Raw genomic sequence first — 56,287 nt, forward strand, 5'->3', positions numbered from 1 at the left:
GGCAACAGAGGGAGACTCCGTCTCAAAAAATAATAATAATAAATAAATGAGAGAGAGAGTGAGAAAGAGTGAGAATAGAGAATGGTGCAGATCTGCGCTGTCTAATACCGTAACCACTAGCCACACGTCGCTACTGAGCACTTAAAATGCAGCTAGTCAGAACTGAGATGTGCTTTAAACGTAAAGTGCATACTGAATTTTTACTGAATTCTGAAAACTTACAATGAAAGAACATAAACTCTCTCCCCCATTTTCTTTTTTGAGACAGGGTCTTCCTGTGTCACCAAGGTTGGAGTGCAATGGCGCGATCTTGGCTCACTGCAGCCTTGACCTCCCAGGCTCAAGCAATCCTCCTACCTCTCAGTCGCTCAGGTAGCTGAAACTAGAGGCACATATCACCATACCAGGCTAATTTTTGTATTTTTGTAGAGATGGGGTTTTGCCATGCTGCCCAGGCTGGTCTCAAACTCCTGGATTCAAGCAGTCTGCTCATCTCAGGCTCCCAAAGTGCTGGGATCACAGGTGTGCACCATCACGCCCAGCCCTCATTAATTATTTTTATCTTTATTCCATGTTGTAATGATAATAGTTTAGATGAATGGAGTTAAATAAAATATATTCTTAAAATTAATTTCACGGCCAGGTGCAGTGGCTCACGCCTGTAATCCCAGCACTTTGGGAGGTCTAGGCAGGCGGATCACAAAGTCAGGAGTTTGAGACCACCCTGACCAGCATGGTGAAATCCCGTCTCTACTAAAAATACAAAAATTAGCTGGGCGTGGGGTGGCGCGTGCCTGTAATCCCAGCTACTCAGGAGGCTGAGGCAGGAGAAATGCTTGAACCCAGGAGGTGGAGGATACGGTGAGCCAAATCCCACCACTGCACTCCAGCCTGGGTGATAAAGCAAGACTCTGTCTCAAAAAAAAAATTAAAATTAAGTAATAATAATAATATGCACATTTAAATAGATGAGCTCATACCACCACCACCACATGTGAATAGTTTAAATAGCCTTTTATTTTTTTCAATCTCACTGCTCTTTTTGTAAAAAGAGTCACACCTTAAGAAGAAATTGGAATGTTAATTCACAAGAGATTCATGACTATGAGTAGGTGAGTGACTTGGAATAACCTTTGCAAATGCAGTCTGTATGGCTGAGGAAAAGATACAGAGGCTCTATTAGGTTGGTGCAAAAGTTATTACGGTTTTTGCCATTACTTTCGATGGCAAAAACTGCAGTACTTTTTGCACCAACCTAATAGAAGCCTAAAATTAACATTTCTGATTGATACTCTCCCTTGCACCGCTTTTCCACTAAAAATCAAGCAAAATCCAAGCCCTCCTAAAGCTTAAGAACCTCCCAGCCAACTGGGTAGCTGCCTCTCTCCTTTGTCCCACTTTCCAACTGAGTTCCAGAAAATGATAATAGAAAATCTTAAAAGTGACTGCTCTAGGGCATCTCTACTTATCTCTAGAAGCATCCAGACTTTTTCAATAGAAATCAGGAGACAAAATTAATTTGTGTTCAGTTTAATTTTTTAAATCAATACATTATCATTGGAAGTAGACAGGAGGACCCTTTGAACTTCCAAATATATTTCGAGATGGTGGAAATGTTTTATATCTTGCTTGGGGTGGTATTAACATAGGTGTATATTTGTGGAATTTTATTTATTTATTTATTTATGTATTTCTTTTGAGATGAAGTCTCGCTTTTGTCCCCCAGGCTGGAGTGCAATGGTACGATCTCGGCTCACTGCAACCTCCACCTCCTGAGTTCAAGAAGTTCTCCTGCCTCAGCCTCCCGAGTAGCTGGGATTACAGTCGCCTGCCACCACGCCCAGCTAATTTTTGTATTTTTAGTAGAGACAGGGTTTCATCATGTTGGCCAGGTTGGTCTCGAACTCCTGACCTCAGGTGATCCTCCCACCTCAGCCTCCCAAAGTGCAGGGATTATAGGCATGAGCCACTGCGCCTGGCCTATTTGCGTAATTTAAATTGTCTGCTTAAAATGAGAACATTTTGGCCAGGCGTGGTGGCTCATGACTATAATCCCAGCACTTTGGGAGGCCAAGGTGGGCAGATTACTTGAGGCCAGGAGTTTGAGACCAACCTGGCCAACATGGCAAAACCCTGTCTATACTAAAATACAGAAATTAGCCACTGCACTCTAGCCTCAGAGACAGAGGGAAACTCTGTCTCAAAGAAAAAAGGAAAAAAAGAGAGCATTTTATTGTATGTAAATTGTACCTGTTTAAAAATTTATCTGCATGACTGCAGAATGAATAAAATTAATAAAAACAAAAATTCAATAAGTGATTTCCATATATACATTCGCTCATAACATTAAAAAAAAGAAAACAATTTTCATTTATATAAATTGATTTGATGTTATCTGAATCGATTACTGAGCAATTGACCTGCTTGGAATTTCTGCCTTAGGAATTCTAAATCTAGAAGTGATGGGCAGATAAAACACAGTCTACTTTACTTTTTTCAGTCTAAAAAGATGGGGGACTGTCCCCCTTTTCAGAGCCTGTGGGCTTTCTGTGGGCAGCTCTGGAAGAAAAATCCTAAGGCATTTCTAAGAGCAAACCACACATCCAATTTTAACGCATTGTTTTTTTATTTTAATGTTATATGAAGTTTTATTCTCAAAATATATTAAAACACACACACACACACACACGAAGGGACTAAGATGTTATTTCACAGCACTTGCTTGCCGCAGTCTTTATGAAGAACACAGTTCCAAATTAATGGACAAGTTCCTCCCTGTGCTCTAGGTCATTCAAAGAAGGCAAGCTCCTTTGTCAAATCAGGAGCTCCAGCAGCCTATCAGGAGCTCAGATGCCAGGGTGGGAGTTTCTCAGTGGGATCTAGTATTGCTAGAAGAGCCTTGCTTATACAGCAAAAGACAGGCACATGGGCCTCTTCCCTTAGACTGTATCTGTCTCATATGCTTGGGAACTGCTGTGCAGAACACCGGGTGTGGCCTGAGGCAGCGTATACATGGCCCCCCAATGCTAGTCTATATTGCGCTGTTTCTAATTTTTTTTTTTTTTTTTTTTTTTTTGAGACAGTTTTGCTCTTGTCCCCAGGCTAGAGTGCAATGGCATGATCTTGGCTCACTGCAGCCTCCGCCTCCCAGGTTCAAGTGATTCTCCTGCCTCAGCCTCCCAAGTAGCTGGAATTACAGGTGCCTGCCACCATGCCTGGCTAATTTTTGTATCTTTTAATAGAGATGGGGTTTCATCATGCTGGCCAGGCTGATCTCGAACTCCTGGCCTCAGGTGATCCACTCACCTCGACCTCCCAAAGTGCTGGGGTTACAGGCGTGAGCCACCTCGCCCGGCTGTTTTTAATTCTCTAAGTTATCATTTGCCATCTCCTGGGCCCTTTGTAGTAATTCCCCTCCCTTTTTTGTTTTTCTGTGTCCATCTTTCGCATTCCAAATAGTTGACGTAAAGGGAGATTCCACCTTGAAAACCAGGGTTCCAGTCCTGGTTTGCTGCCACACTCTACTGATGACCTTGATCTTGACCTTGACCTTGTCTTCATTTATTTCTTTGATGAGGAGGGCGGACAGAAAAACATTGCTATAGTGCTTAAAAATTTTTTTTTATTACAAAAGAAAATGGAGAAAATAATTCAAACTATAGCAGAAACATGAAAAAGGGAAAAGTGAGTCTTCACTATTTGTCTCCATTGGTAACCATATTCATTTGGGTATATTCTTCCATATTTTTAAGGCAAAATCAAATTCAACAGTTATATATACCATTATGGAACCCTTTTTTTTTTCCTTTGAACTTAACTACATAGCATTCTCTGATAAGTAAGTTCCATGACAGCAAGGATTTTGACTGCTTCATTCACTGCTATATTTCTGGAGACCAGAATAGTGTTTGGCATAAAGTAGGTGCCAATAAATATTCACTGAATGCGCTGGGTGTGGTGGCTCACGGCTGGAATCCTAGCACTTTGAGAGGCCAAGGCGAGCAGGTCACTTGAGGCCAGGAGTTCAAGATCAGCCTGACCAACGTGGTGAAACCCTGTCTCTATTAAAAACACAAAAATTAGCCAAGCACGGTGGTGCACACCTGTAATTCCAGCTACTCCAGTGAGCATCTGGGCAGGAGAATCGCTTAAACCCAGGAGGCGAAGGCTGCAGTGAGCCAAGATTGCACCACTGCACTCCAGCCTGAGCAACAGAGTGAGACTCTGTCTCAAAAAAAAAAAATTAAAAAAACAAAAACAAAACAAAACAGAAGGGGACCGAACAGACACATTCCTGGCTCCATGGAACTCCTAGTTGATCTGACAGGAAAAAAAAAAGAAGTACATAGTGCTTTGCACATAGTAAGCACTTAATAAGTATTTGTTGAATTAGCAAAAAAGCATAATGACAAAGCAACCTAATTCTTTTTACTTGCACCAGTGTATTGACATAACACTATAATCAATGGTTCCCTTATTGATTGTAAAAATCTCCGCAAACACCATTGCAATGATCGGCCTTGTACACATACCCCTATTTAAAGATTTTGGTAGGATAAGAATGTCTTTTGAGAGGGACCATCGATCTGCTTCAAATGTGTCCTGAAGTTTCTTCTCACTAGAATTTCACGACCTTAAGACACTTATGGGCTGGGCACGATAACTCACGCCTGTAATCCCAGCACTTTGGGAGGCAGAGGCGAGTGGATCACCTGAGGTCAGGACTTCGAGACCAGCCTGGCCAACAGGGTAAACCCCATCTCTACTAAAAATACAAAAAATTAACTGAGCGTGGTGATAGGCACCTGTAATCCCAGCTATCCGGGAGGCTTAGGTAGGAGAATCGCTTGAACTCAGGAGGTGGAGGTTGCAGTGAGCCGAGATTATACCATTGCACTCCAGCCTGGGTGACAGAGCAAGACTCTATGTCAAAAAAATTAAAAAGACACTTAAGATTAATTTTTTAGCCTGTATGAGCTGCTCCCTATAATTAATTTTGTAAAATGATCTCCCTTACGTATCTCCCTACAGAATGCCAGTCCCTCCCAAAACTATCTAGATGCAGCCCGACACTCTAATTCACACAAGACTGTCAGAAAGACTTCCAGAAACAAGCAGGCTGGCTACAGCCTTGCTGGCCAACATCTTCTGCATGCAACACAATCACAGCTTAGTCATCACCTGGGGAGGAGCAGTTTTTAGGCGGTGATAGGCCCACATTGTTAATTCATTCCTATGTGCTGAGGATGGCTCAGCAGAAAAAGGGAACTAGACAAAAGAGTAAGACCCCAACAAAGGCCTGAGCTGAACAATGTTGAAAAACAAAGGCCACTTTGGCCTGGATGAGAGTTAATGTGGGTCTGAGAGCAGTGGGTCACAACTGTAATCCCAGCACTTTGGGAGGTCGAGGTGGGAGGATCACGCATTCAGGAATTTGGGACCAGCCTGGCCAACATAGTGAACCCCATCTCTAATAAAAATACAAAAATTAGCTGGGTGTGGTGGCGCACGCCTGTAGTCCCAGCTACTCAGGAGGCTGAGGCAGGAGAATTTCTTGAACCCAGGAGGCGCAGGTTGCAGTGAGCCGAGCTTGTGCCACTGCACTACAGCCTGGGCAACAGAGTGAGACTCTGTCTCAAAACAAAGAGTGAATATGGAAGCTTCCGGGTATTTGTGAGTTCTCTAAGAAGTGAACTTGCAGAGTCACACTCTGTCTGAGCACTCTAATGGAAGTCTTCCAGAAAGTTACCTTTCTGATTAATTTTTTTGCTCCAGAAATATTTAGGCCGGGCATGGTGGCTCACACCTAAAATCTCAGCACTTTGGGAAGTTCAGGCAGGGGGGATCGCTTGAGCCCAGGAATTTGAGACCAGCCTAGCCAACATGGTGAAACCTTGTCTCTTCCAAAACTGTGCAAATTAGCCTAGCGTGGTGGTGCATGGCTATAGTCCCAGCTACTGGGGAGGCTGAGGCCGAAGAATGAATTGTACCCAGGAGGTCAAGGCTGCAGTGAATGAAGATCATGCCACTGCACTCCAGCCTGGGCGACGGAGTGAGATTCTATCTCAAAAAACAAACACAAACAAACAAAAAACAGTAAAAAAAAATTTTAGTAAGTTCCAATTGTGTGTCACAATTGTGCCAGGCACTGGGAGCAACAATAAGCAAGACAGACCAAGTCTTTACCACCTTGAAATTTAAGTTTAAGGACCACTCTCTATCAAAGGATCCGGCGCTGGCAGTATAGATTGCTGAAGGCCTTTGCCTTCTTTCAGACAACAGAATTTGTGTCCCAGTCACTGCTTCTTCTTCTGCAAAAAATATAGCTTCAGTTTGGTCCACAAATACAGAAGTTGGTCAGAGATATTTTCTTTCAAGAGCACAACAAGTAAAACTTGGCAATACACACTAATTGAATGCACTTCCTTTTTCCCTGGGAGCTCCTGCCACATCTCAGCCCTGCAGGGCAGTCTTCATAAGGGAGGCAAAAGAAGGGTTGTGCACTGCCACTGACAGTTGGACAGGTAGTGCTCAAAGAAGCCTAAACCTCAATATTCTGAGGGAATCTTCAAGATCAAGGTAGACCTGGCCGGATGCAGTGGCTCACGCCTGTAATCCCAGTGCTTTGGGAGGCTGAGGCGGGTGGATCATGAGGTCAGAAGTTCGAGACCAGCCTGTCCAACATGGTGAAACCCTGTCTCTACTAAAAATACAAAAAATTAGTTAGGTGTGTTAGTGCATGCCTGTAATCCCAGCTACTGGGGAGGCTGAGGCAGCAGAATCACTTGAACCCAGGAGGCGGAGGTCGCAGTGAGCCAAGATTGTGCCATTGCACTCCAGCCTGGGCAACACAGCGAGACTCTGTCTCAAAAAAACAACAACAAAAAAATGGATCACAGATCTCTTTGAAAATCAGTGGCCCCTTTAGACTTTCTGTGCCAAAAAAGTTATGCATTCACCCCAGCACCTAGTTTTCCCTAGTTTATCTAAAGTTTCATGGACATAAGATGTGCCCTAATTTCCCGGAGCTCCAGAGACCCCACGTCAAGAATTCCTAGTGTATATAAAAGCCCGTTTGAGCTCTAACATCCATGATTAACAGTCTCTGGGTTGGGTAACTCTGTTGGTTTAAATACAGAGGCAATGACATGCCTGTTTAAGTTCAGGTCAGGTCCTAGTTCAATTCCCATGTGACTCATTATCTTCCGAAAATGGGAAAACTCTGCTCCATGGCAGGGGACAGAACCTCCAAAACCAGTCAGCTGACACAGCCCACAGTTTCTGAAAAAGACAATACAAAGCTCAAAAATAAGGTGGTTGGATCTATGGCATTGCAAAGCGACAACCCGAAGGTTGTGAGGGTTGCTGCCCACTGCTGACATAGCAGTAATACTCATTGGGCTCCTCCACTTCATATACGTCCTCCTCAATGGTATAGATGTTTTCTTCTGAGCGAATTCCCTCTGCTACTGCATTTGCCAATCCTGAGGGAGGGATGTTGGCCAAAGAGATGAGGCTGTGGAAATAAAGTGTTGAAGCTGAGTTAAGCCTTTCCCAGGTAACACGGAATCGAGTTAAGAGAATAGGCTTTCCCAAAGAGACAGCAACTAAATACGGTGCATGATCTTTGATCAGATGCTGAACAAGGAGAAAAGCCAAGAAACAGCAATAAAATACTATGGGGAAACAACTGAGAAAATTCCCATTAATTTTAATTTTCTTAGGTATAACAATAGCATTGTGATAGCTCAGAGAATATCTTTATTTCTAGGAGTTGCACGCTGAAGTTTAGGTGAAGTGTCAAGATGTCTGCAATTATGTACACATTTAGATTTTTTAAAAATAGGCCTGGCACCATGGCTCACGCCTGTAATCCTAGCACTTTGGGAGGCTGAGGTGGGTGGATCATGAGGTCAGGAGTTCGAGACCAGCCTGGCCAACATGGTGAAACCCCACCTCTACTAAAGATACAAAAAAATCAGCCAGCGTGGTGGCGTGCACCTGTAATCCCAGCCACTCGGGAGGCTGATGCAGAGAATCACTTGAACCCAGGAGGCAGAGGTTACAGTAAGCAGAGATCGCACTACTGCACTCCAGCCTGGGTGACACAGCAAGACCCTGTCTCAAAAAAAAAAAAAAAAAATTATTAATGCTTTAGATAGCATTCAATGTTCAGAAGTTTTTGTTTTGTTTTATTTGATGCGGGTCTTTCTCTGTCACCCAAGTAGGAGTGTAGTGGCACAATCATGGCTCATTGCAGCCTTCATCTCCTGTGCTCCAGCAATCTTTCCACCTAATTTTTCTATTTTTTGTAAAGAAGAGGTCTCATTATGTTGCCCAGGCTGGTCTCGAACTCCTGGGCTCATGTGATCCTCCCACCTCAGCCTCCCAAAGTCCTGGGCTTATAAGTGTAAGCCACAGCACCTGGCCCAGAGTCATTTTTGTAATCCAAATATATTGCATCCCATTCGTGTGCCAAACATCACTAAAAGTCTAAAATCTAGTAAGTTACGTAAGCCATACCTATTTGAAAGGGATATGTGTGTGTGTGCATAATCAGGAATGAAGGTTAAGACAGGAGTCTGTAATAGACTAGCAGTTCTTAGCCCTGACTGTTCATTAGAATCACCTGGAGAGCTTTTAGAACATTATCTATGCTTAGGCTTCATCCCCAGAGATTCTGACTCAGTTGCTCTGGGGTTGGCCCTGCATTAGTACACTTCGGTGCCCGGGTGATTCTAATAGGAAACCAAAGTTGAAAATGCCTGGGCTGGTTTACAGAAATGCTGAGAACAGATACTGGGTGTCTTGCTCACTTCTCTAATGCCAAAGTTCAGCCCAGACCCTGGATATAATAGGAGCTCAATCCGTTGATGTTTCAGTTCATTGGAAAAACCATTAATATCGAGATGAATAAGCATATTGTATTATTAGGGAGATAAATTGTATACCTTAACTTTAGAACTAAAGAAGCTAAAGGTATCAGGAAGTAAACACAGCAGTATGTTACATTTTCTCTTCATAACTAGACCTAGAGGAAAAAGGAAGTATAAACTCAGATCTCAAAGCCCCAGGACAGGACTTCTCAGAGTAAAGATCAGACATGTTAAGAGTATGGACTGCCAAGATTCTCACCTTTCCCCAACCCCATTCCATTATTCTTACCTTAAATTCTGTGTCTTCTCTTTGCTATGAGAATACCCTAGATAAAGGGGGAAAGAAAAGTCAATAAAAATGCCTTCATAAAATAAATGAGACAAGAAATCAAACAGGCTCACTGGAGGCATGCATTGTTCAGGGAAATCTGGTCTCACCTTAGATTGAGTTGAATGAAACTCTCAATATGTGCCTTAGATAATTATATGGACTGGCTAGAAAATAATAATAAAGATGCATTTTTCTTATTTAACAATTATGAGGCCTCTACTATGTGTCTGGCAGTTTGCTTGGCACGAGGAACACAGGAACGTAAAAGTGAATTGTGAGCCCTAATTTCATGAAGCTTACGTTCTCCTGTGGGAGACCAAAGAAATAAAAGAAAACAGTACCCCAGACCCAAAACCAGCCTGACCAACATGGAGAAACCCCGTCTCTACTAAAAATACAAAATTAGCCGGGTGTGGTGGCCCATGCTTGTAATCCCAGCTATTCGGGAGGCTGAGGCAGGAGAATCGCATGAACCCGGGAGGCGGAGGTTGCGGTGAAGCAAGAATGAGCCATTGCACTCCAGCCTGGGCAACAAGAGCGAAACTCCATCTCAGAAAAAAAAAAAAAAAGGAAACAGTAAATAGGAAAAAAAAAAAATTTCAAATTATGATGTATTATAAAGGAAACCAACATCATATTGAAACAGATAATAGAGAGGGTGGTCAGGGAAGGACCCTCAGAGATGACCTTTAAGCTCACTTCTGAAATGAGTCAGCCAAGTAGAGAGCCAGAAGGAGCATTCCAGGATGAGGGAACCCTCTGTAAATATCTTGCTGAATGCCTGAAACTGAAAACATGGCTGGACTAAGGGAGGGGCCCAAGATAACGTCTGAAAGGTAGGCTGGGGCTAGGTCTAACAAAACCTTTCCAGCCATAATCGGGAATCTGTATTCGATTCTAAGACCTGTAGGAAACTTAGATTTCCTTAAAGGGCAGAGATGTGATCCTTATTTGTTTTGGGTTTCTTTTAGCCGCTGAAAACAACTTCCTTATCTCATAATTTCCATGTTGTGCGTCAGGAATTCAGGTGTGGCTTACTGGGTACCTCTGGATCAAGGTCTTTCATGATCTCTTTCAAGGTATCTTCCCGGGGATGCAGTTTCAAATATTTGAAACTGAAAATTTTTCTTTTTCTCTTTTTTTTTTTTTTTTTTTTTGGAGACAGGGTCGTGCTTTATTGGCCAGGCTGGAATGCAGTGGCAAGATCATATCCGATTGCAACTTTGAACTCCTGGGCTCAAGGGTTGTACCCATCTCAGCTTCTGAATAGCTAGAATATAGGTGCACACCACCACAGCTGGATAATTTTTTAAATGTTTTTGGGCTAGATGCAGTGGCTCACGCCTGTGATCCTAACACTTTGGGAGGCAAGGCAGGCAGATTTCTTGAGCTTGGGAGTTCGAGACCAGCCTGGGCAACATGGCAAAACCTCATCTCTACTAAAAATACAAAAACTAGCCAGGTGTGCTGGCACATGCCTGTGGTCCAAGCTACTTGGAGGCGGAGGCAGGTGGGTCACTCGAACTCGGGAGGTAGAGGTTGCAGTGAGCTGGGATCGCACCACTGCACTGCAGCCTGGGTGAATCTCAACATGTTGCCCAGGCTAGTCTCAAACTCCTGGCCTCAAGTGACTCTCCTGTCTTGGCCTCCCCAAGTCTTAGGATTATAGGCATGAGCCATTGTGCTCAGATATTGATTGGGGTTTTAATATTGGATTAGAAGGAGGAATAAAGAAATGAGAAGATAAATTAAGTAGAGATAATGATGCCTTGGAGTAAGGTAATGGCCAAAAGAGATGCAGAATAATGAAAATACTTTAGATATATGTTGGAGGAAGACTGCAGGAATCTTTTGTTGTTGTTTTTCTTTGAGACAGAGTCTCCCTGTGTCACCCAGGCTGGAATGCAACAGCAAGATCCTAGTTCACAGCCTCAAACTCCTGGGCTCAAGTGATCCTCCTGCTTCAGGCTCCTGAGTAGCTGGGACTATAGGCGTCCACCACCATACCCAGCCCTAAGGAATCTCAACATCTAAGGATCAGGCAGAAGAACTGAAAAGCAATGGATCAAATAGGAGAATGTCATTTCAGAAGCCAAGAGAAGGACGACTTTCCAGAATGAGTGATCAACTTAAAAGGCTGACTATAATAAAGATAAAGGTATCAGGCTGGGAACGGTGGCTCACACCTATAATCCCAGCACTTTGGGAGGCCAAGGTGGGTGGATCACCTGAGGTCAAGAGTTTGAGACCAGCCTGGCCAACATGGTGAAACCCCCATCTACTAAAAATACAAAGTTAGCCAGGCGTAGTGGTGCATGCCTGAAATCCCAGCTACTCAGGAGGCTGAGGTGGAAGAATCACTTGAACCCGGGAGGTGGAGGTTACAGTGAGTCAAGATTGCACCATTACACTCCAGCCTGGGCAACAAGAGTGGCAGAAACCATAACGGTGAGGAGCAGGACAGTCCTGGTTTCAATTCCTATATCTATCAATTAACTGTGTAATGCAGGCAAGTGACCTAACCTTTTAGCATGCTGATTCTCCATTAGAAACATAGGGTAGTTACGAGAATTTAATGCACGTAAAGCACTTAGCAGCTTCAGTCCACAGTTAGTGGGGTGACCAACTCATCCCTGTTTTTCTTGGACTGTTCCAGTTTTAGCTCTAGAAGTCTCACATATCTTAGGAACACCCTTTAGTCTTAAGCCAGTCTTAGGTGATTGCTCACTCCACACAGACAGTCCCTGTTTGCCTATTAGTAAGAAAGGCTGCTATGTTGTATTACACTCTGGTGGTACACACCTGTTGTCACAGCTACTCTGGAAGCTGAGTCAGGAGAAACACTTGAACCCGGGAGGCGGAGGTTGCAGTGAGCTGAGATCGCGCCACTGCACTCCAGCCTCCATCTCAAAAAAAAAAAAAAAGAAAGAAAGAAAGAAAGAAAGAAAGAAAGAAAAGTGTGCGAGGTTTTGGGGGTAATGGAAGTATTATTTAGATCTTGATTGTGGTGATGGCTTCCTACTGTAATTCTTCATCAAAATTCATCAACTTGAACACACTTTTTTTTTTTTGTTTTGGAGACTGTCTCACTCTGTGGCCCAGGCTGGACTGCAAAGATGCAATCACAGCTCACTGCAGCCTCCTGGGCTCAAGTGATCCTCCCACCTCAGCCTCCTGAGTAAATGGGACTACAGGTGTGTGCCACCATGCTCACCTCGTTATTATTATTATTACTGTGTACAGACAGCATCCTGCTTTGCTGCCCATGCTGATCTTGGTCTCAAACACCTGGGCTCAACTGATCCTCTCACCTCAGCCTCCGAAAGTGTTGAAATTACAGGCATGAGCCACTGCACCCGGCCATTGTATTTATTTATTTATTTGCTTATTTATTTATATTTTATTACTATTATTTTTTTAAGACAGAGTCTCACTCTTTCGCCCAGGCTGGCATGCAGTAGCAAGATCTGAGCTCACTGCAACCTCTACCTGCCAGGTTCAAGTGATTCCCCTGCCTCAGCCTCCCGAGTAGCTGGGATTACAGGCATGCGCCACCACACCTGGTTAATTTTGTGTTTTTAGTAGAGATGGGGTCTCACCATGCTGGGCTGTTGGTCTTGAACTCCTGACTCGTCGATTCACCTTGCCTCAGTCTTCCCAAAGTGCTGGGATTACAGGCATAAGCCACCACGCAGGGCCTGTTTTTTTGTTGTTGTTGTTTTGTTTTTGTGGGTTTTTTTTTTTTAAGGACAAGTAACTTAGAAAAAGCTATGTGCTGGCCGGGCGCGGTGGCTCAAGCCTGTAATCCCAGCACTTTGGGAGGCCGAGACGGGCGGATCACGGCGGTCAGAGATCGACCATCCTGCTAACACGTGAAACCCTGTCTCTACTAAAAATACAAAACTAGTCGATGGCTACGCTTCTGTAGTCCCAGCTACTGGGGAGGCTGGAGGCAGGAGAATGGCGGAACCCGAAGCGGAGCTTGCGGTGAGCTGATCCCGCCACTGCACTCCAGCCTGGGCGCCAGATAGACCGCCTCAAAAAAAAGCTATGTTAAGTACCTCATGATGGAGGAAAACATTCTGTAACCCCAATCATGACCCAGTGTTTTTTTTTTTTTTGTTTTTTTTTTTTTTGAGACGAGTCTCATGAATTTCCCAGGCTGGAGTGCAGTGGCCGGATCTCAGCTCACTGCAAATTCGCTTCTTCTGGTTCACGCCATTCTCCTGCCTCCCAGCCTCCGCAGTAGCTGGGACTACAGGCCACGCCACCTTGCCTGGCTAGTTTTTGTATTTTAGTAGAGACGGGTTTCACCGGGTTAGCCAGGATGGTCTCGATCTCCCGACCTTGTGATCCAGACGTCTTGGCCTCCCAAAGTGCTGGGATTACAAGCTTGAGCCACCACGCCCGGCCAATGACCCAGTATTAAACGGACTTGCACTCTACTCCCAAAGAGGTATGCCTGAGAAACCAGTAACAGAAAAGTGCACAGAAGGGAGTGTTTTTTGCTGCTGTGTTTCCTAATAAACCTAGCATATTCATGAAGTAAAGAAATTGGTTTGCTGGAATCAGCCTGCCTGGATTTGAATTCGGTTCTGCCAGGTACTGATATTGAAACCTTGGGAAGGCAGCTTACTGCCAAACCTTGGGATGGCACTATTCCTTACCTCATTAGACAGTAAGGATGATAAAATGTATGTAAAACATTTAACGCAGTGCCTGCCTGGCACACAATAAATATTAAATTAAAATTAGCCATTATTGTTAGGATTTGGATGGACAAAAGGGTATTTAGTCTAATCACCTTTGGGTATAAACGTGAATTTGCATTTCTATCTAGGTTTTACTGGTTCTCATTTAAGAATTTGTTATCAGAAGGAGAGAGAAACAAAAAACACTTACATTTGAAAATTAAAGCGCCAAAGATAAGAGCCAGAGCCAGCCCAGCAGAGATCCCTGCTGCGATGTAGATGGCTGTTCTGATGGTTGCTCCAGAGTCCCGTAACTCATTGGTCAATGTGAATATTTGCTACGCAAACACAAACAAGATTTAAGCAGAAAATAGCTAGAAATCGCTTGTGTACTCAGGCTCATGATTTGCGAATTGGACCATCCCTTTTACAACATCACAAGATGGCAGAGTCCTTGAAATCACCTTTCATCTGTCACCTTGTAGCCAACACTTAAGCCAACCCAAGAAAGAGACTCGCTTAACCTTTGGAGTTAGCGGGGAAACAAAATGTGCCCTTCTGTGTTGTGGGTGGAGAAGGAGCTCTTAAGACCCTTCCCCTGCCCCTGCAAAAATTGGTTTTAGAGTGGAGTCTTGTTGGTTCAAGACCCCCTAAGATTCCCCAGAGAGTTTTAGAGTAGTTTCCATTTGGTGTCTTGCTGTGAAACCTCTATTTTTCACAAAAAGACAGTGATTCAATAGCCAAGACTTTACAGACAGATGGTCCTGCATTCAAATCCGAGTTCTGAGGCCGGGCACAGTGGCTCACATCTGTAATCCCAGCACTTTGGGAGGCCAAGGCAGGCGGATCACCTGACATCAGGAGTTTGAGACCAGACTGGACAACATGGTGAAATCCAGTCTCTACTAAAAATACAAAACTTAGCCAGGCATGGTGACACATGCCTGTAATCCTAGCCACTGGGGAGGCTGAGGCAGGAGAATTGCTTAAACCCAGGAGGCGGAGATTGGAGAGAGTTGAGATCATGCCCCTGCATGCCAGCCTAGGCAACAGAGCGAGACTCTATATCAAAAAAAAACTAAAAAACAAAAAAACAAATCCCAGCTCTGCCACTAAGGGCTGAGTAACCCTGTAGAGTTATGAGGAAAATTAAGTGACAGAAAATATAAAATGCTTATTACAGGGCCTGGTACATAACAAATGTTCAATCAGTGGTAGTTATTATTGCTATTGCTCTAGTTAACTTCATTTTCTGAAAACTGAGAGTCACACAAAATAAATTCTGTTTCTAAAATTTCAGTCTATGTTCTCTGTTTTCCTCTTTAAAAACTGTGATTAGGCCGGGCGCGGTAGCTCACGCCTGTAATCCCAGCACTTTGGGAGGCCAAGGTGGGCGGATCACAAGGTCAGGAGCTCAAGACCAGGCTGGCCAACATGGTGAAACCCCATCTCTACTAAAAATACAAAAATTAGCCAGGTGTGGTGGTGGGTGCCTGTAATCCCAGCAACTAGGGAGGCTGAGGCAGGAGATTTGCTTGAACCTGGGAGGTGGAGGTTGCAGCCAAGATCGCACCATTGCACTCCAGCCTGGGCAACAAAAGCAAAACTCCACCTCAAAAAATAAATAAACAAACAAACAATAATTATAGGCCAGGCCCACACCTATAATCCCAGCACTTTGGGAAGCTGAGATGTGAGGATCACTTGAGGCCAGGAGTTAGGGAGCAGCCTGGGCAACATATTGAGACCCCATTTATAAAAAACACACACACACACACACACAAAAAATAATTATAAACATTTTTAAAGTAATGAATTTAAGAAAGTTAAATCTTCCATTTATTCTACATACATTTACACATTGATTCAATACAGATTACTCCTACAATAACAGGAGTCCTATATGTAAGATATTGTGCATTAAGCATTGTGGGCACATACAGGTCCTTAAAAAGCACTGTTTGATTGCAAAGAGAGAAGAAGCAAATACAAGATGCTGAGCATCAGTTGTGAATACACAGGGAAGAAACTGAGTCAAATAAATGTGGACTCCTAGATATGTCCTCAAGTAATTTTTTTTTTTTTTTTTTTTTTTTTTTTTGGAGACAAGGTCTTACCCTGTCACCTAGGATGGAGTGCAGTGGCATGATCACAGCTCATTGCTCATCATAGCCTCAACCTCCTGTGCTCAAGCAATCCTCCTGCCTCAGCCTCCCAAGTAGCTGGAACTACAGGTATGCCGCACCATGCCTGGCCAATTTTAAAAAAACATTTTTTGTAGAGACAGAGTGTCACTATGTGGCCCAGGCTGGTCTCAAACTCCTGGTCTCAAGCAATCCTTCCACCTTGGCCTCCTAAAGTGCTGGGATTACAGGCGTAAGTTACTGTGCCTGGACTCCTCAAAGAATTTTTAAGTCATTGCTGCAAGTTTGCTTTCTAGTGGTTTTTCTTTTATGACTGAGTTTCACTTTTGTTGCCCAGGCTGGTGTGCAGTGGCGCGACCTCAGCTCACTGCAACCTCCACCTCCTGGGTTCAAGCGATTCTCCTGCCTCAGCCTCCCAAGTAGCTAGTACTACACAGGCACACACCACCACACCTGGCTAATTTTTTGTATTTTTAGTGGAGATGGGGTTTCACCATGTTGGCCAGGCTGGTCTCAAACTCCTGACCTCAGGTGATCCACCATCCTCGGTCTCCCAAAGTGCTAGGATTACCGCGTGAGCCACTGCACCCAGCCAGTTTTTCTTTTATTCTAAGAAGGTAGCAGGGACAGTAAAATTGAGGTTAATTAAGGTATGGTTTTATTTATAGTTAAATACATAAAATTGGCTGGGCGCCATGGCTCATGCCTGTAATCCCAGCACTTTGGGAGGCTGAGGCGGGCAGATCACCTGAAGTCAGGAGTTCAAGACCAGCCTGCCCAATGTGGTGAAACCCCGTCTCTACTAAAAATACAAAAATTAGCTGGATGTGGTGGTGGGCGTCTGTAATTCCAGCTACTCAGGAGGCTGAAGCAGGAGAATCGCTTGAACCTGGGAGGTGGAGGTTGCAGTGAGCTGAGATCACACCATTGTATTCCAGCCTGGGCAACAGGAGCGAAACTCCATCTCAAAAAAATAATTAAAATAAAAATACAAAATTAGCCGGGTGTAGTGGCGCATGCCTATAATCCCAGCTACTCAGAAGGTTGAGGCAGGAGAATCGCTTGAACCCAGGAGGCAGAGGTTGAGGTGAGCCAAGATCACACCATTGCACTCCAGCCTGGGCAACAAGAGTGAAACTCTGTCTCAAAAAAAAAACAAAAACAAAAAACAACTTATGGCTTTAAATACTCCTGATTGGTGTCTTGTCATATATAAAGAGGTAAATTTAAATACTCTTTCCCATTTGGGTTGTGATGGAAGCAAGAAGAATGGTATTCTAGGGAGATGAAGAATCTCTGAACCTTCCACAGGGTAGACAGTTGTGAAATTGAAAAATAAGAGGGACAAAATGCTAATGTTCCTTCTTTGTGGTTTTCAAGCTCTTACTATATGCCAGGCACTTTACCCGCATCACCTCAGTCCTTCATTACAACAGGGCTATGAGGTTAGAACTGTCATCATCAACATGTTATAGCCGAGGAATCTGAAGCTAAGGGAACTTCAGGCTTTTTACCTCAAGGACAGGGTGTGCATGAAGGAAGTCTAGAGCCATACTTTTCCCCTCCAAGTTGAGCACAACACAGCTCACAAAAAAAGTTACTTACTGTCAGGTTTACGTCAGGGAGGCTCCCCAGTGTCTGTGTCTCTGCTATAAAAAGAGAAAGAGAAAGTGAGGAAAAACAGCCAATAGTTAAGAACGTTTAAAACGTTAAAGAATAGTTAAGAACGTTTTCTTTTATCTAAGTTTTTAAAAAATCTTAATGATGCCTATAATCCTATTTGAAACGAATTCTACTCCATACTCGTCACAATAATTAACGGAGAGACCAACAAAATTTACTGAACACCCAGGAATCAACTTTAGGATGGCCACATTTTTTCATCTAGACAATGAACCCTACTATTTTATGAAATAGAGAATTCTGCCAAGAAGTCCTACTTAAATATGTGCTTTGTTTTTTTTCACAAGATCCTAATGAGTTCTACAAAAATCCAGGAATATTGATAACACTCAGGCATTATTTATTTATTTATTTTTTTAGAGACAGAGTTTCACTCTGTCACCCAGGCTGGAGTGCAGTGACATGATCTCAGCTCGCTGCAACTTCTGCTTCCCTGGTTCAAGCAATTCTAATCCCTCAGCCTCCCAAATAGCTAGGACTACATGCATGCACCACCATGCCCAGCTAATTTTTGTATTTTAAGTAGAGACAAGGCCATGTTGGCCAGGCTGGTTGTGAACTCCTGACCTCAGGTGATCTGCCCACCTCAGCCTCCCAAAGTGCTGGGATTACAGGTGTGAACCACCAGGCTTGGCCTTAGGCATTATATTCTAATTAGATTTTTAAAGACAACAAAAATTCACTTCCTTTTTTTTGAGACAGAGTCTCACTCTGTTGCCCAGGCTGGAGTGCAGTGGCACAATCTCAGCTCACTGCAGCCTCCATTTTCTTTTTCTTCTTTTTCTTTTGGCGAGACAGTCTCACTCTGTCACCCAGGCTGGAGTACAGTAGCATGATCTCGGCTCACTGCAACCTCCGCCTCCCAAGTTCAAGCGATTCTCCTGCCTCAGCCTCCCGAGTAGCTGGGACTACAGGGGTGCACCACCACACCCAGCTAATTTTTGTATTTTTAGTAGAGATGGGGTTTCACCATATTGACCAGGCTGGTCTTGAACTCCTGACCTCAAGTGATCTGCCTGCCTTGGCCTCCCAAAGTGCTGGGATTACAGGCGTGAGCTACCGTGCCGTGCCCAGCCTCCATTTTCTTAAATAAGTTTTGCATTTACTCATGAGAAGGGAGACAGGGTTGCCTACAAATGAAAATAATCACTGTGGCCACAATGTAATAGGAACCAGGGCTTGTGCTAAACTTTCAGTGAAGGAGCTCATTTTAGAGATACTTAGAAGCACTTACTTTAGAACTACTCTTCTAAAGAGACTGACTGTTAGTCCCATTGCACAGATGAAGAAACTGAAAATCAGGGAAGTGAAGTGACTAACCCAAGGTCACACAACTTAGCAAATGACAAAATGGCCTTCCAATTTAAGTCTGCATAGATTTAAATGCACATTCTTAATTATACTGCCTTCACCAGCCTTTACCTCAGTGCTGTCATTATGAAGAGGGTCACGTTGCCCAGCCACCTACTCACCATCTTTCCTTCCTGTTCATCTGTTTATTTCATCTGCAGATCCATTCCATGAATATGCACTATGCCCTTACTCTAGGCACAGGAGACAGAGCAGGGAACAAGAGGGGCACAGGCCCTGACCTCATGAACGCTGAATTCTAAACCTAAGTACCTTGCCAGCTCTTGGGAAATAAAGCGTGCTTACTCATTTTTATGGCTGAGTCAGAGATGTTGAAACTTCTTAAATGTCACAGCCACCTTCTGGAAGCCTTAAGTCAGAACCCTTTAATGTGTATAAAGGGTTTGACTAAATGCTGGTTTAACAAACTATAGTTTAAATATTATAAAGGCATAGCCTCAGCCTAAAATTATTGAAGAAAATAAAGATTATGTTCCACTTACTTTTGCCCTAATTACCAGAAAAAAATTTAAAGTATAAAAACCACAGGCCGGGTGCGGTGGCTCACGCCTGTAATCCCAGCACTTTGGGAGGCCAAGGCAGGCGGATTACGAGGTTAGGAGATTGAAACCATCCTGGCCAACATGGTGAAACCCTGTCTCTACTAAAATACAAAAAATTAGCCAGGCGTGGTGGTGTACGCCTGTAGTCCCAGCTACTCAGGAAGTTGAGGCAGTGGAATCGCTGGAACCCAGGACGTGGAGGTTGCAGTGAGCCAAGATGGCGCCATCGCGCTCCAGCCTGGTGACAGAGCAAGACTACTTCTCAAAAAAAAAAAAAAACCTTCATCAGTACAACTGCTAAGTAAACATGAATCTTAAGTGCACATAAGATTTTCAACTGTAAATCCAGTTTCAGCCTCCCTATAATTATTTTTCTTGATAAAAATGGTAAAAACAACTTCTTTTTAAACTTCATTTTGCTATGAAAATGATCAGTAAAATCAAGCACTGTTGTGTTATTACAGCATTTTTTCACACAGATTTGGCCACCAACCAAGATGGATGGGACAGTTGAAGGGAGTGGCAATGTTCTTTCTGGAGAACCCAAGATTTGCCTCAGGGGACAGGTAGCAGTGAAGGTGAGATGTGATGGCCTTAACAGTGTATACATTTAGTAGTTACCATCTATTCGGCACTTATTAGGTGCCAGACATGGTGCTTAGCACCGTATACATACAATCTCATTTAATCCTCAACCACAATAAGTAGGTACTACTATTTTCCCCATTTTTCAGATGACAATACTGAGTCTGACAGAGCCACTTTGCCCAAGATCACACAGCTATTAATTGGGAAAGCTAGGATTTAAAGCAGATCTACTCCAGAGCTGAGAACTCACCTGTGACCCAGTCCTTCCTCCTTCAGGTAGAAGAGAAGTTACATTTGTTCTGTGTTCAAATTCCAGGCCCTTGGATCTCTTACTTTTAAAGGCTCTACTCCATTTTTTTTTTTTTTTTTTTTTTTTTTTTGCTGAGAAAGGGTCTTGCTCTGTTGCCCAGGCTTGGAGTACAGTGGCACCAACTTGGCTCAGTGAATCCTCAGCCTCCTGAGTTCAAACAATATTCCTGCCTCAGCCCCCTCAAGTAGCTGGGACTACAGGCCCATGCCACCATGCCTGGCTTTTTTTTTTTTTTTTTTGAGATGGAATCTTGCTCTGTTTTCCAGGCTTCAGGACAGTGGTGAGATCTCAGCTCACTGCTCCCAGGCTCAGATGATTCTCCTGCCTCAGCCTTCTGAGTGCCTGGAATTATAGGCATGCACCACCATGCCCAGCTAATTTTTGTATTTTCAGTAGAGATGGGGTTTTCACCATGTTGGCCAGGCTGGTCTCGAACTCCTGACCTCAGGTGATCCGTCTGCCTTGGCCCCCCATAGTGCTGGGATTACGGGTGTGAGCCACTGCACTTGGCCTAATTTTTTGTATTCTTAGTAGAGATGGGGTTTTGCCATGTTGCTCAGGCTGGTCTCAAACTCTGAGCTCCAGTTATCTGCCCACCTTGGCCTCCCATAGGGCTGGGATTACAGGTGTGAGCCATTGTGCCCAGCCCCATTTTTATATTAAATGCTCCCACATCCCACATTTTGAGTTGGTTTACCAGCAGCCAATTTACATAATGTTACATATTATAGACAAGCCATTAAATATCCATAAATTTCAATTTTTTATTTTATTTTCCTATTTTGGAGCTACTGACATACTTTTGGTTGTTTCAATATTTTTTCTCAGTCAGGCCCTTGAGAAGCTCAGAGATTCGAGGTATTGTGCCAATATTCCCATTTTTGTTGCCCTAGAGGGAAGGAACTAACAAGCAAAAACTAAAGGGAAGGCTGGGCGTGGTGGCTCAAGCCTGTAATCCCAGCACTTTGGGAGACCGAGGCAGAGGGATCACCTGAGGTCAGGATTCGAGACCAGCATGGCCACCATGGTGAAACCCGGTCTCTAATAAAAATACAAAAATTAGCCGGGCTTGGTGGCGCGCATCTGTAATTCCAGCTACTCAGTAGGCTGAGGCAGAAGAATTGCTTGAACCCAGGAGGCGGAGTTTGCAGTGAGCCAAGATCGTACCACTGCACTCCAGCCTGGGTGAGAAAGTGAGACTCCCTCTCAAAAAAAAAAAAGAAAAGAAAAGAAAAGAAAAAGAAAAAAGAAAAACTAAAGGAAAGAAGACTTCTGTCCGTGGTAGAGACAAGCACAAGGAAATGCACCACCTCAACAGGGAGTAAATTCCATCTACAGCAAATGCCCACTCAGTGGTGATTTGGCAAAAAGTACTGGCCAGGTGCGGTGGCTCCTGCCTGTAATCCCAGCACTTTGGGAGGCCGAGGTGGGTGGATCAGGAGGTCAGGAGATCGAGACCATCCTGGCTAACATGGTGAAATCCTGTCTCTACTAAAAATACAAAAAAAAAAAAAAAATTAGCTGGGCCGGGTGGTGGGCGCCTGTAGTCCCAGCTACTCGGGAGGCTGAGGCAGGTGAATGGCGTGAACCCTGGAGGCAGAGCTTGCAGTGAGCTGGGATGGCGCCACTGCACTCCAGCCTGGGCGACAGAGCGAGACTCCGTCTCAATTAAAAAAAAAAAAAAAAGTACTGAAGCACAGGATGGGAAAGTGAGACTAAATGACCCTTGAAATCCCTTCTAGGACTATGGTTGTAGGATTCTTTAAAATATAACAATGGCATACAATAAGTATCTGGTATGACTTTATTAACCCACAATGTGGATGATCATCTGTCCCCACCATAGTTTCCTCTCTAATTGCATAAAAGATGTTGGCTACCAATCACTAAAGACTAACCAAAGACTGAAACTTTGGAGAGCTAAAACTAGTAACTATAGTAATAATAAACAGTTGAGTGCTTTCTATGGGCCGGGTACTAGCCTCAGCATTTTACATACATTATCATGTTTATACATTACAACAACCTCATGACATGGGCACTGGAATTATCCTCATTGTAGAGATGAGCAAACTGAGCTTCAGAGAATTTGAGCAACTTGACTGAGGTCACAGAGCTAGCAAGAATAGCTGAAATTAGAACCCATTCCACCTGTCACTGAAGTAGTTTAACCACAATCTCATTCTGCCTCCTGATCTTATAATATTAATGACAACAGCTAACATGTACTGAGTACAAATTGTGGTCAGACATTGGGCTACACGTTTTAGACATTTTCTTATTTAAAGCCCATAAGGTGTGATTTATGAGATTTATGACATTATGAGGTAGGACTCACCTATTAACCTCATTTTACAGAAGAAAAAAAAAATGGAGCTCCAGAGAGATTAGGAGAGACCAGGACACTGACAAGAAATGACTTAAAATTAACCTTCATGATCAATGTGACCTGACTTCTACTTTCTGCCCAATGTTCTCATCTGGAGCACCCTAAGTACATCCTTGCTGAATTACAAGAAGAATTTAACTATTCCTTCTGAGGCTGGAATCCAGGGAAGCTGATGGGCTTTATTCTAGCTAAAAGGCATCCTAGAAATCACCTAATCCAATGTGTCAGTTCCCAAACACAGACTGGCACCAGTTCATGATGAGACATCGCCAGTCCAGGGTCAATCCGAAAATGTGGACAAAGTAATGAGCACTTCATCCAATTTAGTTAACATTTAAGTAAAATTAAAGACTATAAAGTTTATTAACTTTTTTTAAAAGTTAAAATTTGAGTAAAATAATCCTAAGCCAGAGCATCTTTTTCCCAGCACAGGTGTGTCTCCACCACTTCCCTCTTCTCAAACACTATTTCAGGTGCACAGAGACATCCATGCCTCCACTCTCACACTGTTTTCTCATGTTTTTTCCCACATTCAAAATCCTCTGAATTCAGAGCCAGCTAAAGACTCCCTGCTCTGCCCCATGCATAGTTACCTGGGCCATGTTCCCCGGTGGTAAGCATCCTTGGAAAGGCTGAAGTCAAGTCTCTCTGCAGAGTTGGTGCAGGGGTGACCTTGGCTAATGTCAGAAACCAACATAAGGATGAAAATTATCTGAGAGCAGAAAGCTTATTTCAGGGAATCAAAGGGGCAGCAGAAAAAAAATGCGAAAGACCATTAAGAAAGAGAAATACAGCCTCAGCTTCCAAACCTGCCTAGATACCTACATTGAGAGTGTATCACACACTTCAAATGTTTGACAAAGGTAAGATGCAGTCATCATTGTGACATTCTGATTATTAATAGTGGAACTAACAGCCACGCAAATGGTCATAATTACAGGTTGAAGACCCCTTATCTGAAATGCTTGAAATCAGAAATGTTTCAGATTTTGAATTTTTTTGGATTTTTTTTTTTTTTTTTTAAACGGAGTTTTGCTCTTGTTACCCAGGTTGGAGTGCAATGGCATGATCTTGGCTCACTGCAACCTCCACCTCCCGGATTCAAGCAATTCTCCTGCCTCAGCCTCCTGAGTAGCTGGGATTAGAGGCATGTGCCACCATACCCAGCTAATTTTGTATTTTTAGTACAGACAGGGTTTCTCCATGTTGGTCAGGCTGGTCTCAAACTCCCGACCTTAGATGATCCGCCCACCTTGGCCTCCCAAAGTGCTGGGATTATAGGCATGAGCCACTGCGCCCAGCCATTTTTAAAAATTTTTTAGTATCTGCACTATACTTACGCTCCAATGAGCAGAATGCTCCAATGAGCATTTCCTTTGAATGCCATATCAGTATCCAAAAAGTTTTGGATTTTGGAGCATTTCAGATTTTGGTGCATTTCAGGTTTGGGATGCCCAACTTATAAATGCTTTTCATAAAATATTATCACACAAAATCCTTCTAATGGCCCACATGATAGGTATTATTGTCATATTTTACAGAGGAGGAGGTCACAGTGTTTCAATAACTTGCTCAGGATTATATAGCTAGTAAGAGGCAGAGTTAGATTTAAACTCAGCTCTATCTGGGCACAAAGTATATGTTATAGAAATCTTAAGTCTGTTCACCTCCCAGTGTACATGCACAACCCAGCAGTTCATCGTGCTGGCTGCACCTGGGGTAAAATCACCTGAGGAAGACTCTGTAAAAAGCGAATGCTTAGGATCTACCTCCAGAGATGCTGATTTCTCTGGGTTTTGGTAGTGGGTTCTTTTTCTTCTTCTTTTTAAGAGATGGGGTAGTCACACTATATCAGCCAGGCTGGTCTCAAACTCCTGGCCTCAAGTGATCCTCCTGCTTCAGCCTCTCAAAGTGTTGGGATTATAGGCATGAGCCACCATACCTGGCATCTGTAGTTGTTCAAAAACGCTCTATGTGATTCTAATGAGAGTCAGGGTCTCTAACCACTGATCTAGGTCTTTCTTCCCATCTATACATTCCACCCATGAGTTTTTGGTTGTTTTTTTTTTTTTTTTTTTTTTTGGAGACAGAGTTTCACTCTTGTCACCCAGGCTGGAGTGCAATGGCGAGATCTCGGCTTACTGCAACCTCCGACTCCCAGGTTCAAGTGATTCTCCTGCTTCAGCCTTCCGAGTAGCTAGAATTACAGGCTCCTATCACTATGCCCAGCTAAGTTTTTGTGTTTTTAGTAGAGACAGGGTTTCACTCTGTTGGCCAGGCTGGTCTCGAATTCCTGACCTTGTGATCCTCCCGCCTCAGCCTCCCAAAGTGCTGAGATTAGAGGTGTGAGCCACAGCACCTGGGCACACCCATGAGTTTTAAAACAGATGGAAAGTGTTAAATATCACTGAGCATCACTGATGGGGCCTGTTAAACTTTAGGTCTTGGCGGCCCACCTCCAGAGGCTATAATTAGGGAAGTCAGAGGTGAGAACAATCAGTACCTTTAATATGATCCCCAGATAAATCTTATTCATAAAGAAGGCATGCAAAGGTCCACCCACCTGGTTTGATGACGACCAACTTCAGGTTATGTTTTTCATCATTCATTATGCCTGGGATTTGGATCCGGCAGCAGTAGACCCCACTGTCTGCTAGAGTCACATTCTCTATGGTCAGGGACACATCCCCTTTGTGGAAATCCCCCTTTAGCCAGTATCTGCTGGATGTCCGATCATTCACATCCCTGTTGTCAGTCCTGAGCACCACATTGCCACAGTCAAACACAGGACAGGCTCCTTTGCCCCAGCATATGGGCACGAGGTTCCCTGGCGGGGCTGGAGTGTAGAAGCAGGGCAGATAGGCATTCTGACCCACCTCTGCTATGTATTCCACTTCTGAGGACCCTGAATAGACAGAAGGAGAGCCAAGACTCAGGCAGTGAGTGAGGTTACTCCATTTCAGGAAAACTGCAAGCAATGCCTTACAGAATAAAGGGGAAGCCACTGCTGCAGTCCTGTTTGGAGGATGATTCACTGCGACAATGCTTCTCAGATGTGAAAGCCGTCAGAATCACTGGGAAGCTTTGCAAAAACACAGATGGCTAGGCTCAACTGCTAGAATTCCTGACTTGGTCGGTCTGTGGTGGGGCCTGAGAACTTTTATTTCTAACAAGTTCTCAATGTGGCTGAAGTGGCTGGTCCCAGAACCTCACTTTCAGAAACACTGCCCTAGGAGAGAATTGTGGTCCAATTCTGTGAACATGGGAGAACAGGGCTGATGGAAACAGACAATCAGAAAATTGGTCATGGTCAGCCAGGAAATGGCCCACCCATCTGGGCTACTTGTTTGTTCATCAACAAAGGGAGGCTCCCCTAACATACATCTCTTTTTAAGCAGCAAGTGCACAGTAAATAAAAACTCTTGGTTAAACAAGAATCTTGTGTATTTGAAACTACTCATGGAGTTGTTTTAAGGTTTAAAGTTGTGAAATGGCCGGGCGCGGTGGCTCAAGCCTGTAATCCCAGCACTTTGGGAGGCCGAGACGGGCGGATCACGAGGTCAGGAGATCGAGACTATTCTGGCTAACACGGTGAAACCCCGTCTCTACTAAAAAGTACAAAAAACTAGCCGGGCGAGGTGGTGCGCGCCTGTAGTCCCAGCTACTCCGGAGGCTGAGGCAGGAGAATGGCTTAAACCCGGGAGGCGGAACTTGCAGTGAGCTGAGATCCGGCCACTGCACTCCAGCCTGGGCGACAGAGCCAGACTCCATCTCAAAAAATAAAAATAAAAATAAAAAATAAATAAAGTTGTGAAAAGAAATTAAATTTTGGGACCCCAAACTCATTTAGCCAAAGGGAAAAGTCAACCTGGGAACCGGATCACGGAAACCTGCCTCCTCCTTTTGGTTCCTGAATAAGATGGCTACAGGATGAAAGGCTGCACGCCTCCGCCATATTTTGCTCACAAGGAAATTCCTGCTCAGTTTTTATGGCTTTGTGATTGATATCACCTTACCGCGCCAAGTCACTCTCGCCAGACACAAATGAGTATCTGATTGTTACCCTACCCCATTTTGTTCAGGGGAAAGCACGACAAAATGCAGATTCTCACATTTTCCCTCTGCCCTTTTTTTTTTTTTTTTTTTGAGACGGAGGCCCTGTCACCAGGCTGAGGCAGTGGCTGGATCTCCTGGCCACTGTAAGTCTCGGCCCCGAGTTTATGCCATTCTTCCTGCCTCTTAGCCTCCCGAGTAGCTGGGATCACAGGCTACCACCACCTCGCCTCGGGTTAGTTTTTTTTTTTTCAGTAGAGACGGGGTTTCACCATGTTAGCCAGGATGGTCTCGATCTCTTGACCTCGTGATCCACCCGTCTCGGCCTCCCAAAGTGCCCCCTTTTTTTTAAATGTGAGAACTGAGTGCTTCTCAATATCCCACCTTGTCCCCTTTAAATTTGGAGCCCTCAAAATCATCTTCTGAGAAAGGCATAGACCTGTCTCCCAGGTGCCTCCTTAACTTTGGCAAACAAATCTCCTAAAATGATTGAGACTTGTCTCGTCATTTTCCTCAATTGACAAAGTTAATTCCATTTTAAAAACCTATACATATTTTATATATGATAAAACATTCATTATATATTTTCTTTTGATTTTTTATTTCCCTTTTTTTTTCCATATGACTCAACTACAGTAAAAACATTCAAACACTATCAAAGGTGTATGAAAAAGTGGCCGGGCGCGCAATGGGTCGCGCCTGTAATCCCAGCACTTTGGGAGGCCGAGATGGGCAGATTACTTGAGGCCAGGAGTTTGAGACCAGCCTGGCCAACATGGTAAAACCCTGTCTCTACTAAAAATTAAAAACATTAGCCGGACGTGATGGTGCACGCCTGTGATCCCAGCTACTCGGGTGCCCGAGGCAGGAGAATCGCCTGAACTCGGGAGGCGGAGATTGCAGTGAGCCGAAATCATGCCACCACTGCACTCCAGCCTGGGCAATAGAGTGAAACTCCATCTCAATTAGAAAAGAAAAGAAAGAAAAGAAAAGAAAAGAAAAAAGAAAAGAAAGGGAAGGAAAAAGGGAAGGAAAAAGGGAAGGGAAGGGAAGGGAAGGAAAGGAAAGGAAAGGAAAAATATGCCTTACTCTCCCAACTCTTTACCATTCCCTGGTTCCTTTTCCTAGAGACTATACATTAAGAAATGTCCACATATTCCTGCTCCCCGACAATGCACACACACAAATAGAAGCCTAATATATGCATTATTCTGCACCTTTCTTTTCTTTAATAACATTATAATTTTGAGACATTCTATACCAGTATGTTTCCTCAGATTCACTGTTTGTATCATGATTATATCACATTTATTTACCCACTCCTTCACTGATGGACATTTAGGTTGCTTCCAAGCTTTTGCTATTACAAACAACATTACAATGGCCGTCCTTGTATCTCTTCCTTGTCCTCTGTACAGCACCATTGTCTCATTGTAAATATCCATGCCCAGACTTACTTGTAAGTAGCAGCAGCAGCAGCAGCAGGACACAGTCAAAGGGAAGATGTGAAAACATGGAGCTTGCAGAAGAAAAGTCAGAGGACACCTCTGTTAGGCACAGTTTTAACTCTCCAAATGGACTGGGTACTTCTTCCAGCTGTCTTCTCCACAATCACATGAGCGGTGCCGCCCCCGCTGAGTGCTAGCTCAGCACACCCGGGTGTCTGACTGCCAATGATTCTTATAATAACACTGCCAGGTCTATAGTCACATTAAAGGAAACCAAAGTTCTCTGTCATGCCATGCTACACACATCCTGTAAGTGTTCTGATGTTTGTCCTGTGACATCAACAAAGAGGAAGCAATACTTCAGTGGAAGAAAACGCTACTCGGTCATGGCACATAAAGAGAACCCTCTAATATAATATCCCAGATGAGATAAACCTGAAATGGAGCATGTATGAGTCCATCTGACTAGCAGGGAACATAAAGTACAGATGCATCATCCGTGGACACATTCACTCAAATCAGTCCCTCTATCAGGCCTGTGACCAATGTTTATGAAGCCCCTACTTTGCACCAGGCACTGGACTAGGAGGTGGAACACAACGGTGAATGGCGTGTTCCTTATCCTCACATTTACAGACCATCGCAACTCCCAGCATAAGCCTCACTCTCATCCCTCTAATACAGATTAGGTTGTGGGTCCTATAACCTTGCTGGGTCTCAGTTTCCTCATTTACATAATTTATAAAATGAGAAAATTGTATTAGATAATATATGCATGGCTCTCTGTTCTAATATTCTGACTCTGACCTTCAAAATTCCAACTCTTCAATTTAGAAAAACACATGTTACTTTTGGCAACACTTCCTTTCCTCTACTCTGAGTGGAATTAAGGGGATCTTGGTATCCTATTTCATCTCATGCATGCAAGGTGCCCCCCCTCCCCTATCCCAAGAGGCTTTGGGCATGAATGATCAGAAAGTGTTGAGTTCCAGCCACGCTCCCATTACTGAGGTAACAGCTCAGACTCACAGAGCCTCAGCTCTGGGAGTGTGACCTTTATCTGGACACCTTAAAAGCGAAAGCTTTTTTTTAATAAAAGGGAAGTGAGCTCACAGGCCGAGTGGTTTCTGAAAAACCAGTGGCCTTCCTCTATGTCTTGCCTTCTTGAGTTTGTCATTCACATTTATGCCATTAAATGCATTTGGTATAAACACCCAATTTGTTCAATATAAACAAATGGTATTTAATATAAATATGCAACTTCTTCAATGTGTGTACTTCCCATAGCATCGCAGAGTGGCAGTTACTCAAGAGATCATAATCAGTTTCTCATTTTATTTTACTTTATTTTGAGACAGAGTTTCACTCTTTTTGCCCAGACTGGAGTGCAGTGGCACGATCTCGGCTCACTGCAACCTCCACCTCCTGGGTTCAAGCCCGGGATTCTCCTGCCTTAGCCTCCCCAGTAGCTGGGATTACAGGCATGCACCACCACCCTGGCTAATTTTGTATTTTTAGTAGAAACGGGGTTTCTCCATGTGGGTCAGGCTGGTCTTGAACTCCCGACCTCAGGTGATCCACCCGCCTCAGCCTCCCAAAGTGCTGGGTTTACAGGCGTGAGCCACTGTGCCTGGCCAATTTCTTATTTTATAGACAAGGAATCTGAGACTTCAAAAAATTGATTTGCTGAAAGGCACATGATTGGTCATTTAGAATGACAGCATAAGTCCCCTAAATGTCAGATTTTTTTCCACTATAAATTATGTTTTATTAGTTTAATGTTTGTCATTAAATTAATAACCAGCAAATGCCCATATTCAAGTGTAAGGTAGAATAGATTAAACGTGGAGTCTGGGGTTATGTTTATTAGCAGCATGAACTGGTCAAGGCTCTTAAAAGCATCAGTCCTCAGTTTCTGTGTTTCGTTTTGTTTTTGTTTCTGTTTTGAGATGGAGTCTTGCTCTGTCACCCAGGCTGGAGTGCAGTGGCACCAGCTCAGCTCACTGCAATCTCCGCCTCCTGGGTTCAAGCAATTCTCCTGTCTCAGCCTCCCAAGTAGCTGGGACTAAAGGCGCACACCACCATGCCTGGCTAATTGTTGTATTTTTAGTAGAGATGGGGTTTCATCATATTGGTCAGGCTGGTTTCGAACTCCTGACCTCAGGTGATCCGCCTGCCTCGGTTTCCCAAAGTGCTGGGATTACAGGCATGAGCCATAGTGTCCAGCCATGTTTTGTTTTTACTACTTTGTTTTCTGCTCATTTCTAGGATTGCTACTGAGACCAGCTTTATAAAACATTAACAATTTATTAGTTCATTGAAGTCTAGATATGAAGGGGTCTAGAGATCTACTTTAACTCTTCTTTTCTGTGTGTAGAGAGCTGGTTCTGAACATTTTCATATTCACTTAACTTTTATTTCCTGTTTATTTTCTTAAAAACTTTAGATAATACATTCAAATAGTTAAAAAGTTAAAGCAATATAAAAAGCTCAAGAAGTCTTGATCCCATTCTTCCATGTTTACTCCCATTTCTTCCACCTATGCCATAGGTTTTCATTTTCTTTTCTTTTCTTTTTTCTTTTTTTTTTTTTTTTTTTTTTTTGAGATAGAGTCTTGCCCTATCACCCAGGCTGGAGTGCAGTGTCGCGATCTCGGCTCACTGCAACCTGCGCCTCCCGAGTTCAAGCGATTCTCCTGCCTCAGTCTCCTGAGTAGCTGAGATTACAGGCACCTGCTACCACGCCCGGGTAATTTTTGTATTTTTAGTAGAGACGGGGTTTCACCATGTTGGACAGGCTGGTCTCAAACTCCTGACCTCAAGCAATCTGCCCACCTCAGCCTCCCAAAGTGCTGGGATTACAGGCTTGAGCCACTGCACCTGGCCAGGTTTTCATTTTCGTAAGTTTCTTGTATATACTCCCAATGCAAACCCAAGAAAATGAAATATATATTCTCATACTCTCTTTTCTTAGACAAAATACCATATACATTTTTTGAACCTTGCATTTTCCTATTGTTATTTTATTTGCTGAAATATTAATTTTTATAATTGTATCTATTTATTTTATTTTATTTATTATTATTATTTTTTGAAACGGAGTTTCGCTGTTGTCTCCCAGGCTGGATTGCAATGTGCTATCTCGGCTTACTGCAACCTCTGCCTCCCCTTAGTCTCCCAAGTAGCTGGGATTACAGGCGCCTGTCACCATGCCCAGTTAATTTTCATATTTTTAGTAGAGACAGGGTTTTACCATGTTGGCCAGGCTGGTCTCGAATTCCTGACCTCAGGTGATCCGCCCGTCCCAGCATCCCAAAGTGCTGATTACAGGCGGGAGCCACCACACCTGGCCCTTTAAATTTTTTAAATTTATTTTAATTTATTTTCAGAGACAAGGGTCTCACTAGGTTACCCAGGGTGGTCTCAAACTCCTGGGCTCAACGGATCCTCCTGCCTCAGCCTCCCAAAGTGCTAGCATTACAAGTGTGAGCCATCACGCCAAGTCTGCTGAAATATTTTTAAACAAATCCCAGACATCGTGTTATTTCACTTTTATGTACTTTAGTGTGCAACTTTCTTTTTAAAAAATGGGCATTCTGAGGCCGGATGTGGTGGCTCACACCTGTAATCCCAGCATTTTGGGAGGCTGAGGCAGGTGGATCACCTGAGGTCAGGAGTTCGAGACCAGCCTGGCCAACATGGTAAAACCCCATCTCTACTAAAAATACAAAAAATTAGCCGGGCATGGTGGTAGGTGCCTGTAATCCCAGCTACTTGGGAGGCTGAGGCAGGAGAATCGCTTGAACCAGGGAGACAGAGGTTGCAGTGAGCCAAGATTGTGCCATTGCACTCCAGCCTGGGCAACAAAAGCAAAATTTCATCTCAAAACAAACCAACCAACAAACAAAAATGGACCTTCTGCTAATATAATCATATACCATTATCGCACATAACAAATTTAATGATGCCTTAGCAGCACCTAATACTTCAGTCTATAGCCAAATCTCGCTGATTATCTCAAAAATCAATCAGTTTGTTTAAATACAGACCAAAACAAGTCCCAGCATTGCATTTCTTTGCATTTGTTTGCTATGTCTCTCAAGTCTCTTTTAATCGAAGACAATCTCCTTCCACCCCCTTGCCATTGGTTATACAAACCAGTTATACAAACCAGGTTTTGTCCTGTGAAATGTTCCACATTCAGGGTTTGTCTGTTTCCCTGTGGGGTCATTTACATTATTCCCCTTTTCTTTGAATTTCCTACAAATGAAACTTTGCTCTAGAGGTTTAGTTGGAACCTGGTTTGACTTCTTGGCAAAAACACGTCATAGCGGGTGCCCTGTACTTCCCATTTCATCACAATTGTCTGGTTGCTCCACAGCATGCAACTTTCCTTTTTAAATGCATTTAAAATTTTATTTATTTTTTTTTTTTTGAGATGAAGTCTTGCTGCATCACCCAGGTTGGAGCACAATGGTGCAATCTCTGTTCACTGTAAACTCTGCCTCAAGCAGTTCTCCTGCCTCAGTCTCCTGAGTAGCTGGGATTATAGACACTTTTGTATTTTTAGTAGAGACAAGGTTTCACCATGTTGGCCAGGCTGGTCTCGAACTCCTAACCTTAAGTGATCCGACTACCTTGGCCTCCCAAAGTGCTGGGATTACAGGCATGAGCCACTGCGCCCAGTCTAAAATCTTTTCTTTCAGCTCCTGTAGAATGTCCTCATTCTTTATTACAGCTACGTAGACTCCATTAGATGAACTCACTGGGCCAGGCACAGTGTGCATAGAGTGTAACTTTAATTATGCAAAATTAGAGTTACACCTTTATAGATAACTAAAGGGCTACTTGACAAAGTTCATAAAATGGAAGTTAGAACCAGATCAGGAGACAGGAAAATATGGGTGATTCAGATGCCAGCACCTGGAAAATCTCAGTCCAACTAGAATCTTCTCTACACAATTGGGAAGTGCAGTGGAGTAGATATTGGGGAGTAACCACAGTCACCACTTATGGTAAGGACCCTATATGTACTTAAATTGAGTTGATAATTAACTTAGTTAAATCACATCTCAGTTAGGTTACACAGACCAAACTGAGATTAGTTCAAAATTTTGCAAAGGAAGAAACTGAGGTTGGATATTAAGGGTAAGAGGTTAAATTAAGCAATTGTGAGCTAGATGTTCTGACTTCCAGATTGTAACTAGCCACGTGACTTCCCAGGAAGAGTACTGTCACCTTGTGTGTTTGTATAGTACTTTTAAAACCTTTTTTAAAAATCATATAAATCATATTCACTGTAGAAAATTTTGAAAAACACATATTTAAAAAAAAAAAAAGTCATAATCCCAGTACCATGAAATAGCCACTTTCAACATAATGAGTCTTCTTTCAGATTGTGTGTGTGTGTGTGTGTGTGAGATGGAGCTTTCACTCTTGTTGCCCAGGCTGCAGTGCAGTGGTGTGATCTCGGCTCACTGCAACCTCCACCTCCTGGTTCAAGTGATTCTCCTGCCTTAGCTTCCCAAGTAGCGGGGATCACAGGCACGCGCCACCACACCCAGCTAATTTTTTGAATTTATTAGAGATGGGGTTTCACCATGTTGGTCAAGCTGGTCTCGTACTCCTTACCTCAGGTGATCCACCCTCCTTGGCCTCCCAAAGCGCTAGGATTACAGGTGTGAGCCACTGTGCCTGGCCTTTCAGATGTTTTTCTATACACTCCTACACACATACAAAGATGTAACTCCTTGTTAACATCAGTACATCCCATAGGTACATTACCACAAAAAAGATCTCACCCCTGGAAAAGCATGAACATCATGAGCATACACATGACCCAGGAGAAGGTACAAAACATTTATTTACATTCTTCATTAAATCACCTATCAGCTCATGTGCCCTCCCTCAAATGGAAGCACTTTTATTTTTGTGGTCTCAAATCCTCTCATTTGTGTCAAATTAACTTTCCTTTTTTAAATTTTTTTTTTTTTTTTTTTTTTTTGAGACAGGATCTCACTCTATCACTCGGGCTGAAATGCAGTGGCACAATCACAGCTCAGTCCAGCCTCAACTTGCCAGGCTCAAGTGGTTCTCCCACCTCAGCCTCACAGGTAGCTGTGACTACAAGCATACAGCATCACACCTGGCTAATTTATTTCTTTTGTTTGTTTGTCTTTTGTTTGTTTTTAAACATGGGGTTTCACCATGTTGCCGGTCTTGTCTCAAACTCCTGAGCTCAAGTGATCTGCCGGCCTCAGCCTCCCAAAGTGCTGGGATTACAGGCATGAGCCACCGTGCCTGGCCCTGGCTAATTTATTTCTATTTATTTATTTATTTTTGTAGAGATGGGAATCTCACTATGCTGCCCAGGCTGGTCTTGAACTCCTGGGTTCAAGTGATCTGCCCATCTCAGCCTCCCAAAGTGCTGGGATTATAGGTGTGAGCCACTGGGCCCAGCTTAAGTTAACTTTCAACACTTTTGCCCTCCTCACCAGGTCCCAGCACTAAGAGGGCTATGTCAGACCACCAAGATCCTGGGCATACCTGGAGGAAACTTCAGGTTTTTCAGGGTCTTCAGAATAACGTGTTTACAAAGATAAATAAATTTCCCCTTTACTATTGACTACCTCTCACAGCATGACTATGGCGTGTTCTTATACTGATTTTGATGTGCCCATATGCCAACAAAATTCTCTTACCAAAGACCTCATACATTATTATGCTGCCAATGACAGAAAACCCAACTCAAGCTGGCTTCAACTATAAAGTGAATTTATTAACTGACATTATGGGAAAATCCAGGTTCAGGCAAGGCTTAATTCAGTGGCTCTCAGAGAGGTCACCAAGAACCTAGTTTCTGGCTGATGTTAACACTCAGTTGCCTCCAAGGCCGGCTCTTTTCACGGATTCTACACAGTGCCCCTCTCTTGCACCCACAGAGCACACATCTATGTGGGCCACTCCCCTATGGGTCAAGGGATTTATACTCTTTCAAAGGCCCAAGTCTGGGTCTGAGTCACAGACTCATTCCTGAAAAATCACTGTCCCCAAAGGGTGAAAAAATATGAATAGGCTTGGGCCTGGGTCACCTCCCCACACTTCACGTTCTGAAAGTGAGAGAAGAGTGACTCCCCCAAACAAAAACTGCAGTGCATTTCAGGAGGAGAGACAGACGTTGGACAACAAAAACAAACATCCACTAGAGACCCCTTACACAAAAAGGGATGAGGCGGGAGATGGGGAAAGAAACTTTCTCCTCCAGGTATATATGGTTCTTTTTGTTACCTAAAAATGACATTTTACTAATGCAGTGTTAAGTTACAAGGACATGCTCTTCACAACCCTGAAGAGACGATAAAGAGCTCTTGTGTTTACAGAGAGTTTTTTATTTAGTAACCATGAATGGATGCCAGAGAGATTAAGCTTGAGGTCACACTCAAGTGAGTGCAAGGCCAGCTTAGAGCCCCTTCCAATATAGAAAACAGTGGTCCAGGAACGACAAGTCAGCATTCTGAGCTATCACAACATTTATCCAGCAAGTAATTTTTTAAAAATTAGTTTAGAGACAGAGTCTCTCTCTGTCGCCCACGCTGAAGCGCAGCGGTGCAAGCATTACTCACTGTGACCTCAAACTCCTGGGCTTAAGCTCAATACCTATAGTTTATAAGTACGTACAAACTATAAATTCATGTTATGTAATGTTCTTTATTCTGTTATATTTTTACATTAAACAATAGTTTAACCTTAAAGCCATATTGTGACATCTACATATCCATTGTTGTAGAAAAAAATTTAAAATCTGATGGTAATACTGGCAGTGGCATGGAGCAAGATAAATACTTTTCTTCCCTCTTCAGCCTCCTGAGCAGCTGAGACCACAGGCATGAGCTACCACACCCTGTTTGTTATTTTTATTTTTGTAGAGAAGGGTTCTCACTTTGTTGCCCAAGCTGATCTTGAACTCCAGGATTCAAGCAATCCTCCCACCTCAGCCTCCCAAAGTGCTGGGATTACAGGCGTGAGCCACCACACCCAGCCTTATCTATTAAGTAACTCCTAAGGGAAATTGATGCTGCTCCTGCCTGAGTAAATGTTTTTAGAGTAGAGGAAACGGAGAGGGGTGTAGAAATACTACACCCTTAATAGCTCAGCTAGGCTCCCAATGACGAAAATGAAAAGAATGAGAAGGGGTTCCTCACCGACAAAGTTCAGCTGAGCTACGTGAGTCACCGTGGGAAATCTTATCTGCAGTCTCATCTTGAAAGTGGAGGTCCCACAACTTCCTACAGAGGCCCCGCTGGTGGGGGGCAGCATGAGTGGTCTCTCATTCTGACCGTGTTCTTCAGTGCGGCATCTCCCTTATCTTTCTGTTTGCTGGTTATTAGCCTTTTACCCCGGGTTCAGATAGTTAAGCTTATCATACTCTTCAATACATGGACGTACTCATCGTCAGTCCCTTGAGGTCCTTTGCTTATTATTATTTTTTTTTTACTTTACTATTTTCCCCCCATTGTTTCTGACCCACATTCTCATTTTTCTCTTCTCATAGGCATCCACCTTACAGGGGAATGTTCAGCAGCTTTCAAAAACTCACATTCCCACTGACAGTGAGAACTCTTTTGATGTTCTATGCTGCTGCCAATATCAGTACCATGAGGCTTTTTCGTTTTTTCCAAAACAATGGATATGTAATGATGTCACAATATGGTTTTAAGGTCAAACCACCGCTTAATGGAAATATAACAGAATGTAGGACATTATATAAACATAAATTTATAGTTTATAAATACTTTGAAGCAAAAACTCAAGTAACTAGGACTCTAACAAAAAATAAAACACTGCTAGTCTCCAAAAGTCTCTTCTATTCCCCAAGCCAAGACCATGTACTTCTTCCTGATCACAAAACCTTCCCAGCTTGGCATAGTGGCTCATGCCTGGGAGGCTGAGGTAGGAGGACTGCTTGAAGCCAGGAGTTCAAGGCCAGCCTAGGCAACATGGCAAGACTGTCTCTCCAAAACAAAGTAGCTGGGTGCAATGGCTCACACCTGTAATCTCAGCACTTTGGGAAGCCAAAGTGGGAGGAATGCTTGAGGCCAGGAGTTCAAGACCTGGACAACAGAGTGAGAACCCATCTCTACCAAAAAAAAATTATTTATAAAAATCTTCCCTCTCTTCTACAGGAAATCACTCTGAATTTTGCAATTATAGTCTTTTTTTATAGCTTTACCAGCTACGTGTGTATCCCAAAATTATATGTACAGTTTTCCTTGGTTTTGAACATTATGTGAATAAAATCATATAGTTTGTAGTCTTTTGTGTTTTATTTAACTCAACAGTATATTTGTGAAATCCATTCATGCTGTTTTGTATCCCTGTAGGTTGTTTATGTATTTTTACTAAACAGTTTTCCTGGGACTGAATACACCTCATATTCTTTGTTCATTCTAATTTATGTATTTATTTAGAGACAGAATCTTCCTGTCTCCCAGGCTGCAGTGCAGTGGCTCAATCTCGGTTCAGCACTACCTCCACCTCCCAGGTTCAAGCGATTCTCCTGCCTCAGCCTCCCGAGTAGCTGGGATTACAGGTGCATGCTACCACGCCCAGCGAATTTTTGTATTTTTGATAGAGATAGGGTTTCACCATGTTGGCCAGTTGGTCTCAAACTCCTGACCTCAGGTGATCTGCCCACCTCGGCCCCCCAACGTGCTGGGATTATAGGCGTGAGCCACCGCGCTCGGCCATGTTCATTCTACTTTAGAGGGACCTTTATCTTTTGTTTAGTTATAAACAAAGTCATTCTGCACATACTCATAGATGAATCCTGGTACACAAATAGAGAAGCTTCTCTGGACTACATTTCTAACAGCAGAATTACTGCATCAGAAGGTATAAACATGTTGAAACTTACCAGAGAATGCCTAATTAGCTTCCAATACTCCCAGCAGCAGTATACAGCAATTTCTTTCATCCTACATTCTTAGCAACACTTGGGATTGTCAAAGTTGGCTTTTTTGTCTTTTTGTTTGTTTGTTTGTTTGTTGCCAAACTGGTAAGGGTATAATAACATCTCACTGTCGTTTTAATCTGAATTTTCATAGTTATTAATAAATTAATCTTTTATTTTGTTTCTTTTTTTTTTTTTTTTTTTTTTTTTTTTGAGATAGAGTCTTGGTTTGTCATCCAGGTTAGAGTGCAGTGGTGTAATCTTGGCTCATTGCAATCTCTGCCTCCTGGGTTCAGGTGATTCTCCTGCCTCAGTCTCCCAAATAGCTGAGACTACAGGCACCCACGACCACACCCGGCTAATTTTTGTATTTTTAGTAGAGATGGGGTTTTGCCGTGTTGGCCAGGCTGGTCTCGAACTCCTGACCTCAGGTGATCCACTCGCCTTGGCCTCCCAAAGTGCTGGGATTACAGGCATGAGCCACTGCGCCCAGCCAGGATCTTTTATTTTGATTAGGAATTATTTGGACTTTTTGGACAAATGCTTATTCAAGTCTTTTGCCCATTTTCCCATTGATTTTCTGTATTTTTCTTATGTTATACAAATAATTTATATATTCTGATACTAGTTATCTGCTGGTTTAATCCATTGCAATTATTTTCTCCCACACTGGGGCTTTTCACTTTACAGTGTGTTTTCTTTTCTTTCTTTCTTTCTTTTTTTCCTTTTTACACTATCCACTTGGAAATAAATGGCATGTTTTCTTGAACTTTCTTAATTTTAATATGGTAAAGTTGACTAATCTTTCCTTTTCTGAGTAGTACATTAGTACTTTTTAAGAAATTCCTCTTTTATCCAGAGATTATAAAAATATTTGCCTACCTTAACTTAAATCTTTATAATTTTGTCTTCCATGCCTAAGTCTTTAATCTTCCTGGAATTTATTTTTGCATGTTTTATCCCAGCCCCATTTATTGGAAATTTCATCATTTTCCCACTACTTTGTAATGACATCGCTATCACATTTCAGAAATCATAGAGTGCAAGATGACTGACTAGAGATGCCTGGCACTCATCTCCCCCAAAAGAAAGAACCAAGGCAATAAATAATAGCTGAGATTTGACCAGATATCAAAGGGAGAGCACTAGAGTACAGTGGGAAAGTAGAGAGGCACCTGCGATGACCGGAAGCTCAGAAGAACACTATGATGCACCCTGCTTCTGCAGCCCCCATCTCCCCAGCCCAGACTGGCCAAGAGACAGGAAGGACTTTCCCTTACAAGGAAACGGTAAGCAGAAGAACCCCAGCAGCTCCCACTGCCACCAAAATACCTACAGTCTTTACTACAGGAGAATCCTACAAAGTCCTCACAAGCCCTGAGCCCAGTTAGGAGAGGCACAGAGAGTTAATGCAGCTGTGTGCTCTGGATTAGGATACCAGGTATGCACTCCCCACTGCCTACTCGGTCCCCCCACCTGGTGTGAGCCAAGCTGGTGCAGCACAGTGCCATCTTGAGACCAGAGCCACATCTGGAGCTCATCCTCCTCTGGGGGCCAGTAGGCACTTCATCTCTCCAGCTAGGGTTCCGTCTTCATTCTGCCAAGCCCACACAGGTGACTAAATGTCACAATCCCAACTCTGCAGAGACTGGGCCCAGGATTAGCTCTGACTCTGGCCTTGCCCAGCAGGGAGACCAACCCCTGCTGTTCACATATTCAGCTAGAAAAATAGTCTGGCAGTCCCGCCCCCGGCAAACCCACCCTAAAGCCAGCCAAACTACTGTAGGCCCTCCCCTGAGCAAGAGAGGTCCCTGAGCCATCCAACAGCTGACACATCTGTAAGCTAGCAGGGTGGCTACCTGCCTGCACCCAAAGCCTGAAAAACAGCCCTGTGGCATCTAGTGCCCCCTCCTACACTTGCGGACATACCCCTAGCCTGCCCAAAGGCCCTGCACTCCAAATCAGGACCTCAGAAATAGCCCTGTTGACTCTCCATGGCAGGCACATACCCAGGCAGGACAAGCAGCTGTGTGACCATATCTCAGGCTTAGAAAACAGCCCAATGAGCCATTCCTGGCAGGCGAGCCCCCAGGCCAACTGAGCAGCTGTGCACCCACATCTTGGGCCAGAGAAACAACCCCACAGGCCACTCCTGGCTGGTATGCTCCCAAGCTGATCAAGCTGTTACATGCCCATGTCCAGAGCCTAAGAAATAGCCCTGCAGGCTGCTCCTGGCAGACACACCTCCAGGCCAGGCAAGCAACTGTGTGTCCCCTTACATCCTAGGCCTGAGAAATAGCCCTATGGTCCACCCCCACCAGACACACACCCAGGTCAGCTGAGCAGCTATGCACCCCATCCTGGGCCTGAGAAATAGCCGTGGGGTCCACCTTTACCATACATAAACCCAGGCCAGTCAAAAAGCCATATGGCCACATCCCAGGCCTGAGAAACAGCCCTGTGGACCACCCTAAGGACACACGCCCCAGGCCAGCCCAAATAACCTTTACTTACTTCTCAGAACTAAAAAACAGCCCCAAGGACCATCTCCAGGAGACACACCCTCCAGGCCAGCAAAGCAGTCAGTGTATTGGGCTCAAGAAACAGCACCATGGGCCACCCCGGATGATCGGCCTTTAGACTAACCATGAAATGGCACACTGATGACCCTAGTTAGAGTAAAAGCTCTGTGGTCCCAATCCTGATGAGTGAGACCCCAAGTTGGCCAACCTACCATGTGCATGTAGACGTACTGACCTGAGAAAAAACCTGAAATAACCTGAAAGCCCACTTCCAGCAGAGCTGCACCACTACTGCCACAAACTCTCTTAGCCTATGCTACTGAGACACATGCAAACATCACTAGCATGGATTACAGCTGAAGAAACTACATGGAGACTGCACTACTGCATCCACCTAGAACCAAAGCCAATGCACCCCATTGAACCAACACCCCAAGACTCATCTATGCAAATAAGTCATTACCTACTAAACCTACTGCATAGAATTGGAAGAGGCAAATGTTTCACTGACTTGCATAGAAATCAATGTAAGGAAAAGCAAGAAAACATGTCTCTTCCCAAAGAACACAACAATTCTCCAGTAACAGACCCCAATACTAAGGAAACATTAAAAATGACAGAAAAAGAATTCAAGATAATAATTCTAATAAAACTCAGTGAGATACAAGAGAATACAGATCGACAATTCAATGAAATCAGGACAACAGTTCATAATTTGAATGAGAAATGCAACAGATATATATCATTTAAAAAAGAACCAAATAGAAATTCTAAAGCTAAAGAATTCAATGAATAAAACAAAAAATACAATTGAGAGTATTGACAATAGAATAGACTGAGCAAAAGATAAAAGAAAAAAACTTGAAGACAGGTCTTCTGAAATAATGCAGGAAGACAAAAAAAATAAATAAAAGAAAGAAAGAAAAAAAGAATAGAAAGCTTACCGGGTTTATGAGCCATCACTAAGCAAAAATTATTTGCATTATAAGCATTCCAGAAGCAGAAGAAAAGGGAAAAGGTATATTTAAAAAAACATATTTAATGAAATGACAGCTGAAAACATTCTAAGTCTTGGGAGAAAGACGGACATCCAGATCTAGGAAGCTCAAAGAACCTCAAATACATTATATTCAAACAGGTCCTCTCCAAGGCACATTATAGTCAAAGTATCAAAAGTCAAAGAGAAATACAGAATTCTAAAAATAGCAAGAGAAAAGTGCTGAGTCATATATAAGGGAATCTCTATAAGACTAACAGTTAATTTCTCAGCAGAAACTTTACAGGCCAGGAGAGAATGATTTAAAGATTTGAAAGGAAAAAAAAAAAAAAAAAAGCCTGCCAGCCAAAAATCTCATACCCAGCAAAGCTATCATTCAGAAATGAAAACAAAATACAATCTTTCACAGACAAGCAAAAATTGAGGGAATTCATCACCACTAGATGAGCCTTATAAGAAATGTTCAAGGGAGTCTTACATCTGGAAGTGAAAGAAAAGAACCACCATCATGGAAAGACACAAAGATATAAAACTCATTGGTAGAGCCAATACTCAAAGAAGAAATAGAAAGAAATAATACCTTATCACTAGAGAAAACCACTCAACTGCAAAAATAGTAAGAGAGAAATTAAGGAACAAAAGAGACACAAAACAACAACAAAAAAATCAATAAAATGGCAGGAAAAAGTCCTCATCTATCAATAATAATCTTGAATGTAAACTAATTAAATTCCATATTTAAAAGATACAGACTGGCTGAACAGATAAAAAAACAAGACCCAACTATAGGCTGCCTACAAGAAACTCACGTTATATATAAATACATAGATTGAAAATGAAAGGATTGAAAAAGATATTGTTTTGCTTTTGGACAAAGATTTTTGCTCATGGAAAAAGATATTCTTTTTCTTTTTCATTCCTGCTTGCTTTTGGAAAGCAAAAATATAAAACTCATTGGTAGAGCCAATACCCAAAGAAGAAATAGAAAGGAATAATACCTTATCACCAGAGAAAACCACTCAACTGCAAAAATAGTAAGAGAGAAGTTAAGGATTTGTGATTTGGAAAGCAAAAGCAAGCACAAGTAGCTATACTTATATCAGACAAAACAGACATGAAGTCAAAGCTGTATAAAGAGACAAAGAAGGACATTATATAATAATAAATGGATCAGTTCAGCAAGAAAATAAAACAATTGTAAATATGTATGCACCCAACACCCTGCACCCAGATATATAAAGCAAATATTGTTAGATCTAAAGGGAGAGATCAATCCCGATACAAAGAGGTTGGGGACTTCAACACTACACTCTCAGCATTGAACAGATTTCTAGAAAGAAAATCAACAAAAGAACACTGGATTTAAATTGCACCATAAATCTAACGGGCCAAACAGACATTTACAGAGCATTTCACTAGATAGCTGCAGAATACATATTCTTCTCATCAGCACATGGAACATTCTCCAGGATTGTCACTCAGGCTGGAGTGCAATGGTGTGATCTCGGTTTACTGCAACCTCTGCCTCCCAGGTTCAAGTGATTCTCCTGCCTCAGCCTCCCGAGTAACTGGGATTACAGGCGCCCACCACCACGCCCAGCTAATTTTGTTTTATTTTTAGTAGAAATGGGTTTTCACCATGTTGGCCAGGCTGCTCTTGAACTCCTGACCTCAGGTGAGCCACCTGCCTCAACCTCCCAAAGTGCTGGAATTACAGGCGGGAGCCACCATACTTGGCTAAAAAAAAATTTCAGAATCAAAATCATATCAAGTATCTTACCTGACCACATGGAATAAAACTAGAAATTAATAATTAAAAAAAGGAATATTCAAAACTATACAACTAGAGGGAAACTTAAAACCATGCTCCTGAATGATCAATGCATGAAAGAAGAAATTAAAAATAAAATTTTATTTATTTATTTATTTATTTATTTATTTATTTATTTATGACCAGGTCTCCATTCACCTGGCCAAAAATGAAATTGTAAAACAAATAAAACAAATTAAGGAGCAAATAAAACAAATTAAGAGAGAAATTAAGAAACAAAAGATATCTATAAAAGCTGTATTTCTCTCGGCCGCCATGGTAGCTCATGCCTATAATCTCAGAACTTTGGGAGGCTGAGGCAGGCAGATCACCTGAGGTCAGGAGTTCGAGACCAGCCTGACCAACAGGGTGAAACCCCATCTCTACAAGAAATACAAAAAATTTAGCCAGGCATGGTGGTGCATGCCTGTAATCCCAGCTACTTGGGAGGCTGAGGCAGGAGAATCACTTGAACCCCGGAGGCAGAGGTTGCGGTGAGTTGAGATCACGCCACTGCATTCCAGCCTGGACAACAGAGTGAGACTCCATCTCAAAATAAATAAATATATATATCTTTGTTCCCTTGAAACAAATGACAATAGAAATACAACATATCAAAACCTATGGAACACAAATAAAGCAGAATTAAGAGATAAGTTTTTTGTTGTTTTTTGGGGGGCTTTGTTGAGACAGAATCTCCATTCTGCTACCAAGGCTGGAGTGCAGTGGTGTGATCTCGGCTCACTGCAACCTCCATTAAGAGGCAAGTTCATAGCAATAAATGCCTACATCAAAAAACTAGAAAAAGAGCTAGTCATGGTGGCACATATCTGTAATCCTAGCACGCTGGGAGGCCGAGGTGGGAGAATTGCTTGAAGCCAGGAGTTCAAGACCAGCCTGGGCAACTAAGCAAAAGTCCATTTAAAAAAAAAAACACACACACAAGAAAGGAAAAAAGAAAGACAGGAACAGGGAGGGGAGGGGAGGGAAAGGGAGGGGAGGGGGAGGGGAGAGGGAAAGGAATTCTCCCAACAAAGAAAAGTCCAGGACCAGAGGGCTTTACCATGGAATTCTACAGAAACCTTTAAATGAGAATTCATACCAATTCTTCTCAAACTATTCCTAAAAATTAAAGCAGAGGGAACTCTTCCTAACTCATTCTATGAGGCTAGCATAACTGATAACAAAACTAGATAAGGACACAACAACAACAAAAAAAACTACAGACCAATATTCCTGATGGACACAGATCTAAAATCCTCAATAAAATACTAGCACACTGAATCCAACAGTACATCAAAAGATAGCACACCATGATCAAGTGGGATTTACCACAGGGATGCAAGGCTGGTTCAACATATGTAAATCAATAAATGTAATATATTACATGAACAGAACAAAGCACAAAAACCACATGATCATCTAATAGAAGCAGAAAAAGCATCTGATAAAATTCAACATACCCTCATGACAAAAACTCTCAATAATTAGGTATAGTAGAAAAGTACTAGGCTGGGCAAGGTGATTCATGCCTGTAATCTCAGAACTTTGGGAGGGTGGATTGTGTGAGTCCAGGAGTTTGAGACCAGCCTGGACAACATGGTGAAACCCCATCTCTACAAAAAGTTTTTTAAAAGTTAGATGATCATGGTGGCACATGCCTATAGTCCCACTACTCAGGAGGCTGAGGTGGTAGGATTATTACCTGAACCTAGGAGTAGGAGGTTGTAGTGAGCCAAGATTGTGTCCTTGCACTCCAGCCTGGGCAACAGAGCAAGACCCTGTCTCAAAAGAAAAATAAATAAATAAATAAATAAATAAATAAATAAATAAAAGTACTTCAACACAATAAAGGCTATATATGACAAACCCACAGCTAACATCATACTGAATGGGGAAAAGCTGAAAGTTTTTCATCTGATAATTGGAAAAAGACAGGGATACCCTTACTCAACATAGTGCTAAACACATTTAGTAAAGTTGCAGGATAGAAATCAACATACAAAAATCGATCACATTTCTATATAAAAACAACAAACTCATCAAAAAAAAAAAAATTAAAAGTCAATCCCATTTACAGAAGCTACAAAAAAAATACCTAGGAATAAATTTAACTAAGGATATGAAAGACCTCTACAATGAAAACTACAAAACATTGATGAAGAAAAGTGAAAAGGATAAAACAAATGTAAAGACATCCCATGCTAATGGATCAGAAGAATTTATATTGTTACAATGATTATACTGCCCAAAGAAACCTACAGATTCAATGCAATCCCTACCAAAATACCAATGACATTCTTCAGAGAAATTGTTTTTTTTTCTTTTTTCTTTTTCTTTTCTTTTTTTTTTTTTTTTTTTTTTGAGACAGAGTCTCACTCTGTCACCCAGACTGGAGTACAGTGGCACAATCTCAGCTCACTGCAACCTCCGCCTCCTGGGTTCAGGCCATTCTCCTGCCTCAGCCTCCCAAGTAGCTGGGACTATAGGCACGTGCCACCACGCCCGGCTAATTTTTTTGTATTTTCAGTAGAGACGGGGTTTCACCATATTGACCAGGATGGTCTCGATCTCCTGACCTCGTGATCTTCCTGCTTCAGCCTCTCAAAGTGCTGCAATTACAGGCGTGAGCCACTGTGCCTGGCCGAGAAATTGTTTTAAAAATCTTAAAATTTGCATGGAACTACAAAAGACCCCCTGAGCAAAAAGAACAAAGCTGGAGGTATCACACTACCAGACTTCAAAATATACTACAAAGTTGTTGTAACCAAAACAGCATGACACTATGTGTCAAAAACAGACACATAAACCAGTGGAAGATAATGGAGAACCCAGAAATAAATCCATGTATCTACAGCCAACTGATTTTTGACAATACTCATTGGGGAAAGAACAGTCTCTTTAATAAATGGTGCTGGGAAAACTGGATATCCATATGTAGAAGAATGAAACTAGACCCTCATCTATAACCCTATAATACCCTATAAAACCCTAAAAATAAACTCAAAATGGATCCAAGACCTAGAGGTAAGATCCCAAACTATAAAACTACTAGAAGACAATATAAGGGAATTGCTTCAAGGCATTGATCTGAGAAAATATTTTATGAATAAAACCTCAACCACACAGGCAACAAAAGCAAAAATAAACAAATTAGGTTATATCAAAGTAAAAACCTGTACATTAGGGCAAGGCATGGTAGCTCATGCCTGTAATCCCAGCAATTTGGGAGGCTAGGGGACGTGGATCACCTGAGGTCAAGAGTTCGAGACAAGCCTGGCAGAGCCCTGTCTCTACTAAAAATACAAAAATTAGCCAGACATTATGGCATGAGCCTGTAATCCCAGCAACTCGGGAGGCTGAGGTGGGAGAATCACTTGAACCTGGGAGGCCGAGGTTGCAGTGAGCCAAGATCGTGCCACTGCACTCCAGCCTGGGTGACAGAGTGATACTCTGTCTGAAAAAACAAACAAACAAACACTGCACATCATAGGACACAATCAAAAGAGTGAAAAGACAACCTACAGAATGGGAGAAAGTGTTTGCAAGCTATTCATTCAGTGGAGGATTGATGTCCAGAATATACAAGGAACTCAAACATCTCAATAGCAAAAAATAAACAGTCTGATTTTACAATGAGCAAATGATCTGTACAAACATTTCTCAAAAGAAAATATATAAAGATGGTCAACAAGTATATGAAAAAAATGCTCAACAACACTAATTAAATTAATCAGAGAAATGCAGGTCGGGCTTGGTGGCTCATGCCTATGAACCCAGCACTTTGGGAGGCCAAAGGAGGTGGATCACCTGAGGTCGGAGTTTGAGACCAGCCTGACCAATATGGTGAAACCCTGTCTCTACTAAAAATACAAAATTAAACAGATGTGGTGGCGCACACCTGCAATCCCAGAGGCAGAGGTTGCAGTTAGCCGAGGTCACACCATTGCACTCCAGCCTGAGCAACAAGAGCAAAACTCCATCTCAAAAAAAAGAAAAAACAAGAAATGCAAACCAAAACTATAATGAGGTATCATCTCACCTCAAGATGGCAATTATGAAAAAAAGAAAACATAAATGCTGGCGAGGAAGTAGAGAAAAAAAAAACTTTTTTTTTTTTTTTTTTTGAGACGGAGTTTCACTCTTGTTGCCCAGGCTGGAGTTCAATGGTGCAATCTCGGCTCACTGCAACCTCCACCTCCCAGGTTCAAGCGATTCTCCTGTCTCAGCCTCTTGAGTAACTGGGATTACAGCCATGTGCCACCATGCCTGGAGAATTTTGTATTTTTAGTAGAGACAGGGTTTCTCCATGTTCAGGTCAGGCTGGTCTCAAACTCCTGACCTCAGGTGATCTGCCCGCCTCAGCCTCCCAAACTGCTGGGATTGCAGGAAAAAAGAACTCTTAAACGCTTGGTGGGAATGTAAACTAGTAGAGCCACTACAGAAAACAGTGTGTAGTTTTCTCAAAAAGCTAAAAATAGAACTACAATGTGATCCAACAATTCCACTACTGGGCATTTATCCAAAGGAAAGGAAATCAGTGTATCAGAGATATCTGCATCCCCACGCTTATTGCAGCACAATCACAATAGACAAAATATGGAATCAACTTAGGTATTCAACAACAGGGTAAGTGGGTAAGAAAATGTGGTATATATACACAGTGGAATACTATTCAATCATAAAAAAGAATTAAATCTTATCATTTGCAGCAATGTGGATGGAACTGGACAACATTATGTTAAGTGAAATAAGCCAGGAACAGAAAATTAAACACTGCATTTTCTCATTCATATGTAGAAGCTAAAAAATGTTGATCTCATAAAAGTAAAACAGAGGATACTGGAGGCTGGGAATGATAGAGGGAGGAAGGATAGGGACAGATTTGTTAAAGGATAGAAAATTACAGTGAGATAGGAGGAGTAAGTTCTACTGTTCTACACCACTGTAGAATTACCATAGTTAACAATGTTATACAGCTTCAAATAGCTAGAAGGAGGATATTGAATGTTTCTAATAGAACAAAATGATAAATGTTTGAAATGATAATAAGCCAATTATACTGATCTGATCACTATACCAGTGGTCCTCAACCTTTTTGACACCAGGAACCAGTTTTGTGGAAGACAGTTTTTCCATGGAAAATTGGGGTGGGGGGATGGTTTTGGGATGAAACTGTTCCACCTCAGATCATCAGGCATGAGATTCTCATAAGGAGTGTACAACCTAGATCCCTCATATACAAAGTTTATAATAGGGTTCGCACTCCTGTAAGAATTTAATGCCACTGCTGATCTGACAGGAGGCAGAGCTCAGGCAGTAATGCTCACTCACTCGCCTTCTGCTCACCTCGTGCTGTGTGGTCCAGTTCCTAACACACCATGAGCAGGTACCAGTCCACGGCCAGGGGTTTCAGGACCCCTGTAGTATACAGTATATGCATCAAAACATCAATACATACCCCATGAATATGTACAATTACTGTCAATTAAAACATAAAATAAGCCTGCGCACAATGGCCTGTACTCCCAGCACTTTGGGAGGTCAAGTTGGGAGGACTGCTTGAGGCCAGAAGTTCAAGACCGGCCTGGGCAACACAGCAAGACCCCATCTCTATTTTCAAAAAAATTTTAATTAAAAATAAAATAATAAATATTCATTACCCATTCACTGGTGGGGGAAGGAAACCATGTAAAGAGATGGATCTGCTCATTAGCTTGACTGTAGTAATCAGTTCACCATGTATATGTATATCAAAATATTATATTGTACACCTTAATATATACAACTTTTACTTTTAAAAATAGGACTGAAAAAAACAATCATGGGTATAGATATATTTCCTGGCTTTCTAGTCTGTTCCAGTCGTATATTTTTCTATTGGTCTGCCAATACAGCATGTTTTAATTATAGCAGCATTATGACAGATGTTAATATCACGTGAAGCAAATCTTTCTATCTGTCCTTTTTCAAAGGAATCTGGCTATCCAGGTACATTGTATCTCCTATAAATTTTAGAATCACTTTAGCAAATTTTTTTAAAACCTGGTGAGAATTTGATTGGCTAATATTGAAACCACAGATCAATCTGGAATAAATTTGACCTCTTTACAATGTTTAGTATTCTAATCCATAAACATGTTTTCTCTTTCCTTATATTTAGATTTTATTTATTTATTTTTATTTTAAAATATTTTTGAGACAGAGTCTCACTTTGTTGCCCAGGCTGGAGTGCAGTGGCACAATCTCAGCTCACTGCAACCTCTACCTCCCAAGTCCAAACGATTCTCGTGTTTCAGCCACCTGAGTAGCTGGAATCACAGGCTTGTGCCACCACGCCTGGCTAATTTTTTGTAGTTTTAGTAGAGATGGGGTTTCTCCCTGTTGGCCAGGTTGGTCTCAAACTCCTGGCTTTAAGTCATTCACCCACTTTGGCCTCCCAAAGTGCTGGGATTACAGGCGTGAGCCATCATGCCTGGCCTGGATTTTCTTTAATATCTCTTAATAAAATTTAAAAATTTTCTCAAAATTCAAAAATTTCTCAAATTTTCTCAATTGAAACCTTCAATTAATTTTTTTATTTATTCCTGGTATTTCATATTACTAATCCTACTTTATGTAATATATTCCCCCTCCCCCACCCCAATATAGGGATTCACTCTGTTACCCAGGCTAGAGTGCAGTGGTGTGATCATGGTTCACTGTAGCTTCAACCTCCCGGGCTCAAGCAATTCTCCTACCTTAGCCTCCCAAGCAGCTGACACATGCCATCATTCCAGCTAGTGTCTTTCTTTTTCGTTTGGCAGAGATGGGGTCTCACTACATTGCCTAGGCTGCTTTTGAGCTCCTGAGCTAAAGCAAGCCTCCTGCCTCAGCCTCCCAAAGTGCTGAGATTACAGGCATAAGCCACCACTCCTGGCCTAGTACCTCATTTTTAAATTATTGTTTGTTGCTGGTATACCGAAACAAAATTTATTTCTGAATATTTTTTCCTCAGCAATCAGTAAACTCATTAATAAGTTATCTGTGGGTTATACTGAATTTTCTTTTTTTTTTTTTTTTTTTTTTTTTTTTTTTTTTTTTTTTTTTTTTTTGGAGGCGGTCTGCATCTGCTACCAGGCTGGAGTGCAGTGGCTGGATCTCAGCTCACTGCAAGCGCCTCCCGGAGTTCACGCCATTCTCATGTCTCAGCCTCCCGGTAGTTGGGACTACGAAGGCCGCAGCGCCCGGCTAGTTTTTGTATTTTTAGTAGAGGCGGGGGTTTCACCGTGATGGTAGCCAGGATGGTCTCGATCTCCCCGGCCTGCGATCCGCCCGTCTCGGCCTCTAAGTGCTGGGATTACAGGCTTGAGCCACGGCCCGGCCCACACTATACTGAATTTTCTATGTTAACAACCATTTTCTGCAAATAACGACAGTTTAGTTCCTTCCTTTTCAATAGTACTTTTTTTTTTTCCTTGCCATGCTGGTTAGGAAATCTAGTACATATTTAATAGAAATTTTGATAGCAGGCATCCTCGTTTTACTCCAGCTCTCAAAGGAAAAGTTACAGGTTTTCATCTTGAATATAATATGTGCTATAGGTTTTATGGAGCTACTATTTATTATATTAAGGAAGTCTTCTTCCATTTCTAAAGTTCTAAAGGTTTTTATCTTTTTCATGGATAGATGCTTTTTTTTTTTTTTTTTTTTTTTTTTTTTTGAGATAGAGCGTCACTCTGTCGCCCAGGCTGGAGTGCAGTAGCACGATCTCAGCTCACTGCAACCTCCACCTCCTGGGTTCATGCAATTCTCCTGCCCCGGCATCTCAAACAGGTGGGATTACAGGTGCCGGCTACCACACCTGGCTAATTTTTTAGATACAGGGTTTTGCCATGTTGACCAGGCTGGTCTTGAACTCCTGACCTCAACTGATCCACCCGCCTCGGTCTCCCTAAATGCTGGGATTACAGGCATGAGCCACCACGCCCGGCCAATGCTAAATTTTATAACTGCCATTTGCACATCTTTTAAGATGACCAAGTGATTTTTCTTCAATTTATATTGTTGTGACATTTTACTTATCTATTCTACATTCCTGAGATAAACACAGATTAACCATAATACATTACCTTTTATTTTTACATATTATTGGGTCTAATTTGCTAATATTTTGTACTAGTCTCATAAAAAGAGCTGACACATACTTCCTGTTTTTCTATTCTCTGAAAGAGTCTGTATAAGACTGGAATCATTATTAACTTATTTATTTATTTATTTTTGTATTTTTTTCTGGCAATGTTTAGCAGACTTGCCAGCAAAGCTATTTTTTGTTTTTTTGGTTTTGTGTTTTTGCTTGTTTGCTTTTGCTAATCAGCTGACTTTAATATTCGCCATATAGCTATTTGAACTTTGAAGCTTTCTTTGTGAAAAGATTTTGACTATTGATCCATCTTTTTTAATTGTTAGAGAATTATCCTGGTTTCCTATTCCTCAACCTGCATTGGTAATTTTCTAAATAAATAATAAATTTTCTAACTTATTAAAAATCCATATTTTATTTTTTACTATAACTATAATAATGTCCCCCCTTTCATTTCTGCTATTATTTGTGCCTTCCTCTTTTTTTTTTTTTTTCTTTATCACTCTCCCCTGCAAGTAGCAGTGACTCAGAGCCCCAGACTCAAGCACCACTTAAGCTGCCAGGGCACTCCTGCTGCCCTTTCAGATCAGATGCTTCTGCACAGACGTTCAGCAAGCTCTGAGTATGTTGCTTGGAGGCAAATGCGTTTCAGAAAGATTAGGATGGGTCTCCACGGCACGTGTATACCTATGTAACAAACCTGCACGTTCTGCACATATATCCCAGAACTTAAAGTATAATAAAAAAAAATTTTTTTTAAAGAGAATTAGGGTGGGTCTTCTCTTTCATTCTCAGCATTAGATGGTACCTACACTATGGGGAGATATGTATTATGTTTACCATAGTTAAGGAAATTGAGTTTTACGGAAGTTGGTTTTCTTTTTTTTTGAGACGGAGTTTTGCTCTTGTTGTCCAGGCTGGAGTACAATGGTGCGATCTCAGTTCGCTGCAACCTCTGCCTCACAGGTTCAAGCAATTCTCCTGCCTCAGCCTCCCGAGTAGCTGGGATTACAGGCATGTGCCACCGTGCCCGGCTAATTTTGTATTTTAGTAGAGACATGGTTTCACCATGTTGGTCAGGCTGGTCTATGAACTTCTGACTCCAGGTGATCCGCCCGCCTCCGCCTCCCAAAGTGCTGGGATTAAAGGCATGAGCCACCACGCCCAGCCGGAAGTTAATATTACCAAACCAAGATATACAACTGATTAAACAGTAGAACCCTAGGATTCTGGGATGTTTTCCAACACCAACCACTTCTCTAATGCAACAGACCAAGTATGTATCTAATGATTCAATTTAATTCTGACACTAACTACCCAGAGTTAGGGTAAGTTAGGGTGAGCAGTACCTCTGGGTTTCTTCATTTGAGTCTACTCTGCAACCAGCTACAGCTCTTAAATCTGAGGTAAGAGTGCCACTTACTGGTAGCCTCATCACAATGCAACTTGAAACCTGCTCACAAATTTAATTCCAAGTGCCAGTGGTATGCAAAAGAAAAAAGGCTCAGTAGGGTATACATATATTAAAACATTACATTGTAACTCACAAATAAATAAATAATTTATCAATTAAAAACAAAATAAAACTTAAGTGCTTTGTAGCCATTCTCCTGGCTACAATACTATGAATACAACACTATTCTCCTGGAACAATACTATGAAGAAGCTTCTGTAATTTGTATCTCTGTGATTTTTTATTAGTAGCTTTGTGAAAACACTCCAAAGTTTAGAATCCAATTACCTAGGTCATCATGGCTCACCAGCCAAATCCAGCCTGCTGTCTGATTTTGTACTCTCACATCTAAGAATAATTGTATATGCTAAATAGTTGGAAAAAATCAGAATATTTCACATATGAAAATTATTTAAATTCAAAATTCAGTGTCCATATAGAAAGCTGTATTGGAACCGAGCTCTCTTGTTTATGCATTGTCTATGGCTGCTTTCGACCCACAGCAGCTGAGTAGCTGCAACGGAAACTGTGCAGTCCTCAATGCCTAAAATATTTACTAATTGAATCTTTACAAAAGAGTTTGCCAATTCCTGACCTAGATTCCAACCTGAGCAAATCTAAACTCTAATCCTCAATTTTCATTACTCATAAAATGGGGATAATACCTGCTAAGAGTTTTTAGGAAGATTAGAGTTATAAGCACAGAATCTCCTTAAGATACTCACAGAAGTCTAAGCTAAGACATAAGCACCTTAATATGTTCAAAGGGAACTAATAATTTCCATCTATAAATCTGTTCAGCCCAGTATCAAGTAGTATTTACAAGCATGGACTTTAGCGTCAAAATATTGGCTCCACTCTTGGTTTCACCACTTATTTGCCTACATGACTTAGTAACAACATGAGGGAATGGAGAGGCAAAGAAGTATGAAGGTTGAGCGCTCAGGCTTTGAAAACTAGAATGCCTAGTTTCCATTCTGGCTATGCCACTCACTAGTCAGGTAATCTTGGGTAAATTACGTAACTTCCCTGACCCTCCACTTCCTCATCTGAAATGTAAGTGTAAAAAGAATACTGATTTCATTAAATAGCTGTAAGGCTAAAATGACTTTATTTATACAAAGAGCTTCAAACATTGCCAGCAACTTACAGCCATAAATCCCAACAGATTTAGAAGGTTCTTCATAGGATTATTCTAAGGATTAAAGAAGAGAATGGCTACAAAGCACTTAGCACAATTTGTGGTACTTAGAAAGCTATCAAAGGACAGCTAGTACCCTTCCTACTGATTCTCTGTATTTTAGTAAAATCTGATGAGAAATCAATTGCAAACATAATTTCTCATCAGATTTCAAATAAAAACCCAACTCCTTCCCTTGACCCTCTAAATCATATACATCTGTCCTCCATCTGCTTCTCAAGCTCCAACCTCCTCCCTCACGATATTGTAGCCATCATAGCCTTTCTCATCCAAGTTATGCCAACTTTGTATCTCCTCGTGAGATATTTGCACCTGCCGTTCCCAGTAATCTTGGAGCTCAGTGCATGAGTTGAAGCTGCCTTCTTTTATGTTTTTGAGACAGGGTCTTGCTCTGTCACCCAGGCTGGAGTACAGTGGCATGACCGTGGCTCACTGCAGCCTTGACCTCCTGGACTCCAGTGACCCTTCTACTTCAGCCTCTGGAATGGCTGAAACCACAGGCATGTGCCATCACATCCAGCTAATTTTTAAATTTCTTTGTAGAGACAGGGTCTCCCTATGTTGCCCAGGCGGGTCTCGAACTCCTGGACTCAAGTGATCCTCCCGCCTCAGTCTCTCAGTGGTGGAATCACAGGTGTGAGTCACCATACCAGGCAAAGTTGTCTTCTAAAGTCCTTAACAAATGTGAGGTTAGGCATGGTGGTTCACTCCTGTAATCCCAGCACTTTGGGAGGCTGGAGGATTACTTGAGCTCAGGAGTTTGAAACCAACCTGGGTAACATAGTGAGACCTCATCTCTACTCAAAGAGAAAAAAAAAATTTTAGGCCGAGAATGGTGGCTCACTCCTGTAATCCCAGCACTTTGAGAGGCCCAGGCGGGCAGATCACGAGGTCAGGAGATCCAGGCCATCCTGGTCAACATGGTGAAACTCCTTCTCTACTAAAAATACAAAATTTAGTGGGCATGGTGGCACGTGCCTGTAGTCCCAGCTACTCGGGAGGCTGAGGCAGGAGCATCGCTTGAACCTGGGAGTTGGAGGTTGCAGTGGCCCCAGATTGTACCACTGCACTCCAGCCTGGCGAAAGAATGAGACTTCATCTCAAAAAATAAAAAAAAAAAAGTTTTAAAAGATAAAAAAGAAGTGAACATGTACACATGCCTTGAAAAGAGAAGATAATGTGGACAAGGTGATTTGAACAGACAATAGAAACATCACTGGAAGCAAGATTCTTCTGAAGGTGCTGTAATGGCTGAATGGTTAAGACACAAACTATCACCTTCAAAAATCAATTCGTTTTATTATCTTAGTTACATTTTCCTTCGCCCTTCCGACACATCCAACACTTAAACTAGCATCAGGCATAGAGGTGACCACAGTAAGTATTCATCAAATGAATACCATGAATAAATGAATAGCTGGGGAAAAACTACTCTCATAAAGAGAACACAGATTTGTACAGTCAGTTTATTTTTGCTATTTATATTAAGTTTACACGTGCCTGATCTGTAGTGGATATCTCGTTGTTAGTTCAGCACCACTTCCTTCCTCTGAGACAGACTGACTGTTCCATACAGACATAGTGGGGACTGTCAAATTATTATGGGAGCCAAGTCCCAGTTGATTTGCCCAGTTGGAATCAAGTATGCAACCCCTAATTCTTCATGTCTAGGTCGTTAATTAACCTCATTTTTTTTTCGTATTTGAGAGCGAACTCCCAGACAGTGGTAAACATAGAAATGCTTAACACATAGGAACTGTTAGTTGCCATGTTCTCCACCTACATCATTAAAGAAGTTCATCAGTAAA

At 42.3% G+C, this 56,287-nt stretch overlaps 2 protein-coding genes across 3 annotated transcripts in view; both read right to left on the reverse strand.

The window, feature by feature from the left end:
* Positions 1–6,091: 6,091 nt before the first annotated feature.
* On the reverse strand, positions 6,092–29,812 carry HAVCR2 (hepatitis A virus cellular receptor 2). Of its 2 annotated transcripts, XM_009209473.4 has the most exons (7): positions 28,436–29,808; positions 25,489–25,830; positions 23,519–23,602; positions 17,648–17,691; positions 14,110–14,236; positions 9,166–9,202; positions 6,092–7,516 (listed from the first exon to the last, which is right to left on the reverse strand). In XM_009209473.4, exons 1-7 carry the CDS (start codon positions 28,491–28,493, stop codon positions 7,324–7,326), a joined length of 885 nt encoding a protein of 294 aa, XP_009207737.2. In that variant the 5' UTR covers positions 28,494–29,808; the 3' UTR covers positions 6,092–7,323. The 2 variants fall into 2 exon arrangements, with proteins under 2 accessions (XP_009207737.2, XP_021795596.2); XM_021939904.2 differs by lacking the exon at positions 23,519–23,602 and having other exon boundaries at positions 28,436–29,812.
* Positions 29,813–55,753: 25,941 nt separating this feature from the next.
* The window catches only part of MED7 (mediator complex subunit 7), a 6,486-nt gene continuing 5,952 nt past the window's right edge, over positions 55,754–56,287 (reverse strand). The window contains exon 2 of the mRNA XM_003900428.4: positions 55,754–56,287. This exon is cut by the window's right edge and continues 2,248 nt beyond it. The gene's annotated coding sequence lies outside the window, so the exon portion shown is untranslated.

This window comes from Papio anubis, chromosome 5 (genome assembly GCF_008728515.1).
Source record: "Papio anubis isolate 15944 chromosome 5, Panubis1.0, whole genome shotgun sequence".
In the NCBI taxonomy this organism is placed as follows: Eukaryota; Metazoa; Chordata; class Mammalia; order Primates; family Cercopithecidae; genus Papio; species Papio anubis.

Coding starts and splice junctions, on each gene's coding strand:
- HAVCR2 (XM_009209473.4), bottom strand. CDS start 28,493: ATGTTTTCACATCTTCCCTTTGACTGTGTCCTGCTGCTGCTGCTGCTG. Junction 25,831..28,435: donor GCTGCTGCTGCTACTTACAA/GTAAGTCTGGGC, acceptor CTGTCTATTCAG/GGTCCTCAGAAGTGGAATAC. Junction 7,517..9,165: donor GAGAAGACACAGAATTTAAG/GTAAGAATAATG, acceptor TTATTTCCACAG/CCTCATCTCTTTGGCCAACA.